Below are 72,089 nucleotides of genomic sequence, written 5' to 3'. Positions count from 1 at the left end.
GGAATTATGACTTGGTAAATTCCATGGAACTGTGTAGTTAAAAAATCTGTTGATATCCGTACATTTTTGCCATATTAGAGAAATGGATCTATGAATCATGTCTAAATCATATGTTTACACTGTTGGAACCCACATAGGTCGTGTACTTGTGAAATTATTTGCTAAATTGCTATTTTTGCACTCAGTCACAGTTCTATTTGCATATTTTTACCTCAGTCTCTCTTATTCATTATTGATGCATTATATCATTGTTGTTGGGTTGCTTATCATGATTTCTGAGAGCCCGAGAGACTAGAGAAGTTGATGACTGAGTGAGGCCGAGGGCCTAATTGTGAGGATATTTATGGATCGGGCTGCACGCCGCAACATGTTTCATTGATTTATGCCATAATTGGCTTGATATAGCGCTTGGGCTGAAGGAGCCCCTTCGGAGTCTGTACACACCCCCAGTGAGAGCAGGTACCTACTAAGTGCGAGTGCCGAGTGTGAGTGCCGAGTGTCGAGTGATGAACGACTATGAGGAAAGAGTGACTATGAGGAAATAGTGACTGTGAGGTTGGAGTAAATGGGGGGACTGAGTGACTATTACTATGAGAGGATGCATTGATTTCATTATTTGCTGCATTTCAACTGTCATATATCACTATATTTGAAAATTTTGAAAAACTATTATTTTATGTTTCGGTCAAACTTGATATAAAATTTCAGTGAAATCTTAAATGTTGAACTTGAGAGCATGCCTACTCTTTTATATTGGAAAGTACTGTATTTGGAATTAGCTGAGAAGCTCGTCACTACTTTCAATTCTTTATTTATTATTGTTACTTACTGAGTTGGTTGTACTCATACTACACCCTGCACTCCGTGTGCAGATCCAGGTGATCCCGGATACAATGGGTATTGATTCTTTCACACAGTAAATTTTTCGGAGATTCAGAGGTAGCTGCCATATTTCGCAGACCTTGTCTCTCTTTCCCTATCCTTTTGTTTACGGTATTTGGTCTCAGATTGTTATAGACCACGTTTTTCAGACTTGTAATGTATAGATGCTCAGGTACTCAGTGACACCGGGTTTTGGGAGAGTATGTATTGGTATTTGTGAGACTTGTGGATTGTGTTTAAATATTATATTTTCAAACTTAAAAGAGATTGTGGTTTATTGAGGTTATCGCCTTACCTAGTATCGAGATAGGCACCATCACGACAGGTTAGGATTTTGGGTCATGACACAAGTATATAATCCAATATCTCAAGAATAACGATCGTAGCGATGTATTTGTGATTAAGTATAATGACGACCAAATTTAACACTTCAATAACCTCACAAAAGTACATCAAATTTTAATCAAATTATAATAATCTAAATCATGGTTTCTAGTATTTAACTTCATATTCATAGTAATCTAGAAGTCAAGTAAGAGATGAAGCAAGAAGGTTACCTAATCCTACAAGGCACAAATAATCGTATAATTTACCCCCAAGCATGATTATTCCTAGCACATGCATATACTGTCGTCACCTTATATATGCATCACCCCCACATGTAGCAAACAATATCAATTAGTAGGAGAAATTCTCCCAACAAAGTTACGCAAGACACTTACCTCAAACAAGCTAAATCGATATACTAGAAGCACCATCCCGCTTAAATCATCCTTTGAACGCCTCGAAACTAGTCAAAAGCAACTAATAATCATCAATTTATCCATAGGAAGCAAACCCAATCGATAAAGGTCGAATCTTTAATCAAATACTCAAAGTCAACCAAAAGTTCAAACTCGGGCCCGCACCTCGGAACCCTACAAAACTCATAAGATCCGACAACCCAGTCAATTACGAGTCCAACCATGCTAATTTCTCTCAAATTCGACTATGAATCGATGTTCAAACCTCAAAAATTTACTTTAGGAAAGTTTAGACAAAAATTCCCCAATTTCTCTTTCAAAATTACCAACTAATTGCCAAAATTGAAGATGGAATCACGAAATATATTCAAAACTGAGTCAAAAATACTTACCCTAGTCCAAGTGGTGAAAATCGCCCAAATCCGAGTTGCATAGCTCAAAATATATTAAAATGAACCAAACCCTCGATTTTATAAGCTTCCGCCCAGAGATTCCGCTTTTGCAGACCACCAGTCACTTCAGCGGCGTCGCTTTTGCAGAAAAATCATTTAAATCCAACCTCTCACACCTGCAGAACTATTCTCGATTCTGCGACATCGCAGGTGCGAGCCTCTATCTGCTCCTACACCATTTCTCTTCTGCGCCCCAGCTCACTGCTTCTGCGCCTCCGCAGATACGTCCCAGCTCCCCGCACTTGCGACTGCTTGACAACATGCCACCTTAGCTTCTGCGATACTATGTCCGCATCTGCGGACTCACATCTGCGTCCAAACTTCCGTAGATGCTGAAACACCATCACCAGTCTTGCTTCAACAATGCAACATGAGGCGAAAATGAACCGAACCACATCCGAAACTCATCCCCTCGGGACCCCGTCTGAACATACCAACAAGTTTTAAAACACGATACAAACTTAGTAGAAGCTTCAAATCACATATAACAACATCAAAACTACGAACCTCACCTCAAATCGAACTTAATGACCTTTTAAACTTTCCACTTACAAAACTCATGCAAGCCATATCAAATCAACCTGGAATGACCTCAAATTTTGCACACAATTCCCAAATGACACAACGAAGTTATTCCAATTCCCAGGATCACAATCTGAACCCGATACCATCAAAGTCAACTCTCGATCAAACTTAGGAACATTACAAACCTTCAAATTTTTAACTTTCGTCAAATAGCACTGAAACCTTGTAGAAACATCCAAATGCGAATCCGGGCATACACCCAAGTCCAAAATCACCATCCGGGCTTAAAGGAGCCATCAAAACTCCGATCCGAGGTCAAATACGCAAAAGCCAAACTTGGTCAACTCTTCCAACTTAAATCTTCAACTCTTCCAACTTAAATCTTCTAACATGGGGTTCATTCTTCCAAATCAATCCCGAATCATCTGAAACCAAAATCGATGATTCGCACAAATCATAATACATCATATGAAGGTACTCAAGATTTCAAACAGCTGAACGAAATGCAAATGTTCAAAATGACCGATTGAATCGTTACAGAGAGCAATATATATATACATATAATACGTCAATGATATATTTAAGAAAACCCAAAAAATTCAGGCATCATTGTTTTCTAACATGTGAAAGCTGAATCATGAAAAGGAAAGGGTTCATGTTTCTGGTGCCGAACAAAACAAGGTCAACAACCTCAATTTATATAACATCGAGATATAATTGTTGTTGTTGCACTTTATCATCTAATAACAAGGACATAGTCTTTATCATTCTCTATTCTCTATATTCAAACCATACACATAGAGACCTCTGATTAAGGTTAGATAAATTCATCCATCGTGTCACACCTTTAATGGTAATGGAAAATGTTCATAGTTATATTAAACATATTTATTATTTACTTTAGACAACCTCTCAGTTTTTAATGGTTGGATTTATTTAAGATTCTTGTTGAATCTCCGTAACACAACCATGAAATTGAAAGGATTTTATATATTATCTGATACGGCGACACTTATCATCCTTACGGCAAGAATTTTGGAAAATTCTCTTTGTCTGCAGAATCAGAATCAAGATAATTTTTGTCAAAAAGATTACAGATGGACTGATTATAAATAGCAAGATTCAATTGCCTTTTAAGTATACAAACCGGCCATTGAAGGTTAATATTATACTATTTGTCCTTTCAACAATTTAAAGGACAAAATGGCTGGTAATGTCCAACCAAGAATTGGCCCTTCTCCTTATTCACATGGAACAATTTTGCACTCATACATTGGTTCCCTTTTCAACAATTTGAAATAATATAAAATATTTTAAGATCTTTATCATACGTATTTATGTAAATGTAAATATAACTACGTCTTTTATTTTTATTATTTCTTCTAATAAGTTTTCTTTGCCAAAAGAATCTATCAAGGTGAATCTTATCCACCAAGTTGACGAGTTAGTCAATATCGAATCAGTTAATATTGAGGAACTAATCAGTGTTTGGTACCTAAACAAATTTTAACGTACTCTTTTAGCAGCATATGTGTAATAATACTAAAAGATACTATAATTGTAGTGTTCAATAAATTTATAAAAGTTACCAAAGGAATACGTGCCTCAAAAACATGCTCATGTTATTGTCAATCCTACTTAGTTGTAATGAATATACGAGAAAAATAAATACAATAGCTAAATGATGATATTTATTCTTTACTTATTGATGTTTAATTTGCACATTTTGTAATTATATTTTTTTGTTCTATGTGATGTCCATGACGGAGGGCAAGTCAAGAAGGACTGGGAAGCTTCTGAAAAAGTGATGCACGTGTCACCTTAGGCAAATCTCACACCGGCATGTGAGTGAAAGGTGAAAAACTTTATAAGGCATGACACAAGTTCACATAGTACGTGCGCTTTTGGGGTTCGATGTGGCGTAGCCCAAAAAGAGACATCTGTGTGGGACTAGGCTCAAAGTGGACAATACGTGACATGGGCTTGGGTCGTAATAAATATAGTATCAGAGCCGAATCTATCTCAGTATGATGGCGGGGCAACCTCAGCGAGGACACTGAGTCGGGGGTAAATGTGATACCCATGGTGGAGGGCTGGCTGATGAGGGCGGGTCAAACAGGACTGTGAGGCTTCTAGACTGGCAAGCTTCTAAAGAAGTGATGCACATGTCACCTTAGTCGAATTCCATATCGAAATTGAAGAAGAAAGTGAAAAACTTTATAAGGCATGACCGAAGTTCATGTGGTACGCGTGCTCGTGACATTCTATGTGCGCGTGGTACGTATATATAATGATGAATGTATTAGATCCCATTTACCATTATTTGGGCAAAAATACTAAAACAGGTCCAACAATCAAACTTCAAGATTATGCTTTTCTTTTTTTGTTTTAGTGGGCTATTAGATTATAGCGGTTTTACAGAGTCGCTGAAATTAGGTTCATGCTTACGCATACATCTTGTTTAATGGTCTAAGTTATAATTATAATGGACATCAAATCCATAAATGAAAGCGTTTGACTTTACTCCCTATTAGTATAATGTTACATTTCCGCTATACATTTTTAGTTTTGAAAGATTGGAGGTCACGAACATAACTATCAATTAGTCCATTTCCTATTGCCCCTCAAAACATATATAGTACTTAGAGAATTGTTTATCTAACACCCAAAACCCTAAAAGGAAAAAAGAAAAAGAAACCCCCAAATTCATTCAATGATGTTGGGATTTCGTACGACTTCGAGGAGCACAAACATTTTTCTCATTTGATTGGCTAATCAAAATCGAAACAACCATCTTCTTTTGAATGAGTCAACAATAGAATTGCCCACTTTTTAGAATCTAATATCTAGAGCAATTCGTTGGGCCGGAAAATAACAAAGCGTCATGCGTAAGCAAATAAAGTAAATTTTGGTGATAATAAATCAGGGTATAAAAGAAAAGTATACTAAAAGAGGCATAATTCTTTAATATGATTTGGTCAAGCGGCCTATATAATTAATCTAATAATACAAAAAGAAATTGAGCGAATAAATTCTCCCCATAAATAAAACTCTCTTAATAACTACATTATGGATGTTATTGTTATATTTTTCTGTGAACGAGGGATCCTCAGTTAATGGAGGTGTACAACCTTTTCTTACAAGAAAGAAATTTATCAAATATGGAAGAGATCTATAAAGAAAAAGTAAAATAATTATGATTAATATTCAACTCTTCCTTCAAGTAAAAGAATAAATCCAAATAAGGTAAGAAAATTAGGACAAATTTCTAACACACTACTGATGTCACGTCCTTAGTTGTTAACTAAGTACACGTGCGGTACTTGACAACTCGCTCACGACCTTGCACAACTTGCTCACATTCTTGCTATGTCAAGTTAGTCTTACCGCACTCAAGATCGCTAAGAGAATGATAGAAAGAACACAAGAGAATTGTTAAAGGAAGCTTTGTATTAAAGAGAACTTGAATTGTTTGCTTGGTCAATTACAAATGGATGGCCCCCTTTATATACTAGTCTCCTAGGGGCTAGAGTGTAAATGTTAATTGTTACACAAGTCCTTAATATTTACAAGATAAGAGCTTTTTCTAGAATTCTCTACAAGTCTAGAAGATTCCAAGGACTTTCCTAGCAAATCCATAGGTATCTAGGGTCTTCCAAAGAAAATGTCCATACTTCTCTAGAATCTTCTCATAAATACTAGCTTTCCTCCTATGTAAGTTTCCACATGGTATTAATATATATCAAATGGTACCTATGTGGCATGGTGATGTGGCGGGTCATCGCACTCTCCCACACCTAATGTTGCGACGACCGCGGCGCAATGTTGCTGCATAAACTCTCAGATATTATATTTGAATTGCCATAAGTCTTCATATACCTCTTTCGGAGATTCCCCTTTCCAATGGACAAGGAACATTGTGGTGGCTTTCTGCCCTTGTTTTCGCCTGTCCTGGTAATCAATAATAGCCTCAATCTCCTGGTCATGTGAGGCGGTGATAGTAATAGGCGCTTGACTAGATTGGCTCCTACAAGGATCATCCTTGTCTTCATGATATGGCTTAAGCATGCTAGCATGTAAGACAGGATAGATCTTAAGATACAATGGCATGTCAAGCTGGTATAAGAGCTTGCCTACCTTGGAGACGATCTTAAATGTCCCCTCATACTTGCAAATCAGATTCTGATGCATGCCCCATAGTGCCTTGAACTGTCTTGGGTTAAACTTCACCATTACTATGTCCCTAACTCTATAGTCCGTGGGACGCCACTTACGGTCCGCAAACTTCTTCATCTTCTTAGCTGCCTTATCCAAGTAGGACTTAGAAGTGTCAAGCTGCTCATCCCATCCTTTGGCCATATCATAATCCCCTAAACTTTTTCCCTCAAATGCAACTAGTAATGAATGTGGAGTTTGTGGTTGTTGGCCTGTGACTAGCTCAAATGTTGTCCGCCCCGTGGACTCACTCCGCTGCAAGTTATAAGAGAATTGGGTTATGTCCAAGAGCCTTACCCAATGTTTCTGATGCGCTTATATAATGCCTCAAGTAGCAATCCGGTAAGGCATTTACCCATTCCGTCTGTCCGTCCATCTATGGATGGAAACTAGTGGAAAAGTGTAGTTCCGTGCCAAGTATGTCAGAAAACTCTCTCCAAAAGTTCCCAGTAAAGCGGGGGTCTCGATCTCTGATAATATTCCTTGGTAAGCCCCAATACTTCACCACGTTCTTAAAGAATAGCTTGGCGGCTTCCTTGGCAGTGCAACCTGTTGAGGCGGTCATGAAGGTGGCATATTTAGAAAATCTATACAAGACCACCATAATAGTACTATAACCATCGGACTTCGATATACAAGTGATAAAGTCCATAGTCACGCTCTCCCATGGACGCTCTGCGACTGTTGCTCAACCTTATCTTGCTGACAGATAAGACAAGCCTGCACATAATATTCTATGTCATCTCGCATGTATGGTCAATAGTAGACTGACTCAACCAAGGCCCTAGTGCAACGTTGGCCTGGATGACCAGCCCACATTGTGTCATGACTCTCCCTTATGATCCTCCGTTTGATGTCTCCAAACTTGGGCACATAGACCCGCCGACCTGTGGTAAGCAATATGCCATCTTCTACCCAAAAACGTCTCTTCTTCCCTTGTTGGCTAACTCAATAAACTGTTTGGCTGCTGGATCATGTTGCATGCCTTCTTTTATTGCCTCACTAATGTCCCAACTTTCTAAAATAATGGCAGCAAGCACGTCTTTTTGGCTCAAGGCATCGGCTACAACGTTACCTTCCCGGCTTGTACTTCAGCACATAATCAAACTCGGCCAAGAAATCCTGCCACCTAGCTATTTTGGTGTAAGCTTCTTTTGCGTCTCAAAGCAGCTAGTAGCCACATTGTCAGTCTTGACCACGAACCTCGACCCGAATAAATAATGTCGCCATGTATAAAGGCAATGCACAATGGCAGTCATTTCCTTCTCTTGCATCGTGTAATGCCGCTCCGTCTCATTTAACTTACGGCTCTCAAAACTTATCATGCATTAGGACACCCCCAATGGCAAAGTGTGAGGCATATGTGTGCACCTCAAATGTCTTGGCAAAGTCAGATAGCGCCAAGATTGGATCCTCTGTTACAGCTACTTTAAGGCCTTCAAACACCTTTTGACAATGCTTTGTCCAAACCCATATCTTGTTCTTCTTTAACAACTCAATCAATGGTGCCGGTTTTTCTTAGTAGCCACTGATGACCTGCCGATAGTAGTTAACAAGGCCAAGGAAGGATCTCAACTCAGTTACCTTTATAGGTGCCTCCCACTCCTGGATAGCACGTACCTTAGCCTCGTCCATGCGTATCCCGCCATTGCTAATAACATGGCCTAAGAAGTGCACCTTTGATTGTGCAAACTCGCATTTCTCCCTCTTGATATATAGCTCGTTCTCCCACAAGACTTGGAAAACCTTCCTTAAGTGCTCCATATGCTCCTCCAAGGTATTGTTGTAGATGACTATGTCGTCTAGGTAGACTACACGAATTGATCAAGGTAGGGATGAAAATCTTGTTCATAAGGGTGCAAAATGTGGCTGGTACATTGGTTAAGCCGAAGGGCATTACCAACCACTCAAAGGCCCTATATCTCGTCACACATGTTGTCTTTGGCTCATCCCATTCGGCAATGTGAACCTGGTAGTAGCCCTTGCAAAGATCCACCTTGGTAAAGTATTTGGCTTGCCCAAGTCTATCGAACAAGTCAGCAATGAGCGGGATCAGGTACTTATTCTTCATTGTGACCTTATTAAGTGCTCGGTAGTCTATGCACAAGCGCAACGATCCATTCTTCTTCTTCTAGAACAATACTGGTGCACAAAAATGTGCCTTTGATGGGCGAATATGACCAGCATCTAGCAGCTCTTTCAATTGTTTCTTGAGCTCCTCTAGCTCGGGCGGTGCCATACGATATGGAAAAAATGCGGGTGGCTTAGCCCCTAGCTCCAACTAAATCTTGTGATCCACCTCTCGCCTTGGCGGCAGGTGCTTAGGCAACTCCTCGGGCATACCATCTTTGTTTTCCTCAAGCAACTTCTCTATGCAAGGCAACAATATCTCTTGAAAACTCTTGTCTTCCTTCAGACTTGCAATGGTTGCCATGAACGTCGGCTCCCCCTTCTTGATCCCCTTGACAACATGCATAGCTAAAAGTTATGCTTGGCTCTGTCCGTGTGGCATAATCACTGTAGGTACTATGCAAGATCATTTTCGCTCTATAACCAAGAGGCGTTGGAGGTAGGGGTCGATCAAAGTATGACAATGTCTAAAGAACTCTTGCCCCAATATAATATCAAAGATATCCATAGAGGTTATGGTAAAGTTTGTCATACCATTTCAAGTTCCTAATTTGACACCAACTCCATTAGCTACCCCACGAGTATTCTGTACCTCGGCATTCATGGTCTTAACGCGAGAGTTGGTTGGAGCAAGCTTCAATTCTAGTCTCTTTACGGCAGCCCCAGTCACAAAATTATGAGTTGCTCCAGTATCCACCATTGCACGAGCAGGCTTGTTGTTGATGGTGAGATTCACGTACTAATTGCCTTTCTTGGTAGATTGGATAGATTGATTCGTGATAGCACCGCATAATCTGATCATACCCAACTGTGTGATTCCCGAACTCTCTCCTTGCGGTTGCTCCTTCCGTTCACGAACCATGCACTGAGGCTCTTTTGGTCTGGGCAATTCTTGAAGTTGTGTGTCCCTCCACATATGTAACATCCCTCTTCTCGGCTTGCGCCTTCTTCTCAGCGTAGACCTGACGGCCACTCGTCTTTTTGGAATCTTGAGTCTTGTAGTATTGTTGTTATATCTCCTTGCCTTTGCCACGGTCTCCCTACCTTTGACATTTCTTCTTTTCCTTTGCCTTTGCCTTTGTCGTGCTTTTCATGCCTGGAATCCATCAATGATTCGGCCTCCACTATGGTTTGGTCTATATCTGTGACTTGTCGGCGTTGCAACTCATGCTTGGCCCAATTTTGTAACACGTCCATGAAGTGGAACAACAAGTCATCATTGGTCAGGTTGGGGATTTGAAGCATAAGGTTAGTGAACTCCTTAACATAGACACGTATGCTCCTTGTTTGCTTCAACTCCCTAAGCTTGTGCCTTTCCTCGTACAAGATATTTTTTGGAAAGAATTGTCGCTTGAATTCGGTTTGAACTGATCCCACGTGCTAATAATACATAGACCTTTATCCACGTCGGCCATCTTCCTTCTCCACCATAGTATGGCAGTCTCTAAGAGGTACAGCACTGCAGTGTTGATCATGGCCTCGTCGTACCTCCCTTTGCCGTGCCTAAAGTAGTTCTCCAAGTGCCAAAGGAAGTTTTCCACTTCTTGTGCATCATGAACACCTTTGAATACCGGGGTTTGGGAGCCTCGATCTTGGCCTCCCTCGTTACCACAACATTATTGGCTGCCTCGGTCACGCCAGCACTAACATGCTCCTCTAGTGACTCTATCTTTGCCTTCAAAGCATGGATAGTACTCAAAACCTCCATAAGTCTGAACTCTAAGGCAGTGATGGTTTGCCTTAGTTCCTTCTCGGTCTTTGTATGTCCCTCCAAGTTATTTTGGATACTCTCAATCTCTTCAAGAGTGTGCCCCTCAAGAACGCTAAGGGTGCCTTCCACCTTCCCCAAGCGTTGGTCAAAGATCTCCACGGCGTCCATCCCCACGTTCATCTTCATCACACATTCTTTACCGAGCGAGACGTCCTCGGGCAGGACCTCCACTTCATCCTCGCTTGCCTCAGTGGCAGATGGTTCTTGGGATGTAAGCCCTTTGCTTGACATAACCCGGGGTTGCACCTCCTGGCTCTTGTTGGTGGCATTCCTATTTTTGTTACGGCCACTCTTGTCAGTAGCATCTTGGATGACGTTGGCCAGGGTGTTGGCAGCGTTAATTTCTCCTTCGTTCGCCATTCCCTTAGTCGCAACCTTTGCTATGATACCACGTTGTCACGTCCTTAGTTGTTAACTAAGTACACATGCGACACTTGACAACTCGTTCACGATCTTGCACAACTTGTTCACGTTCTTGCTATACCAAGTCAGCCTTACCACACTCAAGATCGCTAAGAGAATGGTAGAAAGAACACAAAAGAATTGTTAAAGGAAGCTTTGTATTAGAGAGAACTTGACTTGTTTGCTTGGTCAATTACAAATGGATGACCCCTTTTATATACTAGTCTCCTAAGGGTTAGAGTGTAAATATTAATTGTTACATAAGTCCTTAATATTAACAAAATAAGGGCTTTCTCTAGAATTCTCTACAGGCCTAGAAGATTCTAAGGACTTTCCTAGCAAATCCATAGGCATCTAGGGTCTTCCAAAGGAAATGTCCATACTTCTCTAGAATTTTCTCACAAATACTAGCTTTCCTCCTATGTAAGCTTTCACATGGTATTAATATATGCCAAATGGTACCTATCTAGCATGGTAACGTAGCGGGTCATCACACTAAGAACCAAAAAATATTACAAAAGAAAAGGCCACCATTCCCACAATGAAAAGAAAAAAGAAAAAATGTAGTCAAAGGAATTCTTTAAGGTTGAGGGACCATTTTGGCAAAAACCTCTTTATCTCATCGATCAATATTTTAAAAGGTAAAAATGAAACTTATTCAAGAATAATCTCGACGTGAGACAACTTCTAAAATGCCTCGAAGTGATCATGAAAAAATAATTAAATAAACATCTTAATATCTTTCTTAAGCTATATTGTTCAACTATATCAGGAGAAGAAACTTTATGTCCTTGAGTGCTTCTTTCCATAAATCTTTTGCATGTCCGTGACCTTAACTAATTACCATAAAATTTGCATATTGGTTTGCCTCCTTCATGTTTAACAATGATCTGATTAGCTTTCAGTATATATATTTGCGGTCTTCAATAATAGTTCTGAGAGGGTAAGTTTGTATGTCCTCCTTGTTGATAAGCTTCACAATTAACAAGTAGTCAATCTGTTTTCATTTTCAATCTTTTATAATATTAATATATACAATTTAATTTTTTTGTAGTTATGTCTAGATAGTGAATTTAATTTTTCGTACACTTTTTATTTTGAATTTGATAAAGTTTTATTATCTAATTGTTATATTTTAATCTTTTAAAACATTAAAAATAAAATATCATGAAACTTATATGCACCGTCCTCTGTCTTGTAAAACACAGCTACCACTATGGTTATCGATACTATTGGTGGCACCTTCAAAGCTTCAACTTTATATATTATAGTACTAAACATTTTTTATGAATCTTTTGACTATTGTTTTGGCCGAAAGCTTTGTAGAAAAATTCTGCTATCACTTGTCACATTCATAAGATGCTGATTTCTACAAAGAATTTTAGCCTTTAGGCTCGAAATGCCTTTGCAGCATGTGTTTTGAGTTAGACCATAATCTAATCCTAGGTAAAGCTGAAATCAACCAACAAAGTTTTCTTCTGATAAACAACAGTAGAAAAAGAAAACACGCTTTTATTTAGGAATTTATGTTACACGCATGGAGGATATTTATACGATCGGGTTAAGTTGACTTATACTCAATCATAAGGGTGGACGTCGGTCGGTTCGGTCGGTTATTATGAGAGTAAAGTTCGATTTATCGGTTTTCGGTTTTGTAATATTAATAACCAAATCAAACCAAAATATTTACGGTTTGGTACGGTTTTTTCAAAGTTCGGTTCGGTTATTTCCGGTTTATTTTTTCGGTTATTAATGATTCAAGATTTTTATATCTTGGATTTACTTCCGGTGGTCATAAACTTTCAGTGGTCATAAAATGCAAGAAACTTTGTTCTAAATCAAGCATTAATGCGGATTGGGTGCTTTCAGCTACTCTAATCTAGAGAATCTTGGAATAAACAAATACAAATCTAGCTGTACTAGAACAAAGTTCTATTGTTAATTATTGGATTCAATTCCTTTTAGAGCAGCCCACTACTACTGTTTCTAGTATCAATATGAACAACATAACAATTAACAAAATAATAATTAATCCACTAGAAGGATTTCACGTCCAAACAGAACACAATAGCTACCAAAAATTGCTTAGAGATCAATGAAACATCAAAATAACTTAGCAGAAAATTACAGAAAGTCAAGTCCATGTTCCTATTTAACAAAATAATGTAGCATAGAAAGGGATCAATAGAAGAAAGTTACATGTTGACTTTCACTTAGCGGAATAATCAACACAAGAAATTTCCACCAAAATCGAATGAGCTGAGGAACATAGAAAAGGAACTCAAAACTCAGAAGAAGTCGCAATAATCTGAGGAAGAAGGATGAGCGACGAGCTGAGGAAAAACGCGTCACAGTCGAGCTGAAGAAGAAGGCAGCAGTCGCACAGAGGAACCCTAAATCTAATTTTTGATTTAGGTTTGGGAAATGAGAATGTATCAGTAAGACTAAGTCTTAGGTAATTAGGCTTGGGTAAATTGGGTGGGCTTCAAATGGGTATTGGACTATTGGGCTTCAGCCTTAAGATGGATAATAAGTTTTGGATTCTCAAAAGAACCCATATGTTCAAACGTATTTTTCTCAACTAATACCCGAATTTTCGGTTTTTCGGTTTAACCAAAAACCGAAACACCAAAACCGTAAACCGCACCGAAAAATTGAAATTTAATAATTTAAAAACCGTGCACCTATCGAATAACCGATTAAACCGAAACCGAAAAACCGAAATTCATGGTTCGGCCGATTTTTTCGGTTCGGCCGGTATTATGCCCACCCCTACTCAATCATGGATGCACCTTTTAGGCAACGTGTTCATCTGAACCCAATTATTTCAGCAAAGAGCTTTTTATATATGTGAATCTATTAAAATTTTGACTATTATTACCAATAATTTTAAATGTTCAATTAGTTCAAAGTTAAGAATATTAAAGAATTAACAAATTAGCCTTTGCTTATAACAATAGGTACTACATACAAATCTAAAATGGTAACTTGAAAAATAAAATAAACTAAAAATATTAAAAAAAAGATTTACACTTCCAATATATACAACTGAAACTCTTAACGTAAATACATCATTAATTAATATGAGTAATTCCCGAAAACGTTGATGAAGGACCACTGGCCTGTGGCATAGCCAGGAATCTCGCCAAAGGTGTTCAAACTTTAAGAAAGTCGATAAAAAATATTCGATGGATAGGTATACCAAACAATTTTAAATGAAACTGCGCAATATTTGGCTAAACAATAAAAATACATGTAATAGAACCATAATTTTATAAATCAAAACTAACATAAAACAAGACAATAAAATAAATTTTACTAAAAGAAGGTAAGCATAAAACCAAAGGGAAGAGAGAGTCGAGAGGCCGGGTTTGTAGTATGTAGAGAGCTTTTGTTAAAGAAATTTTTGTTGAGCTTGGCTTTTCAATTATAAAATTTGTTTAAAAAATAACTTTTAAGATTAGTTGTTTGTTTTTACATAAATTGTAAATTTTAAGAGTTATTTATTAGGTTTTTTTAGATTGAAAAAGAGTCAAATAGACCACATACGATGGTCTCCGTTTTGTTTTGAAAAACAAAATAAGCAGATAAAAATATTTGGACAGGGATTCAAACCCATGAACACTCACTTTGAACAGCCTAGATCGTTGAATTATCTCGCTCAATTGTGTTAAGCCCATGAATGTCACTTTTCGCATATCAAAATAAAAATAATTTATTTTTCTGCTTTGCCCTTAGCATTAATTACTCATTTCAAATTATTTTCTAAATTCGTTAAGACTATACACCAATTAATATGGGTATCATGGTAAATTATGCATTTTATTTATTATTTTTTAACGTGTGTGCAAAGTCAATAGTAGACAAGTAAAAGTGAACGGAAGGAGTAATTAATGAAAATAAATTTATATATAATACTACAACAACCATCTAAATGCTAAAAAATATTGTTACATTAGCATAATACGTGAATTCAAAATGAAAGGATATCATCAGAACTTACATAAATGATCAATTTTAGTCATGTTAAGTAGATAATTATGTATTATAGTTTAAAGGTATCTAATGTAATGGTATCTTAGGGAACACTTCTTTATAGACTGTGTTTTTTTGTATATGTTTCCTTATAATGCTTTGGTTACTCTGCCATAACCAAAACTCTTGTTGTCGATATTGATATATCTCTTGAAAGTGCAACATATAGTTATTCGTGTAAGAAAATATATTGTGGTAAATATAGTCTAATATTTAGGATATTTGTCCTGGTGCTTTATTTATTATAACTACAAAACATAAACATGCTGAAAATTATTTTCACACAAAATTAAAAGGATATTCTTTAGTTTCGGAAGACGAAAGTTGAATTTGGGGATAAGCACATTGACCAGTATCATAAGTTCTGCATGTATGACGTTATTGTCAAAACTTCTATATACCATATATGTACTATTACATATGCTATTCAGCGGATCTTAGTTTTCAGCAGCATGACGGGTCATATTTTTCTTCAAAATCAACCTATATGCAATGGAAGATCAGTTTTAACTTAGTCTATTATATATATGGTGACACTAATATACGTAAGAAATAATGAACTTGACAACAACACATGTACAGTAAAAGGTCATTTAGTATTAAAGTATTTAAATATTCTTCCTGGTAGTAGTTGTTGGTATCATCTTCTGTTGAGTCAAAACTAAAAGATATTTTATTTTTACCATAAAACTAAGCAATCAACCTTTTATTTAGCTAATCAACATATTCATTTCTGTTAGCTAAATTAGCTCTTTAATTTCTATCATGTAATTTGCACAAATATTTTCCTTATTAAATACACTACTATTACTATTGGGGTTAATAACCAAGTGTCCTAGAAGAAACAAATCATCGTTTATTGGATGCTCTTCTTCATTTCCGACATGAAGCAAGAAGTCACTGAATATTGGATTTGTTCTTACTTTTATATTTCTTGTCATTTGAATATTTTTCATTTGAGGTCATAAGTATAATTTTGGCAAGCTAACTTTTATAGTTTCTGCTTTAGTTAATTTTGGAACTACTTATCGTACTTGACACAAATCACCTCCCAAACTATTACTTTTCCATCAAATGGTTTATCGATATCCAATATATCTCTAAAACTCTAGGCGATCGTTTCGATCGTTTGGCACTTAGCTAATAGTGCTTCATCCCATATTATCACTTTTTTCTTTATAAATTTCGTACTGTTGCTCTGCTGTGACATATTTGTGATGGTTATTTCAGTTATTTGAAGAGGTATATCAAATCTAAAGTGAGTTGTACGACCTCATAATAAAATCATTGTTGGTAAACTATTTGTTCTTATTGCTAACAATATCATGCCTCTTGATTTGATATTTTCAAGTAATGCATGACATATGAATATTATTTTGATTCCGCCGGAGGCATCTACAAAGGATAATCCCGTTATACCAGAGTCGACTTTTTATAATATAGTTTTGAAAACTTATTCTTGTTCAGGATTTAGCTTTGATTGTTCTTACTCAAACACGTGTATGGCCTTCTTAATATTATACTAATTCTTTTTTACTTTGTGATCTATTTTTTTTTAATCCCTAACACTCTTTTCATGGAATAAACTTATGTATCCTAAGATTTGTTTTAACTTGAATAATAATATTACTCATATGATGAATTTAAAAAATAATTTAATTGGATTCTCTTGCTAAATAATTAATTGAAAGATTTGATTATTTGGTTTTAACATAAAATATAATTTATTTTCTATTGATTTAGATTCTTAATATTAGTTCATCTCATGTTTGAATATTTAACCGTAATTATACTTTTATCCACCATAAATTTTATTTGCAAAGAGTAAAAAGATCGATCTGACATTTCACTTTTAGATCTTTATGTTTGCAAAATCATTAGTGGTATTGGCTCTTACCAACCTTTTTCTTTCTTTTCTCACACATTTATATTCTTAAAAAATTTCTTATTTGTTCTTTAATAATTGGGTATATTTTTCTATATTACATGAAAAATTAATAATAATAAAAATATTATTTTAGTAGGAAAGCAATTCAAATATAATATAATTATTATCGTGGAATATATTTCTCAATTTCAACGCTTTATGCAGCCTGTTTAGCAATGCTTTTTTTTATAGTGAATATTATAGAGTGGTAATGTATTAACAATATGGAGGATTCTTATGAAATTGATTTTATTAAACCTTCCTACATATTTTTAGTAAGAATTCAAGAGGCAAGATTGTATTAATTTTAAAATCTTAAATATTAAAAATTAACATAGAAGTTATTTTAGTCCAAAAAGTAAGTTATTACAGCGATATCCTTTCCCTGTGAGTTCTTATGTTTAACATTTTAGGGCTATTTTGGTCTATCAATATTATATTTATACTTTTATAATAATATAGACTCTCATATTTCTAATGGATTTGGACAATATAATATATTTTTAAATTAAATTAGTAATAGAAATATTTTAAGAAGTATATGATAAACGACCCAAAATGCATATTTTTCAGTGTACTTTCATCTCATAACTTGTATGGTTACGGTAGGTTACATGAGTTTTTGTAGTAAATTATGTTCATTACGTGCATTCTTATATGTAGGAGCAAGTTGGACAAAAAATGAACAAAAGAAGTTTATTCGGGACCAAAAGACAAAAGAACGATGTTGCTCGTTCACTCTCGTTGTAATGATCCGATCGGTCGTTTTGAGATCTAGCGCATCGTTCAACAGTTTGAGGCCATGAGCAACTTCACTTCAGGTATTATGACTTGTACGCATAGTCGGAATTGAGATTCAGGGAGCTCAGAATTGATTTGGAAAGAAAAATTTTATTTCGGAAGCTTTAAGTTGGAGGAATTGACTAAGATTGAATTTTTGAGTAAACGATCTCAGAATCGGGATTTGAAGATTTCAACAGGTTCGTTTGATGATTTCGGACTTGGGCGTATGTCCGGATCGGGTTTTGGATGATCCGGGAGCATTTTGGCGCCTAATGTGGAAGTTGGCATTTTGGAAGAATTTTATAAATTTGGGTTAAAGTGCATTTCAATGCTATCAATGTCCGTTTGGGAATCCGAGTCCGGGAATAGATCCGTATGGTGATTCTGGTATTGGGAGCGTGTCCAGAAGTGGATTCGGAGGTCTGTAGGTCATTTTGGAGTCATTTGGCTAAAGCTAAAAATTTGAGGGTTTTTGAAAAATTTGACCGGAAGTGGACATTTTGATATCAGGGTCGGAATCCGATTCTGGAAGTTGGAGTAGGTCCGTAATATCAAATATTACTTGTGTGCAAAATTTGAGGACAATCAGACGTGATTTGATAGGTTTCGGTATCGATTGTAGAAGTTAAAGTTTCAAAGTTCATTAAGTTTGAATTGGGGTGCGATTCATGATTTTGATGTTGTTTGATGTGATTTGAGGTCTCGAGCAAGTTTGTGTTATGTTATGGGACTGGTTGGTATGATTGGAAGGGGCCCCGGGGGCCTCGGGTGTGCTTCGGATCATTTGGAGCTGCTTGGGAACTGCTGTTGCTGGTGTCTGGTGTCCTTCTTCACGAACGCGAAGGAAGTTCCGCGTTCGCAAAGAGGAAAATTGTGGGGCTGTTGAGATTGGCCTTCGCGAACGCGAAGGTTGAGACATAAACGTGGTGAAGAACTTGAGGAACCTATGCGAACGCGAGTGGGGAGTCGCGAACGCGTAGAAGGAAATGAGGATTGGGCCTGAGGATGTTTGGCCTACGCGAACGCGAGGCTGGGTATGCAAACGCGAAGCAGTGAGGGAGGAAAGCTTCGCGAACGCGTCGTGTGGAATGCGAATGAAGGAGGTTTTCTGGGCCTGGGTTGGCTGAGCTTTGCGAACACAAAGGGGTTGTCGCGTTCGCGAAGAAGGAGTCGGACTGGGCATTGAGATGTTTTAAAACGGGATTTTTGGCCATTTTCACTTTATTTTCTACATGGGAGCCGGGCTTGGGGCGATTTTGGAGCTTTATCTTCATCATCTATGTCAGGTAAGTGATTCCCACCTATTCCAAGTTAAATACTTGGATTATATATGGATTTAGATATGAAAATTTGTAGAAATTTGGGATTGTGAAGAAAAACCTAGAATTTGGTATTTTGGATTTTGACCACGAATTTGGGCATGGAATTGGGAATAAATCATATATTTGAGTTCATAAGGTTATGGGTAAAGATTATCTTCAAATATTTTTGGAATTCGGGCACGTGGGCCCGAGGATGATTTTATCGACTTTTCAATCGGAGTTGGGAATGGTTGTAAATTGAATTTTTATGAGTATTAGAGTATGTTTTGGTTTGCACATTGTCGGGCTAGTTTGGAGCATTAGGCATCGATTTGATTTGATTGAATAGCTTGGGAGCTGGTTATGGAATATCGGAGCGAGGTAAGTCTCCTTTCTAACCTTGTAAGAGGGAATTTACCCCATAGGTGAAATAAATCATTGTGTGCTCCTATTTGTGGGGGCTACGTACGCGTAAGGTGACGAGAGTCCATGCGTAGCTACTATTATGCCTAAGTTCGGGTAGTCTAGGACTCAAAAGCATGCTTTGCTTGTAATATTTGAAATCTTGTTGTCAATTTTAAATGCTTAAATCATATCAAACTCTGTTAATAAATTTCTAAAAGGCTAGACCTCGTTTTCTTGACTTTTAAAAGAGAAATTGCCATTTCCTTCGATAATTACCCCTTGATGAATTCTTGATTGATTATTTGAATGTGTTATCTTTTGTGGAATGGGACGAACGCCTCGGTAGATTAAATAGATGCATCTATGGTTCGCGCCATTTGACCCTCTGGCAGTGCACAGTTTAAATATTATGTTGGATCGGGTCGTACGACCTCGACATGATTTGCTCATGCTTGTATTACTTGCCCTGAAATTTATGACAATTGATATGCCCTCACTGGACGGAGATATAAATTGTTAAAAGATGAAAATAAATTTGGAGATTCCTTAATTATAAAAGAATTGCTTGCTTACTTCAAAATAATGAGCTTACAGCCGTTCTACGAAATCCATACTTAATCATACCATTGGTATTTTATTTATAGCCCATAGTAAGTGTCCGAGTCGACCCCTCGTCACTACTTCTTCGGGGTTAGTGAGATACTTACTGGGTACGCGTTGTTTACGTACTCATACTACACTTGCTGCACATTTTTGTGCAGGTACACATATATTTAGCGGCCTTGTGGGCGTAGAGGTATGATTATGGCAGGGATTTAGGTGAGCTGCATTCTATACGATGTACCGCAGCCAACAGAGTCTCCTTCAGAGTATTATATTTTCTTTCCTGTCCAAATTGTATTTCGGACGGCTATTGTATTTTATTTTAAATTTCTAGAAAAGGCTCGTGAACTTGTGACACCGGGTTCTGGGACGATTATGGGTTGCACTGTATTGGAATTTTTAAAGATATTATTATGTATTTTGTATACTCCATCTTCTACTATTTAATTGAGGGGAAAAACTTTGATTTCAAGAATATTAAAATGAGAATTTACTAATTATTGGTGTTGGTTTGCTTAACAGTAGTGTCCGGCGCCATCACGACCTTTCAAGGATTTTGGGTCGTGACAACATGGTATCAGAGCACTAGGTTCACCTAGGTCTCACGAGTCATGAACAAGTCTAGTAGAGTCTTGCGGATCGGTACAGAGACGTCTGTACTTATCTTCGAGAGGCTACAGGGCTGTTAGGAACACTTCCCTTCTTGATTCCTCATCGTGCGATTTAATTCCTTTGAGGCTTATGCCTTCATTTCCTTCCCATTCAATCCTATGCGACGTGAAGTGCTTGCTATCGATCGAGAATTGAGGAATTGTAATGGTACTACAGATGCGATGCGGGATATTTCTCCCTGCGTAGTTGATTGGGCTATTGTCGTCACCTTGCGGAAGGATACTCTGTCATTTCAGCTCGGTAGTTGTACTTCTGAGAGCTTTGAGGCTATGCACAGGTTGCTATAATGCTCATAAGTTGTTATCGCATAGTATTGATGTGATGGTAGGATGCTTGTCTATGTGTTGGGGCAGTGAATGACTTGAAAGGAGGTTTACTCAGTGTATTATTCAGAGATTCGGTATTTTATTTCCGACGGAGGAAAGGAAATCAGACTATAAATGTTCAAGCATGGATTGATGGAGTAGCGGGACTCAATATTTTTGAGCGTAGTGAAATCTTCGCCTGTGATGTGGCGTCATCGTCCTTGATTGGTTATAATATGTTAAGATCGCCGGTGTTATGGTTTCCTTCAATTCTCCTTGGGGGCAGGGTATTATAAATGGTACCGAGAAAGTGGCTGTTAGAGGTCGCTGTGTGCAGGGGTTCAGGATCGAATCTGCATTCCTGGTATTGATAGCTCGAGAAAGATGATTTCCGAAAAGGTTTAAAGTTGGTAGCAATCTATCGGTTCAAGTGCTACAGAGGTAGATTTTGATTTAAGGCAACAAATGGGCAGCGAAGGATGAGGAAGGGCATGTGGGAGGTGCCTTGTAGTGGATAAACTTATAGAAGGCCAAGCATGAGAAACAGGAGTCGGGTAATTACTTAAAGGAGTGAATTTGACCAAAGTGGGAGAGTGGCAGAGTAGCATATGGGTTCTGTGATAAGATAGCTACACGCCTTGAGGAAAGTTTAGAGTGATTTGGGAATTATGGTGGATGGTGATTGGGTCTACGGACTTATTTTGAAATATTGGCTATTATATGTCGGGAGATTGGATACAACAGAAAGGAGTTGCTTGATATGAAGAAGGATACAACATGACTTTGGATTGGAATATATTGTCGCACCTTTAGTTGACATCCATGAGGAGTGAACGAATTGGCACAGCTGGTGAATGAGCTCGGACTCGGGATGGTCTACTGATTTCGTAGTAACGATACCCAGTGCAGCGACGTTGGAATATGTCGACATGAAATTTCCACAGGTGGGTTATCTCATGTGAGCAGGTTAGCGGTCGCATGGTGTTGATGAAGCTTCTGCGAATAATTCTACTAGCTACCCGGTAAGAGATTGAATATGTAACTGTGTCTAGTGGTTCGGAGTGTTCATTAAAGGTTAATGGAAGGATTTCGAGGAATTTGGCGGGTTGATTGTGCAAGGTCATATCAATAGGAGATAAGGAACCTAGCTGGGTTCCAGGGTCATGCGATTGTAGCTTCAGGCTAAGTGGGAGAGCCCCATCATCTATGATTGGATTGTGTAGTTGTCAACTAGTGCGGTTTCTGGTTATCGTTGTACTGGTGGGTTGCCATGACTAAAGAAAAAGAATATCAGCAGTAAATTGAGCAAAGGATTTGAGGAATGTGTGCTATATTTGACCTTATCGATTCGTGTTCAGGTTTGGGGAAGACTCAGAGTTTATGTTTCGTGCTGATGTGAGGTACAAGGAAAGTGATTCAGCCGGGTGCTTATTGAGAGAGTGTTCATGTGCTAGCCAATCCTTGGAGTTGATTATATTCGGGACCAGGTCAGAATGGGTGACTCTCAATAGTGGTCCTAGTGGATTCAAAAGTTAAGGTGTGATGCCTAAGGATTTCGAGTCCATAGTATGGTTGAATATCGAGCTTTTGCAGCGGATTATGATAAAGGAACTTGGAGTGTTCCATGTTATCTTTGGTCTATGGGGTATCATAAAAGGAATGGGAGCATGTAACTTTGGATTTATAGAAGAATTATCAGAACGAGTGTATCAGTTGAAGACGTGATTATGCACACAATGAGGGTATGAAATGGTTCATGGGTTTTGGGGACAATGTGGTCTCGCAAAATGGGGTCACTCGGGATGAGTGCAGATTGAGTTTGTTATATTGATAAGGAGCTGTTGTTATTTCTAAGAAAGATCCAGAGTAAATTAGAAAGAGTCGGGTCGGTTAGCAATGGTTGAATCGGCATAATGATGGCAATGATCAGCTCCTTCAGTGTGTTGGGTTATTCATGTGATTTGTGACGGTACGTGCGAGGTTTGACAGTCGTTGTAACTAATCTTATTTGGAGGCTTTCGAGTATTATGGCCTGTTATGTGCAGATGGATCCCGGAAGGGTTATGGTGGTTTAGACCACTACTTGAGATTGGTATTTTATATGGATATGAGGATTCAGTCGCGTGTTGCGATGGTTCTCTTGGAATGAGTTAAGTAAAAGGTTTCTATGTGATGAAGTGTTTACCCTATTAGTAGTTCGGAAGTTAAGATGAAATTCTTGTACTCTTGCGCATTAGCATGACTAAGTGCAGTGATCGGCATGGGATTCGGAAGTTAAGGATCAAGGTTGCAGTTTGGTATCGACAAGAATGTCAAGAGCTCGAATGAGCGGGAAAGAATTCAGATGGTTAGAGTAAGCTGGTATTGTCTTTAGCGTCACCTGAGATCGGTGTCCTGCGTAAGAGGCTTTGAGTAGCGATTTCGGATTTTTGATTTGTTTTACAGCATTTGTGCGGCCGGTGGTATGGATGTGCATACTTGTTATCTGGTGCGGAAGGTCATGGGAGCACGTCCCACGGGGAGATTGTATAAGTGTGACATGTAGTCACTTGATTGATCGAAGATTGGAACCAAGTATGGAGATTGTGGTACTATTGTTGATGTGAGAATTTATGCCTGGAGGGCGCTCAGTTCATTTGGTTGTGGACTGTGGAAGTTTGTTCCGGTTATGATGGTTGTTCTCATGTGTTATGGGAAAAAGGGTTATTATGGATCCTTGAAAGATTATTAGACTAGTACAGTGCGATCTGAATCGGCTTGAGGTCCGTGGATGGATCTAGATATAAATGTGGGCTCTATATCGGGCCGGATGTGTTCATTTCAGCTTAATGCTCCTTGTGGAGGAGTATTCCGACGTTGGATGTTGTTTCATCGTCGGCTACTTCATGTAATACTATATTGTGCTGTGTGAGTTGTGAAACAGCTTGTTAATTTCATATGTGTTGAAGTTCCGCGTAGCGATGATGTTATGTGAGCAGGATGGCTCTCGAGATTCAGACCATATATCGCACCTTAGTTGTGCTTGACTTTTGTAGCGTATGGCACTATCTGTCTCCCCGGGGATGGTATTATGCACTTAGCGTGCTCGTGGCCGATATTCGGGTATTTTGTAATAATTAGCATTCTAGCTCGGTAAGTATCTCCTTATATAGATTTTATGTGTGGATTGGGTGGCACGCCGCCACAGGCATGTTGTTTGGATCGGGTTGCACGCCGCAACAGTGTGATGTTGAGTACAGTCCCTTATATTCTATTTTGAGTGTTTTGTATCCCATTTTCTGAGGAAGGTTCATGACACCTTTTCGGTAGTCTAATTAGTTACGCGGGTTGAGTAATCCTTTCTAGAGTTCATTTTCCTTAGGCATCATGTTCGGGTTTGTAGCTTATTGGCACATTGTGGCATCGTATGCGACTTTTGGCAGTATCTGAGGTGGCTTATTGCCTGGGCAACCTATACTGGGTGAGACGAGATTTTTGGATCTGGGATCAGTGCGATCAGATTATAAGAAGCATATTAAAGAGCGAATACCATTATTCGGTTCATAATGGGGTGATGATTCTAGTCAAGAGGTGAGGTTCAATGATTTGTTGACTCGACAATCGGTTATGAATTTCTACACGTCTCTTCTATCGTGGCGGTATTGCAAGAGTTGGAACCAGACTTATGTATGTCATGAGGTGCATGGTGAGCATCAGATTCGGGGAATGTCAGTTATTATGATCAGAGAATGTTATTGGTCATGTAAGTTATGCAGTGCGTAGTGTGGATCCAGCAAAGGTATGCAATCATGTAATTGTGCATCATATAGATATTGATACGATGTTCGTATGATAGAAGCAGGTCTGGCAGAGAAATTCGGATATTGAAATTGGGCTTTAAGGCCTAATGGCTAAGTAAAAAGGGAATATCTTCAGATTTGATCGAGCTAATGTGCTCAACTGAGTTGTGGTAGCGCGGGTAGGTGCACGAGGTGTTAAACAATGATTTCAGACAACTCCAGCACAATTCTTAGCACGTTCGAGGACGAACGTATATTTAAGTGGGAGAGAATGTAACGACCCGGCGGGTATTATGGCTTGTATTTTAAGTGCAGTTCTTAGCACATTTGAGGCCATGAGCAACTTCACTTCAGGTATTATGACTAGTACGAGTAGTCGCCATTGAGATTCAGGGAGCTCAGAGTTGATTTGGAAAGAAAATTCTCATTTCGGAAGCTTTAAGTTGGAGGAATTGACTAAGGTTAGATTTTTGAGTAAATGATCTCAGAATCGGGGTTTGAAGGTTCCAACAGTTCGTATGATGATTTCGGACTTGGGCGTATGTCCCGATCGGGTTTTGGATGATCCGGGAGCGTTTTGGTGCCTATTGTGGAAGTTGGCATTTTGGAAGAATTTCATAAATTTGGGTTGAAGTGCATTTCAATATTATCAATGTCCGTTTGGGAATCTGAGTCTGGGAATAGCTCCGTATAGTGATTCTGGTATTGGGAGCGCATCCGGAAGTGAATTCGGAGGTCCGTAGGTCATTTTGGAGTCATTTGGCTAAAGCTAGAAATTTGAAGGTTTTTGAGAAGTTTGACCGGAAGTGGACTTTTTGATATCGGGGTCGGCATCCAATTTCAGAAGGTCCATAATGTCAAATGTAACTTGTGTGCAAAATTTGAGGACAATCGGACGTGATTTGATTTGTTTCGTCATCGATGGTAGAAGTTAAAGTTTCAAAGTTCATAAAGTTTGAATTGGGGCGTGATTCATGATTTGGATGTTGTTTGATGTGATTTGAGGTCTCGAGCAAGTTTGTGTTATGTTATGGGACTAGTTGGTATTATTGGACGGGGCCTCGGGTGTATTTCGGGGTGGTTTCGGATCATTTGGAGCTACTTAGGAACTGTTGTTGCTGGTGTCTGGTGTTCTTCTTCGAAAATGCGAAGGAAGTCCCGCGTTCGCGAAGAGGAAAATAGTTGGGTTATTGAGATTGGCCTTCGCGAACGTGAAGGTTGAGACGCGAGCGCGGTGAAGAACTTGAGGAACCTACACGAACGCGTGTGGGGAGTCTCAAACGCGTAGAAGGAAATGAGGACTGGGCCTGAGGATGTTTGGCCTACGCAAACGCGAGGCTGGGTATGCGAACGCGAAGCAGTGAGGGCAGAAAGCTTCGTAAACGCATCGTGTGGAACGCAAACACGAAGGAGGTTTTCTGGGCCTGGGTTGGCTGAGCTTCGCGAACGCGAAGGGGTTGCCGCGTTCGCGAAGAAGGAGTCGGACTGGGCAGGGAGTTGTTTTAAAACGGGAGTTTTGGCCATTTTCACTTCATTTTCCCCATGGGAGCCGGTCTTGGGGCGATTTTGGAGCTCCAAATTTGGAATTTTGAAGAAAATCCTAGATTTTGGTATTTTGGATTTTGATGACAAATTTGGGCATGGAATTGGGAATAAATCATATATTTGAGTTCATAAGATTATGGGTAATGATTATCTTCAAACATTTTCGGAATTCGGGCACGTGGCCCGAGGGTATTTTATCGATGTTTCGATCGGAGTTGGGAATGGTTGTAAATTGAATTGTTATAAGTATTAGAGTATATTTTTATTTGGTTTGCACATTGTCTGGCTAGTTTGGAGCGTTGGGCATCAATTTGAGTTGATTGAATAGCTTGGGAGCCGGTTATGGAACTTCGGAGCGAGGTAAGTCTCCTTTCTAACTTCGTAAGAGGGAATTTACCCCATAGGTAAAATAAATCATTGTGTGCTCCTATTTGCGAGGGCTACGTACGCGCGAGGTGACAAGAGTCTGTGCGTAGCTACTATTATGCCTAAGTTCGGGTAGTCTAGGACTCAAAAACATGCTTTACTTACAATATTTGAAATCTTGTTGTCAATTTAAAATGCTTAAATCATATCGAACTCTGTTAATAAATTTCTAAAAGGCTAGACTTCGTTTTCTTGACTTTTAAAAGAGAAATTGCCTTTTCCTTGGATAATTGCCCCTTGATGAATTCTTGATTGATTATTTGAATGTGTTATCTTTTGTGGAACGGGCCGAACGCCTCGGTAGATTAAATAGATGCATCTATGGTTCGCGTCATTCGACCCTCTGGCAGTGCACAATTTAAATATTATGTTGGATCGGGCCGTACGACCTCGATATGATTTGCTCATGCTTGTATTACTTGCCCTGAAATTTATGACAATTGATATGGCCTCACTGGACAGAGATATAAATTATTAAAAGATAAAAATAAATTTGGAGATTCCTTAATTATAAAAAATTGCTTACTTACTTCAAAATAATGAGCTTACAGCCGTTCTACAAAATCCATACTTAATCATACCATTGTTATTTTATTTATAGCCCATAGTAAGTGTCCGAGTCGACCCCTCGTCACTACTTCTTCTAGGTTACGTGGGATACTTACTGGGTATGCGTTATTTACGTACTCATACTACACTTGCTGCACATTTTTGTATAGGTACACATATGTTTAGCGGCCTTGTGGGCGCAGAGGCGCGATTATGGCGGGGACTTAGGTGAGCTGCATTCTATACGATGCACCGCAACCAGCAGAGTCTCTTTCAGAGTATTGTATTTTTTTTCCCGTCCAAATTGTATTCCGGACAGTTATTGTATTTTATTTTAAACTTCTAGAAAAGGCACATGCACTTGTGACACCGAGTTCTGGGATAATTATGGGTTGCACTGTATTAGAATTTTTAAAGATATAATTATGTATTTTGTAAACTCCATCTTCTACTATTTAATTGAAGGGAAAAACTATAATTTCAAGAATATTAAAATAAGAATTTACTAATTATTGGTGTTGGCTTGCCTGACAGTAGTGTCCGGCGCCATCACGACCTTTCAAGGATTTTGGGTCGTGACACTCGCGTGCACACGAGAGAGTGAACGAGCTAGCTGAGGAAAAGCTTGAGAACAAAACAACGGATTATGGCAAAAAGGCATGGAAATGCACGAGAGACCTAGAAGGAAAAGAAAAAGAGAAGGAATTCACTCGTTCACTCTCGCGTGCACATGAGAGAGTGAACGAGCTATCCTAAAAAGGCTATTTCAAAGTGGGCTTGTATTATTTCGCCCCAAGCTAACCCTATCCCATATAAATAGTCTTTAAACTTACTTTAGAAAAATGAAAGAGGTAGAGGGGGACGTTCTTAGAGAGGATTATCGACCAAAGGAGGCAAGAACACACTAGGAGCAAGGCGGAGAATTCTTCTACGAGTTTTTCACTTCCTTCTTCCTATTTTTATTATTGGTTATGAATTCTAGTATTGTAGTTTTGCATACTATTATGAATAACTAATTCGTTATCTAGGGTTTTGATGGAACCTTTTGTAGGATGAAATCTTATTACGTTTTTATATAATTGAGCCGTTGGATTTCTCTACTTGTTCAACTACGTGTTTATTGTTGTTGATTAAATGTCCATCAATTGACTGTGCCTATTTAGTGTGTATATTGCTCTAGAGAGAGTACGCATTTAGATAGTTGTTGAACAACATCACTCCTAACGTATGTGAGAGATCAATACGGAGGGTTTAAAGGCGGAATTAGAGAAAACGAAACCTTGGTGCGATCGTAATGAGCGGTGAATTAGTGCTAGCTAGTGTAGTTATAGAGAATACATCTAGTAAATTATGGTAGTTGCTCGAGAGAGAGCTACGTCACCCAATGTACCCACGATCGGTAGAGAATACTTATGCAAAATTATAGAATACGTAGCTGGAAGGATTCCGATAATTGGAGAAATCATAACTCTAGACCTCCTTAATCTTTTCTCCAACCCCTCGTATCTCTAATTATTAATTCACTACTTTAATTTGTTAGTTAATTAGTTTAACATAATAATCTTTATATTTATAACTTAGGAATTATTCGAACTTGTCTTCTTAGTGATACTTAACAATTATAGCGATGCCTTAGTTCTCTGTAGGATTCGACTCCGAATTTTTAGACCGGATTATATTTGCAGCGACCGCTTATCCTTTTTAGGACTAGGTTGAGTGTGATCAAATTTTGGAGCTGTTGCCGGGATCTAACGGGTGTAGTTGTAGGTGTACATATTGCTAGGTTTCAAGTTTGAACTTTTATTTTTATTTTTTTGTATTTGATTTTTTTTATTTTTGTTTTACTTATTGATTTGAGAGACATGGCATCGTGGAATTATGAGAGCTTTGATGTTGGCAATTCTTCTCTTGATCCTCCTTATGCATATTATGGAGAAAATCACCCATTGAAAATTTGTCAAAATATTCCCGAGAGTGAGTTATGTGCACCAACTCAATCTTATGTGTGAAATGTGTATGATATATGTGGTGGTCAAGATAGTTATTTTTCTGATTGTGCTTTATGTCTTATCCTCCCCCAACCCCTTATTATGATGGTTCTACTTTTTTTTGTGAAGTTAATAGGAACAAAGAACCTAGACTTTTTGGGTGTTCCTGTGCTATTTTAGTTGTGTTATTGTATGTGTGTTGAGAAAAAAATAAAAAATAATAAATAATTAGGTAGAAATAATCCCTCTTGGTTTTTCTTATGGCCACAGTTCTTTTCCTAGGGATGACTCTTTGAACCGGGTGGTAAATTTTCTTTTAGGTTGAATTTTCATAAAAGTTTTGGACTTTTTTCCGACGATGGACTTCGTTGACAGTTTTCTTGAGGGTGTAAAGTCTAAATAAAAAATACAAAAAGATTTTCCTTTTCTTTTTAGAACCGATAATGGAATGGAAGAACTTGAGTATCAATACTTTTTGACATATTTTATGTCGGGGCTTAGAGTTGTAGTATTTGAATTAATTATCTTCTTCGTGTTCTATGCATTGAGAATATATGTGACTTTCCTTGACGCTTAAGTTCATTTGTTGACTCCTGTGATTACTTCCCATGTGTTGAGTTAACATGATGACTATGCTTAATTGTTTAACTTGAGTGTCGGGTCTGAACCATCCGGAGTGAATCATGTGCATTGTGTGATGTGAGGCTTGATTACATTCTGTGCTATCACGTGTTAGTCTAGAACTTACCCCGTGTATTAGTCGAAGCAAAATAAGTAAGCTTTGTGAGTTTAGGAGATGATATAGGCATTTCTTTGATTGTCCATTGAGCTAGTATGCCACCATGAATAAAACTATCCTTAGATAGCCCATTTGAGCCTATAAACTATTTCTTTGGCACCCACTTTATAGCATGTTCCCTTTTTGTTCTTAATTAGATCTTTTTGAACCTTTATCTCCGTAAGCACTTAAGTCACTAGAAGAGTAAGGTGAGAGCCGAGGTAGCTTTTGAGTGGAACCACAGAAAGGCCAAAAGGTGCATGCATGTTTTGAAAGATCATTGGCCGAGCAACCCAAGTTTGGAGAGTGTTGAAAAACAAAATTAAAAAAAAAAGATCAAAGAAAATACAAAAAGAAAAATGGAAAAAAATAGAAAATACACCTCCTATTCCTCTTATCCGAGCTAGTGAATGCATAGTTGTGCTTAAAGAAGAAGGGTTAAATTGTATATGATTTCGTAGCATTGCTTGAATTGGTCATGAAGAGTATGTATTTGAAAGTTAAGTGTTTAAAGTGCTTAGGAGGGTTAGTCACTATACCCAAATATATTCTACCCATCCCTTAGCCTACATTACAACCTGGAAAGACCTAATTGATCCTAGACTTTGCAAGCTTAAATTAGTAGAGACATACACTACGGGCAAGCCTATGGTACAACCTCAGGATGCACATGAATTTCTTTGTGAGAGTGAGTAAATTCTTTCGATGTATAAGTTCTTAAATTATACTTAAATGCATATTTGAGTGTGTGGACTAATTTTTCTCTTTAATTGTGGCGAGAGCACATGATTTACAAAGGATTGGTAAAGTCCAAGCATTTTGAGTTGACACAAGAAGTGAGTCATAGTAAGGAATGTATTGGAGTCATCTCTTGAGGTTAGGATGTTAGAAGAAGTTGCACAAATATTTTAAATAGTCTTGGCATGGGTTCACTTTTGAAGAAAGATGTCAATAGTTATTATGTTGAGTTCTAAGTGTTGGTATAAGCCATGGTTATTGGTATGACGCTTGAGTATATTTTGAAAATGTGTTTCTTGCCATTGTGCTTAATTTTGAAAGTTACTCGAGGACGAGCAAAAGTTTAAGTGTGGGATGTTGATAAATGGCCAAAATGCATATTTTTCGATGTACTTTCATCTCATAACTTGTGTGGTTACGGTAGGTTACATGAGTTTTTGTAGTAAATTATGCTCATTACGTGCATTCTTATGTATAGGAGCAAGTTGGACGAAAAATGAGCAAAAAAAGTTGATTCGAGACCAAAAGACAAAAGAAAGACATTGCTCGTTCACTCTCGCGTGCACACGAGAGAGTGAACGAGCTAGTTGAGAAAAAGCTTGAGAAAAAAACAGCGGATTATGGCAAAAAGGTATGGAAATAAACGAGAGACCTAGAAGGAAAAGAAAAAGAGAATAACTTCACTCGCTCGCTCGCTCTCGCGTGCGCACGAGAGAGTGAATGAGCTATCCTAAAAATGCTATTTCAAAGTGGGCTTGTATAATTTCGCCGCATGCTATCCCTATCCCATATAAATAGTCTTTAAACTCACTTTAGATAAAGAAAAGAGGAAGAGGGGGGGACATTCTTAGAGAGGATTATCGACCAAAGGAGGCAAGAACACACTAGGAGCAAGGCGAAGAATTCTTCTACGAGTGTTTTACTTCCTTCTTCCTGTTTTCATTATTAGTTACGAATTCTAGTATTGTAGTTTTGCATACTATTATGAATAACTAATTCGTTATCTAGGGTTTTGATGGAACCTTTTGTAGGATGAATTCTTATTACGTTTTTATATAATTGAGCCGTTGGATTTCTCTACTTGTTCAACTACGTGTTTATTGTTGTTGATTGAATGGCCATCAATTGACTGTGCCTATTTAGTGTGTATATTGCTCGAGAGATAGTACGCATTTAGGTAGTTGTTGAACAATATCACTCCTAACGTATATAAGAGATCAATACGGAGGGTTTAAAGGCGGGATTAGAGATAACGAAACCTTGGTGTGATCGTAGTGAGCGGTGAATTAGTGCCAACTAGTGTAGTTCGAGAGAATACGTCTAGTAAATTGTGGTAGTTGCTCGAGAGAGAGTTACGACACCAAAAGTACTCACGGTCGATAGAGAATACTTAGGCAAAATTATAGAAGATTTAGCGGGAAGGATTCCAACAATTGGAGAAATCATTACTCTAGACCTCCTTAATCTTTTCTCCAACCCCTCGTATCTCTAGTTGTTAATTCACTACTTTAATTTGTTAGTTAATTAGTTTAACATATGAATTTTTATATTTATTACTTAGGAATTATTCGAACTTGTCTTCTTAGTGATACTTAACAATTATAGCGAAGCCTTAGTTCTTTGTGGGATTCGACTCCGGACTTTTAGACCGGGTTATATTTACAGCGATCGCTTATCCTTTTTAGGACTAGAGTTGGGCGTGATCAATATATCCTAAAAGTAATAGGATTACATGGCTAAAAATATGTCCATATCCCGAAAGTAATTATACTAATAGAAAATCTAACATGTTCCTAAAGATATTAGGTTTACATGCTAACATGTAGTATTATATATCTATACCCGAAAATAATTATACTAATAGAATTTCTAAAGGTAATCATGTAGGATTCCCAACGTGTAATATCATGTCCTAAAACTAATAGAATGAAAAAGCTAATGTCTAAAATTCCGATTATGTCCTTTTATTGTGAGTTATTATGCTTAATATTAAAAGATTATTTTTGTAATCCAACATTTTATTCATACTTTTATAGTAATATAGATATAGATTCTGATTGAAAAAAGTCTGATGATTCTTTTTTTGTCATGATCTATACAAATCTGGTTCACTAACAGCAAAGTAGTAATACTCGAAGTCTACTAATTAGTGAAGAGAAGCTTCGGATTCAGCACAGCGCCTGGCTACCCGTGGTGTATTAAAAGCTCTATGAGTGCACTATTGTCAACTCATCTAAAAAATAATTAGATGTTCAAAAACTTACTATTTATACTTAGTTAATTTTTAACATATATAAATTGTTTAAGCTAAAATTGTTGAATTCAAATAAACCCAATAAATATACTCTACATTAGCCCCTGCTTATATGTAATTTCCAGATAATAAGTGTAATTATTTATTAGCTGAAACAATAAGCAGGCAATTTGCAAAGTCTCTTAATGAACTTAGCGTCTGGTTTTATTTCTACTTTTTTCTGTTTTTTGGTAAAAAGGAAAAGACGAAAACCCAATAGAAAAAAAAAGAATTATGTTAGGAAACTTGTAATAGAATATATATGCTATATCGAAAAAAGTGAGGAATTTTAAAAAGTATTCCCTCCGCGTAAACAAAAAGTCTAAAACATAAAGAAAGATTTTTGATATATAAAGTTATAACTTAAAAACCAAATATATACATTGTACCTCCTTTTAAATGAGTGATGGGTTAGAGTTTTACGTGTATTTTCATATTTTTTTTCTCCTTATAAACAAATGAATTTTGATATCAGTAGATCCCAAACAAGTCATGTAATGGGATACTAAGATGACATGTACACTCCTTCATAATCATGTCAGACTATTGACAGTCCTGCTTGACTTGTCCTCGTTGACCGCCCTCCGTTCCATGAGATTTGTCCCATACTGAGGGAGAGTCGGGCTATGATACCATAATTATCATGATCCAAGTCCATGGTAACATCATCTGCTTTGGGCCAATAGATCTCACGGATTTGTCCCTTAAGCTACGCCATCATCGAGCTCAAAATGTGCGCCCTTGTAAACTTGTGTTGTGCCTTATAAAACTATTTATATTCCTCTCTCATTCGATGTGAAATTCATCTAAAACGATATTTGCATCTTTTTTGAGAAACTTGTAAGCCTTGAAGCTGGCCAATCCTGCTTGACCCGTCCTCGTCGATAGCTAGGGGTGAGCATTCGGTATTTCGGTACGGTATTTAATAATTACGGTTCGGTATTTCGGTATTCGGTATATCAATTGTGCATACCAAATACCGTACCAAAGTAGTTCGGTACGGTTCGGTATTTTCTTATTTGGTTCGGTACGGTTTCGGTATGGTTTCGATATTATACCAAAATCTTTCAAATCTCCCAAGATTATGCTATGCCTAATTGCCTATTGCCTAACATATCTTATGGCTTCTGCTGAGAATTCAACCACTCAAAGGAAAACTCAAAGCCATTGTTTCAAGAATAATTAGTTCGGTGACACTGTTTTGATTGCCAAATCAGAGAAGAGAAATGAAATTGATGGTGTATAATGTATATTCCCCAAAAATAGTGATTCTTTAAATTCTCAAACTATTGCCCGTAAGTCTCTAAGCCTAAGGAGGTTGCTAGGCCCGTTAAGGGATTAGGGAATTAGGATTTAGGGGACTTGGGGTGTTGGGCTTAGGCTTATTGGGCTGGAAAATAAAAATATAGGTGGGCTTGGACTTAAATATTTCGGTATACCAAAATATCAAAAACTCAATACCGAATACCGTACCGAAATACCGAAATTTTTGTACTGAAGTATACCGAAATATCGAAAAAACCGAAATCGAAATACCAAATTAATTCAATTCGGTTCGGAATTCAATTTTTCGGATTGTATGCCCACCCGTATCTATAGCCCTCCATCATGAGCATCACAACATACTAAAATGATATATGCCAAATAAAATAAAAAAGGTTGAGTAATATATAATCAACGACGAGTCGACGACCATAAAGTTTTGGGGCATTAACCACTATAGAAAATTAGCAACTGGCAAAATATAATAATGAAGTGGACTTGTCTCCTAGTCAGATGAAAAAAATAAAGAAAAAGAGGAATGATTAAAGAATCATACTCTATTTCGGAGATGTGTGTTTTTATGTCTTTGCTCAACAATCATTTGAATGATCAGCTATAATACTGGCTTAAGGTAGTTATATATGTATCTAATTGATATTTCCACTTGAATATTATTTAAATTAAATGAACGGCAGAATAGGAACAGAGCACAAAATGGGAAACCCTAATTAAAATTGGTAAAATAAATAGCCTACAACTACCTCTTTAAGCTATTAGAAAAACCGCGTGATTGTAAGCTATCTAATAGCTCTGAAAGCTCATTATGTCATTATTAATTAATATTTCTAATGTAACAATAATATTCTTGGTCTTAATTACTTCATAATTATTTGATTTAGCTTGAAGTCTATCCCGAATGTTCAATTCTTTGCCAATTCTCACATAAACATTTTTGTTGATCTCCTTTTGTAAGAAGAGGCAAATCCATGATCTAGAGTTAGTGGGTACAAAATGTATGTGGTATTGATATGTGTATCATTTTAATTGTTTATTTGAACATGTATGTATGGTTCGGCAACGAGTTAAGTTGAACCTACAGAATCTGTCCTAAATCCGTCTTTGTGTTTAAGATCAACTTTGCTTAATGCAACTTGTAATGGAAAATCTACTCCTAGTGTGAGTGTGTGCTGGCTAATAGAATTTCAAATTATCAATCCTCATCCATAATAAGAATAATTAGGTATGATAGCTCAGTGAATATATGCCCCCATAGACTATATTCTCCTTTTATCAGCTTAATGTTAAGAGGAACTTTAAAGAATCATTGTTTGATATGCAATATATTCCTTTCTTTTTTTTTTTTACTGATATTCTGTATCTTTTTCTGTTTTTCAATAAGACAGGTGGAGTTGCTTTAAAACTTAATAATATAAGGGACAAAGTCTAGTTACAGTAAATCTTTCACCTAGGAGACATTTGTTTTGTTCTAATAGTAAATGTATTGGCTTTGGTTTTGTCAAAAGGATTCTTCATCCCTTAACCATATGAAAGAATAAACTTTAAAAAGAAATTTTTTTAAGTTGTTGACATATTCATGTTTTCATAGCTTGTTTATAAGTCTTCTCAGCATATAAAAGGAATTTAGGAGCAGTCCAAACAGTGCTGCATTTCTATTTCTATCTGAATCTTGATCCTCGCTCGACTTTATTTTTTATTTAATTTTTGTCACAGCTCAGAGTCTCGAGGAATTCATCAGTAGAAGAAATTTTCAATTTCAAATACTACTGTTTATTGCTGTAACTTAGTGTGCAAAACTCAACAATACAAGTCCAGTTTTCCTAGAAATAAAGTTGTAGCTTCTCTGAATAGTTTAGGATATGAGTATCCAAAGGGTTGGTACTCAAGAAAGAGTGCCAAAAAACTCAGCATATGCAAGTGATTATACTTTAGAATTCGCCAGAATGCCGGTTCAAGCTTTACATGCACAAAAACTATCTTCATCATACATGGGATTTAGTCTTCCACCAGCAACTTCTGCAGAAGATGTATGCCAACAGCAGCAACAAATTTTTCCTAATGCTAATTCATCATTGAATAGTACTATCATCGGTCGTATTGGTTCACCCTCTTCAGCCTTCTTTGCCACGGAACGTTACCTGGGATTAACACAGTATGATGATCAACAAGATAATTGTTCCCAACTGTCCAAGAATTATGATTTTCAAATACCATCATATGGTTTCTTGCCTGATTCATCGGCAGAAGTTTTGCAAAATTTTCATCCCAAGATTTCCCTGCCACCGTTCATCAGATCACAGTTCTCGAGCAGTCAACCCTTTAGTCCTGATCATTATAGAAGTCCTTTCAGCAGCCTAACAGAGAAAGAGAGAATATTGCATCTTAAGAGAAAATTGCTTGGTGAATTCGACAGTGCTTCAACGCTTTTTGATGGAAATCAAGATTTCAGTGTTAGTACTATAAACATATAGCTTCTGTTTATATCTTCTTGTTTTAGTATTTTTTTGGTAACTTTGCTTCGTTGTGGAAAAGCTACTGCTGCTTTAAACACTTAAAATTGGCACCATTTTGAGTTTTTGTTTTTTTTGGTTATGTTTTTACAGCTCCCTCATAATTTATGTGGTAGTCACTTGGAATATATGAAGCAACAATCAGGATTTCCTTCGGCTAATACTAATAATTCTGCATGTTCTGGAGGATCTGTGTGCAACAAAACAAGAATTAGATGGACTCAAGATCTCCACGATCGATTTGTTGAGTGTGTAAACCGCCTTGGAGGCGCTGACAGTAAGTAATTTCTAACAGGTCTTTCTATTTTCAATTTGGTTACTAAGGATTTGATTCATTCATCTTATCAGAGGCAACACCAAAGGCAATACTAAAGCTGATGGAGTCAGATGGCTTGACCATTTTCCATGTCAAAAGCCATTTGCAGGTATATTTATACATTTGAAAGAACTTCCTTTTGGTTGTCTTTTCAGTACTGTTGTATTGAGTTTTGAGGGAATATTTTCTGTTGCCATATCTATTTTGTTTGCAGAAATATCGAAATGCAAAGTACATCCCTGAACCTACAGATGGTATGTGTATTTGACTTTTAAGTTTTCATGGTTGGGAAGAGATCTTTTCTTGATTTTTAGGCATCTTTGTTTTTTGTAAATATTTTCTTGATTTTAGACATCTTGGTATTTTTTTTAGATATTTTCTTGATTTCAGACATCTTGTTTTTTGTTGTGTTTGCCAAACAACAGTAGCTTTTCAGCGACTTTAATCCGATGAGTATTACATGTTACATCCAGGGGATCAGGTCTTATAATGATTAGAAATCACATTTATGGCTTATGCATATTTAAAAAGAAGAATAGTAAAGGGAAAGTAGAGAATTTTCCATATACTAATCTTACAGTGAGAAGGTATATAATAAGGAAACAACATAAAAGCATTTCCTGCACTAATTTTAAAAGTATTCTTTTTACTTTTCTTTTCTGTAATTGTTGGAATAAGTGGATCTAACATGTAAAAAAGGGATACTAAGATGGACTACTTTTTCTTAAAATTCATTTTAGTGTGATCAGAAAATCTATATTGAGGAATGGAAATTTTATCAATGTTAGCTTATAGCTTGAAGTTTGCATCTCTTCTTTGGCATGCTCAATTATATGCTATAACTCAACTTCAGACATTTTCAAATAGACCTTTTAAGAAGTAGACTGATCACATTTTTCTCCTTGTATGTTGCAGGAAAATCTGAAAAGAGAAACTACCCGAATAATGTGTCACAAATTGACAGCAAAACGTATATTTTTCATCTCAGTTAATTTTCCTAATAAACTTAATTAGCAGGAAACTAAATCTGATCCGAACTTGTGTTGCAGAGGAATGCAAATCAAGGAAGCACTGCAAATGCAACTCGAAGTCCAGAGGCGTCTTCACGAGCAACTAGAGGTACTTTAATTTTCTAGAGCCAAAAGAAGTAAATCAAGACATCTTGTTTGATTCCTATTGTCTTCTTTTAAACTAGATTCAGCGAAAGTTACAGTTGAGGATTGAAGAACAAGGAAAACAGTTGAAGATGATATTTGATCAACAACAAAGAACAACAAGAAGTCTATTGGACACTCAAAATTCAAGCATTTCAACTCCTGAAGAGAATCCATCTACCCTGTATGATAATATGGAAGTTTTGGTTGCCCAAGGCTATGATAATATTCACTTCCAATCTAAAATAAGTTAAGTGCTATATATACATTTTTCCACTTAGTGTTAGAGGAAAAAGTCCAGTTTAGCTTTTTCTTGTACAAGGTTTTAGAAGGAGCTTGTTTTTCTCCTGTAAAAATCAACAAGTGACCCTTAAAAACTACCAAAAATGTAAACTATATATAGTACAATGTCCATAAACTTCATGCTGAATGTAGGTGTTTGTTTCTCTTGTGTGCATAAAAGAAAATACGATCAAATGAAAGTTATCGAATAATTAAGGTGTTCATGTGACATATGAGTTTGATATACTTCGCTTTGTTTTTCTGCAATTTCCATTTGTCATAAAATACTGTATTTTTGCCTTTAGCTTCACTCTGTGTGATACTTAGAGTTTGTAAATCTGTACACATAACTCTTTGCCATGAGCATGACATAGTTTGTATTTCCCTTGAAATTTGTTTCCTAGTTTCCTTTTTATTGCTTACTTCCTTTCCTTGGATGTTTTTTTATATTAGTTGAAAACGCAAATACATTTGGCTCTTGCGCTTGTCTTCAATCAACCATTTGGTAGAACACAATGCAGAAAACCAAAGATAGCTTCAGGTTAAAAGTTAAAGGCTAAATGAGTTCCATATCCTACTACTAATAATCTATATGCATAAATTCTTAAGTGTATGACAACTCGAGGACCAAATAAACTACATATTCAATTAGAGGGTTGTCTTGTTATATTGGAATATTTAGACATTTGACAGGCAGAAAAAGAAAAATGTAACGACCCGACCGGTCGTTTTGAGCTTTAGCGTTTCATTCGATAGTTTGAGACTTTGAGTAGCTTCATATTATGTATTATGACTTGCATGTATGGTTGGTTTTACTTTTCGAGCATTTCGGGATTGATTTGGAAGAATAATTCTCGTTTTAGAAGCTTTAAGTTAGAAGAGTTGACCAAAGTTTGACTTTTGGGTAAACGGACTCGGAAGCAAATTTTGATTATTCAGATAGGTTCGTATGATTATTTTGGATAATACGTTCGTATGATTATTTTGGACTTGTACGCATATTCGGATTTGGTTTCGGAGGTTCCTAGAAGAATTCGACACTATTTATCGAAAGTTGGCAATTTGAAGAACTTAAGAGTTCATAAGTTTGACCAAGAGTTGACTTTGATGCTATTGAACGCCAATTGGTGTTCCGAGACTTTGGATAGGTTTATATAGTTGAATTAAATTTGTGTGCAAAATTTGAAAGTAATCTGAAGTGTTTAAATGTGATTCGGACGAGCCCGTGTTGACTTTTGTTGACTTTTTGAAAAAAATGTAAAGATCATAACTTTATTTATCGTAATTGGTTTCTCTTGCATTATTTGATTTTATTAAATTATTTTTCGTTACATTTGAGCTGTGTGGAGGTAAATGTTAGGAAAAAAGCTATTTTCAAGGGTTGAATTGGCCTAGTTGAGGTAAGTATCTTGCCTGACTTTGTGGGGGGGAACTACCCCTTAGAATTTAGATTGTTTGTATTAATTGAATTATGTGAAAGATATGTATACGAGGTGAAGAGTATGTACGCGGGCTCATATGTGGTATTTTGACCGGTTTAGACTCTTAGACTTCTTTCATGCATTAATTGAAATTGTCATATCATGCTATATCTTCCATTATTTAGTTTACTCTTGCATGTCTTGTTTGACGTTGTTAGTACATGTTCTATCTCTTATTATCAAATTTGCTCTTATATGCCTTAATTGAAGATGTTACCTCTGTTATTGTCATGTTACCTCCTTTATTGTTGAGTTATTCTTATTTGGAGTTGTTATTACATGAAGTCTCTTCGTGTTGAGTTATTCTCATGCATTTAGACGTAGTTAACATTTCATACTATCTCTTTCATTGTTAAGCTTATGTTATACATTTGAATTAGAAATTGTCATTTCGTGGGAATACTTTCGTTTGAATTATTAAAGTTGAAGTCATGAAAGCTATTAGCACATTGAGGTTGAGCTTATTGACTATTGTGATATCTTTCCTTGTTGAGTATTTCTCATTCATTTGTTTATTTTGAGATTCTTGTATACATTGTGGTTGAGCCGTGGGCTATGTGTTATGGTAATATTGATATTATTATTTTTGGCATGTTGTGGTATATGGGCACGTGTAGTGCGAGATGTTATTGTGTTATGATATTGATGTGCATGCAGCGGTATAAGGATAAGGGTTGATATGCATGCAATGACATAAGGTGGAATTTACGTGCGTGTTGCTAGTAAGGGAATTACTTGAAACCACGCAACAATATAAGAGGGCTAAAGCGCGTGTAACTATTTCTGGAAAAATATTTTCAAAATTCTAAATGTAAGGCTCACGCAGCGATATAAGGAAAGATTGTGATTATGATTTGTGAAATGTGAATATGAGGTGTGGTACCTCGGTGTGTATTTGTTGTACACTCTACATTTGAACGACTTGTTGATTTGAACGATTATGATTTTTTTCTTAAATCATCTCACTTGTATTTTGTTGTTTGTTGTTATTTTTGTGTGGGAACAATTGTGACTTCTTATGTGAGTCATGCATTCTACGTGATTTGTTGTGTTATTTTAATGTGCCAACATGTGCCTCCGTGTTAGTTGGTGAATTGAGTTTCTAGACGAATTTGTTGTGTGGAGTCATTATCCCATACTCCGTGAGTTGTTGGTAACATAACAATTTTAAATAAAGGAACTATTAATATGCTTTATTTTATGTGACTCTTAAGATATAACTCGTTATCTCACTCGGTGCTTTGCTAATTTAAGTGATTATCACGTTTTACTTTAATTGGGTTCTCTAATTAAACTCATTACCTTATTTGATGTTTTTCTTTACGTGAAATTGTTATCACGCCTTACTTTAACAAATTCTATATTTAATTCGTTAATTTATCTGATATTTTTTTTAATTTAAAGACGCTATTTTACTTTACCGTATTGATTTCTAAACTAAACTCATTTGATACTCTATTTTTGTATAAATTGTACTTTATTTTCTAAAATAAACTCATTATCTCATTTGACGCCTTACTTTATTCAAGATTGTTACTATGCCTTATTATATTTAAAAAAAACCTCTCGAACATTTTATTTGGCGTTTGACACATATGCAATGTACATGGTAGCACATGGACTTTGTCATGCGAAGGTGATTGACAATGTGGGTACGAGGTGCCATGCGTGTAAGATCCGGAATCGTGGCTTATGATTTGTGGTTACGGGGTGTGGTGTATCGGGGTAATTCTAGTTGTAAATCATGCGTTGGGAACAATTTGATTACTTGAATTGTCATATGTTTTCCTAATTTCAGTTCATTCATATTTCATTTGTGTTGTGATCATGTTGCTACTTTATTACCTGTTTACTTCTTGTTGCCAATTGTGTTTCTATTACTTTATTGTTGTTTGTAAATCAATAATCTTTTTGTCGTTGGTCTTATATTGATGTACTTTCCATTGCTAGCTTTATGTTAATATCTTGCACAAGTTTTATGTCTAGTGAGTGTCTCGACTTACCTCGTCATTACTCCACTGAGGTTAGTCTTGATACTTACTGGGTACCGTTTTGGTCATGCTATGCTTCTGCACATTTTTTTGCAGATCCAGGCACTTCTGATCGTGTTGGTTCTTAATAGTTGTGTCTGCGAGGCTGGAGACTTCAAGGTATACCTGCTTGACGTTCGCAGGCCTCGGAGTCACAATCGGATATTATCTTTACTGCTGTTTATCTTCATTTCAGAACAATATTGTATTAAGAAATTCTAGTGTATGTCGGTAGAGCTTATGACTCTGTACTACCGGTTCTGGGAATTGTATAGCATTTGTTCAGTTTTAGTTACGTTACTCATTTATCAGTTTAAGTTTTATATAGTTAAGATGGTTATCTCTGTTAGACTCCTCATGTGTTAGGCTTACCTTGTCTTAGAGATTAGGTGCTATCACGATTCCTAAGGTGGGATTTTTGGTCGTGACAAAAATTTAAAAAAAAAAAGGATGATGCCGGTTTTAGGAAACAGTGTGGTTTGGCCTTTACCTTATCCAAACTCGAAATATTAAATAGACTATATTTTTTAATTGTGATGCATGAATCATTCAGAGACAATACCAAAGATATACTGAAGCTGATGACTCAAAGGACTTTATTTTTTAAAGAATATCTGATGGAGAAGGTAAATATTCTTATGAAATAGATTTTTTTTACTTATTAGTCTAAACCTGTTTCGATAGGCTCCTCAAATACTGAATACATTTGCAGTGGCATGCAGATTAAGGAAGCAGAATGCAGCAGGAGTAGCATTTGGATTCCTTTTTCGATTTCTCACAAAGGAAAATCATACTAGTATGTTCTTTTATAAACTTGGAATATAATGGCACAATAATATTAGATTGAAAGTAAAAGGTTGATATAATATGATTCTGGATTTTTTTACTTTCTCAAACAGTACCAAGAGAAAGCAAGGTGCAAGAACTAATTTTACAATTTAATCACCATTTATAAATGAAAAAAAAAGGGAAGCCCGCTGCACTAAGCTCCCGCTATTCACAGGGTTCGGGGAAGAGTCAGACCACAAGAGTTTATTGTACGCAGTCTTACCCTGCATTTCTACAAGAGGCCTTTTCCACGGCTCGAACTCGTGCCCTCCTAGTCACATGGCAACAACATTACCAGTTAAGTCAAGGCTCCCCTTCTTAATCACCATTTTATGATAACAATAATTAATTAATTAATCTAATAGTGTGTTGAGTTACCTGTTTTAAAAATGACCAGATGAACCTCAAACTCAATTTAAAGCACATTTGAAAGAAAAGGAATAATACTTAGACAAATAGTAAATGTTCTAAAGGATCTTGTCGATTCTATGGCGGCTGTTGATGAATCAGAACACAACCCTGATGAGAAATCAAGGTAATATATTGTTGTCATCGGTTTTGTTATTATCTTTGAACCGGCAAAAAACTGAAACTCCAATGATACATTTGCATGGCATTTGTAAATTCTAAAGCAAATACTAACAGCTAATGAGTACCATTGGTAACTGAAAAGATTGGTTTTGTCGGATGTGCGAACAAAGTCTCATATTGATAACTGAAAAGATTGGGAGCCTACATATAAGGTGTAGAGATCTCTAAATGGTGTGAGGCCTTTTGAAGAAAACCGTGCAGACTTCGCCCAAAGCGGACGATATCACACCATGTTAAGAGTGTATTTAGGCTGATTTAGCCCAAGAGGTTTGTAGTTTCAACATATTACTCTGTTGTGACAGTCTAGTTTCTCTTTTGTTGTTTCTTGAGTTGTTATATTCTTCTATCTGGCATCTTTAAACATTTGAAAAGGAAGTTTAAATACAAAAAACAGCTGGTATCTGTCTTGGGAAACAGTTTATATTCATGATGTCTTTTAATTAATCATCCTAGTAATATTATATCCTATGCAGGATCCAGGATGAAATAATTTCGGGATATTCTTCATCAATTTGTTAATTATCCGAATGTTTAAAAGTTAAAGAGTCCATTTCTTTTTAATTGTGATTCATTGATCATTCAGAGACAACACCAAATCTGAACTGAAGCTGATGGACTTGAATAAGAAGTGCAACTCAGATCCAGCACAAGGTAAATATTTCTGTCAAAACAGTTGTTTGTTTCAAGACAAAATATTGCTGAAGTCCTAAAGAATTTGGCTTTTCCTAAACCACCATTGATCTGATGTTCTGTAACAGTAATCTGAAAAGAGAAATATTATTGCTGATCAGAGTTTTTTTCTTCTTCTTGCAGGAGAATCTGAAAAAATAAATAGTCCTAGTAATGTGACACAAATTGATAACAAAACGTGTGTTTTCTATCGCAACTTCCTCAGTAAATCGTCTTGATAACCTTAGCTGGAAACTAAATCTGATCCAAACTTGTGTTGCAGAGGAATGCAAATCAAGGAAGCACTGCAAATGCAACTCCAAGTCCAGAGGCATCTTCACCAGCAATTTGAGGTATTTTTAGTATGATCCCAGCATATTTATAACCCAATTTTTTTTAACCAGTATGTATCACTTAAATGCCTAATTCCTATTGTCTTGCTTTTTACTAGATTCAGCAAAAGTTGCAGTTGAGGATTGAAGAACAAGGAAAACAGTGGAAGATGATATTTGATCAACAACAAAGAACAACAAGAAGTCTATTAAACACTCAAAATTCAAGCATTTCATCTCCTGGAGATGATCCATCCCACCCATATGATGATACAGAAGTTTTGGATGCTGAACACTGCGATAACACTCACTTCCCTTTTCAGAGTTTTCTTCTTGCAGGCGCATCTAAAACAAGAAATAGTCCTAATAATGTTGTACAGATCGACAGCAAAACGTATATTTTCCTTTGCAACTTTCTCATTTAATTTTCCTGATAAACTTTAGCTGAAACTAAATCTGATCCGAACTTGTGTTGCAGAGGAATGCAAATCAAGGAAGCACTGCAAATGCAGCTCGAAGTCCAGAGGCATCTTCACGAGCAACTAGAGGTACTTTATTTTTAGCACACCTTTAGCAAACTAGGACCAAATTTGTTTTGCTAGCATATGTCACTCTCATTCATGATACTTTTTCATGAATCAAGACATCTTATTTGATTCGTATTGTCTTCTTTGTAATTAGATTCGGCAAAAGTTACAGTTGAGGATTGAAGAACAAGGAAAACAGTTGAAAATGATGTTTGATCAACAATAGAAAACAACCAGGAGTGTATTGGACACTCAAAATTAAAGCATTTCAACTCTTAGGAGATGATCCATCCACCCTGTATGATGATATAGAAGTTTTGGTTGCTGAAGGCTCGGATAATACCACCATTAAAGTGCCACGGAGACTACATTAATTTGAAGATTTTCATTTGGTGTAGAGGGAGAAGTTGAGTTTAGCTTTCTCATAGAAGAATATGGATCAGAAATCATGTATCGGGTTTTTGAAGGAGCTTGTTTCCTGCAGCCAAATCAAGAATTGAGCCTATAGTACAAAATCCAAAAACTTCAAGTTGAATGTATTCCATTCTTTGTGTGCATAAAGGAAAATGTGATCAAATTAATGATATTGAATAAGGGTGTCCTTGTGACGTGTGAGTTTGATACGTTTATATACGACAACAATAACATACCCAGTATTATCCCACACGGTGGGGTTTGGGGAAGGTAGTGTATACGCAGACCTTACCCCTACCTTGTGAGGATAGAGAGATTGTTTTCAATAGACCCCCGGCTCAGGAAAGCATAAACATCACATTAATGAAAATATAGACAAGAAGGGACAGTACCAAAAAGCCATATAAAAGCAAAATAAAAACAACAAGATAGTAAGGTGATCAACAATGAAAGGAAACAAAGGTTAGTCATAAAAATATACTGCCAACAGAAAGTGAGACTGTATGCCAATACTACTATTATAAACACTCTAGACTACCTACTCTACTACCCTAATCATCGACTTCCATACCTTCCTATCAAGGGTCATGTCCTCGATCAGCTGAAGTTGCGTCATGTCTTGCCTAATCACCTCTCCCCGACTCTTCTTTGGCCTACCTCTACTTCTCCGTAGGCCCTCCAATGTCAACCTCTCACACCTCCTCACCGGGGCATCTGTGCTCCTCCTCCTCACATGATCAAACCACCTAAGCCGCGCTTCCCGCATCTTGTCCTCAATAGGGGTTACACTCACCTTGTCGTGAATAACCTCATTTCTGATCCAATCTAACCTGGTGTGCCTGCACATCCATTTCAACATCCTTATCTCAGCTACCTTCATCTTCTGGACATGAGCGATATTGATTGGCCAACACTCAGCCCCATACAACATCGTTGGCTTGACCACCACTCTGTAGATCTTACCTTTAAGTTTCGGTGGCATCTTCTTGTCACACAAAACACCGGAAGCGAGTCTCTATTTCATCCATCTCGTCCCAATACGATGTGTGACATCTTCATCAATCTCCCTATCCCCCTGAATAATAGACCCAAGGTACTTAAAACTTCCTCTCCTAGGGATGACCTGCGAGTCCAGCCTCACCTCCCATTCCCCTCGTTGAGTCTCGCAACTGAACTTACACTCCAAGTATTCTATCTTGATCATGCTCAACTTGAAACCTTTAGACTCCAGGGTCTACCTCCATACCTCTAATTGCGCGTTCACACCGTCTCACGTCTCGTTAATCAATACAATATCATCTGCAAATAGCATGCACCACGGCACCTCCCCTTGAATGTGGCGCGTCAGTACGTCCATCGCCAGAGCAAAAAAAAAGGGCTGAGTGCCGATCCCTGATGCAATCCCATCATAACCGGAAAATGGTCTGAGTCCCCACCCACTGTCCTCACTCGGGTCTTTGCTTCATCATACATGTCATTAATCAACCTAACATAGGTAACCGGTACACCTTTAGCCTCCAAACATCTTCACAAAACCTCTCTCGGAACTTTATCGTATGCATTTTCTAGTTGATGAATACCATATGCAAGTCCTTCTTTCTCTCCCTATATTGCTCCATCAATCTCCTAACAAAGTGGATGGCTTTTGTAGTCGAATGTCCCGACATAAACCCGAACTGATTCTCGAAAATAGACATATTCCTCTTCACCCTTAGCTTTACCACTCTCTCCAAGACTTTCATAGTATGGCTAAGCAGCTTGATACCCCGATAGTTATTGCAATTTTGGATATCACCCTTGTTCTTGTATATAGGAACCATCGTGCTCCATCTCCACTTTTCGTGAATCTCCTTCGTTCTAAAAATGATATTAAACAACCTAGTGAGCCACTCCAAGCCTACCTTGCTCGCACTCTTCCAAAACTCCACCGGAATTTTATCCGGCCCAGTCGTTTTGCCCCTGCTCATCTTATGCATAGCCCCCTCAACTTCATCAACTCTAATCCGCCTATAATACCCGAAGTCACAACGACTCCTAGAGAGTTCCAAATCACCCAATATAATGCTCATGTCTCATCCTCGTTCAAGAGACTATGGAAATAGGTCTGCCATCTCCGACGGATAAGCCCATTATCCAACAAAACTCTACCTTCTTCGTCCTTGATGCACTTTACTTGGTCCAAGTTACGCGCTTTCTTTTATCGCGCCTTGGCTAACCTAAACAACCTCTTATCCTTACCTCGGCCCTCGAGTTCCTCATACAAATGACTAAAAACTGCAATCTTGGCCACCGTAACTGCTAGCTTTGCCTCTTTCTTAGCCAACTTATAATGCTCCTTATTCACCCTCTTCTCCTCCTTGTATACACTTTTCACTAGCTTCAGATACATTGCTTTCTTGGTTTTCACTTTTTCTTGCACCTCTCCATTCTACCACCAGTCTCCCTTGTGACCACCAGAGTAACCCTTTGAGACCCCTAATATCTCTCGTGGCTTCCCTAATACACTGCGCAGGCGTGGTCCACATAGCGCTTGCGTCCCCACTACTCCTCCAAGCCCCCATAGTCAACAGCTTGACCCCCAATTCCTGTGCTTTAGCTTCAGCGAAGGCTCCCACTTGATCCTATGTTGGCTATACATCGCCCTCTTCCTCCTCTTCCTCGTGATCTCAAAGTCCATGACGAAAAGCCGATGAAGGATCGAGAGGTTCTCACTCAGGATGACCTTGCAATCCATGCAAAGACCTCTATAGGACTTCCTGCAGAGTAAATAATCAATCTGAATCTCGGCCACCGAACTCCGAAAGGTGACCAAGTGTTCCCTCTTCTTCGGGAAACTCGAGTTTGCTATCACCAAATCAAATGCTCTAGCAAAGTCCAGCAGAGACGTTCCTCCTCAGTTTCTATCTCCAAAACTAAAGTCATCATGCACATCATCATACCCCCCCTCCCCCCAGACGTTGCTCCAGTGTGGCCGTTGAAATCTCCTCCTATGAAAAGCTTCTCAGTATACCGGATATCACGCACCATCTCATCTAAATCCTCCCAGAAACGCCTCTTGACTTCCTCATCCAAGCCTACTTGGGGTGCATACGCACTGATTATGTTCAAAGTAAAACCTCCAACAAGTAGCTTAATAGTCATCAGCCTATCATTCACCATCCTAACCTCCACCACTAGTTCCCGGAGGTCCTTACAACCAAGATACCTACCCCGTTCCTATCCCCCACCCTCCCAGAATACCATAGTTTGAACTTGTCCACATCTCGCGCCTTATCTCCTACCCACATAGTTTCTTGTACACAAGATATATTAATCTTCCTTTTCTCGAGAATCTTCGCTAACTCTACAGAATTTTCAGTCAAAGTTCCTATGTTTCAAGACCCCACTCTCAGCTTAGTAGCACCCTCTCTCCCGCGCTGACACCCCCGAGGACAAAACATTACCCTACCATCGTTCACCAAAGTCACTATAATCTAGGAGTCAATACAAGCACTATCCCGAAAATAAGAGACAAAAATAAAATGAATTACCGAAATATAATCTACAACTAAAGGTCGCAAAATAGGTGAAGAAATAAAATAAAGGAACTAACGGAAACTATTATCTACAACTAAAGGCCAGAAAAACAGGTGAAGAAATAAACTAAAGGAACTAAAGAAAAATATAATCTACAACTAAAGGACAGAAAAATAGGTGAAAAAATACAATAAAAGAGCTAAAGGGGACTATAATCTACATCTAAAGGTCAAAAAAAAAAGTACAAAACTAGAGCAGAACTACTAGGGATATATGAAATAAAGATTCAAAATAAAGATGTAAAAAGGTAGATAACAATATAAACAAGTAGGCAAAGCTATCACTAATACAATTAATTTGACAATCCTAGTGCAATACTAACTAAAGATTCAAGACAAGAGAGGAACAATAGAACCTGAATTCCAAGTTAACGAAAATTTGGCCGGCGGTGATGCATTGCGACGAGCTGGCTGAAGGGCTAAAGTTTCCATCTTTGTAACAAAAGCTAGGTTACAGAGGAAGAGGAAAGAGTAGAGACCAAGAACAGAATGTTCTTGAAGAAGCAGGGGAAGGGAACAAGAAGGGCAAGTGCGGAGGGAGGAATCTGTAGGGGCGAAAATGGTAAGTGGGAAATTAATGGTGGAGATGTTGGCGTTGAGAGATGCGTTGGCCAGGTCTTAGAAACCGAGATCGTAGAGGATGACGGCTAACGGAGATGGTGATTGAGATGGTGATGGAGTTAGTACAAGGTGACGGCGAGATTCTGATGTTGAACGGAACAAAGGGTTTGCGGCGGCGGTGGTGTGTTGACCCCAAATTAGACTTTTGACGTGCAAATTCAACTAAATCCCAAAACGTCTCCGTTTCAAATGATCAAATCGAAATTTCTTCAGAACCTGTTATGGACGTTCCTAGAACTCGGAATTGGCAGATCGCAATGTTGGGAGAAAGTTGACTGGTCTTCTCAAATGGTTATCTACACATCACAAATGGTGAAGTGTTTGATTAATGATCATAAGATATTGTATTTTTGCATTTAGCTTCATTGTTGTGTGATACTTCAAGTTACTAAATCTGTGCACGTAATCTTTTTATGATGAATATGGCATGGATTCATTTCCCTTGAAATTTGTTCTTCTTTTCCTTCTTATTTGAGAAATCAAGGTGTTAGATTAATGTTATCGGTTTTGCGACCGGCAGAAAACAGAATCTCCAAATAAACTACTCTTCCCGTTCCAATTTATCTAAACTTGTTTGATTGGGCACGGCTTTTAAGAAAAAAAGAAAACTTTTAGAATGTATGGTCCTAAACAATTCAAAAATGGATCCAGAATATTTGTGTGATTATAAAAACTTCTCATTAATGATAGAATTGTAAGTTTAAGCAAAATTATTTCCAAATTTAGAAAGGAATTATTTTTTTAAAACGAACCAAAAAAAATAGGTTCAAATAAATTGAAACGGAATTAGTATTTATTCGAAACAATAATGCTGTCATTTGTTGAATCAGTTGGTTTTTTGCTTCGTGATTCCCTGCGGGCCCTTGAAAACTAATGGTTAGTGGTATAGAATATCAGACAAGTGACAACAAACTGCAGAGGATTTATAAAATATCTTGGTCTGTTGCACCAGTAATACTCTATAAATTCTGACAATCTAGTTCAATTTTTGTTCCTTCCTGAGTTATCTTGTTCTCTATATAGCATCTTTATACATTTGACAAAGGAAAAAGCGAACAGTGCAACTTGATGTCTTTTAGTTAATTATCCTTGGTGTTACGACCCAATTTTCACTATAGATCGTGGCTGCGCCTAACGTCGTCGCTAGGCAAGCCAACGGTGAACTATCTATTTAATTGTTCATTTTAATATTATCAAAGTCATTGATTTTATTTAATAAAGAATCAAATAGTAGGTGACCGTAGTAACAAAAAGCATAAATAAAGTACATTTAAGAGTGAAGTAGTAAAATTAATAAACAAAAAACCATGAATATCTACTAGAATTTTCCAAAATCCGGTGTTATAAGTGCACGAGCAAACTAGTAGAATATACAAAACCTCATATACTATTGTCTGAAGTAAGATAGGCAGAAAAGTAAATACAACAAGGAGGAGACTCTGGGTGCTACAGACGGAGCATAGGAAGCAGCTCACCACTAAGTCTCCGGGTAGTGGGGGTATGCGCCTGACTGGACACCAGATGCACATGCCTCAGATCCGGCACGATTAGTGCAGAAGTGTAGCGTGAGTACATAAACAACATGTACCCAGTAAGTATCTAGTCTAACCTCGAAGAAGTAGTGACGAGGGGTCGACATCGACACTTACTAGAGGTTAATAAATAAAGTGTAAGAATCATAAATAGGCAGAAAATACAACAATAACACTAAAATAAGAAACAATAATTAATTATTCTTAAACATAATATCAATTCAAAGTCTCCAACTATCACAGGGCAGGTCTTTAACACATAAGAGCCACCAAGTAATTTTTAAGTCTCATATCAAGAAAACAATATCAAGTATAATCGGACTCCGAGCAATATCACGTACGATTTATGCCGAGGTCGTACGACCCGATCCAGAATAGTATGTACACTGCCGAGGTTCGACCGGCGCGAACCATAGATGCATCTAACATACTGTCGAGGCGTTCAGCCCAATCCACAGGAATAGAGAAACTCTACAAACTCTGATCAACCACTACTACATAGGAATAGTATTCAAAGAAGGCATAATTTTCACTAACCATCAAGTATCCCGCCAAAACTCAAAGTAATGAAGCTCGGTCTCATAAAATCCTTTATCCAATTTCAACTATAAATTCAAGTAATTAAACTAACAAGTTGGTTGCAAATAATACAAGTAATACATGGTAAAATCCTAAGTCTACTCGGACATAAGCATGATTTTAGCTACGTACAGACTCTCGTCATATCGTGCATACATAACACCCACAATTATTAGCAAATAACTATTTAAAATACCTACGGGGATAATTCTATCTTACAAGGTTAGGCAAGAGACTTACCTCATTTTCAAATCCTCTTACCGGTCCACAATTCAATCTAAAAGCCTCAAATGAGTGTCAAGCTGTAACGACCCGATCAGCCGTTTTGAGCTTTAGCGTTCCATTCGGTGGTTTGAGACTTTGAGTAATTTCATATTATGTATCATGACTTGTGTGTATGTTTGGTTTCGGTTTTCGAGCGGTTCGGGATTGATTTGGAAGAATGATTCTCATTTTAGAAGCTTTAAGTTGGAAGAGTTGACCAAGGTTTGGCTTTTGGGTAAACGAAACCGAAATCGCATTTTAATTATTCCAATGAGTTTGTATGATGATTTTAGATATGTCCACAAAGTTTGATTAAATTCCGATGAGTTTTGGATAAATTTGGGTTGTATGGTGATTGTTTTCGGTTTCAACATCGATTTGAGCATAAAGGTTACCATATTGAGCAAACAGCTATTGATTCGTATTTCGACTAAACTATTATATCCGTATTGTAATTTTAGAACTAGAGCAACTTAAATCATCAAGTTTTGAAATCGTATGAGGAATTTATGGTCATTTTACTAGGAATTGGGTTGCTACGTTTTTCAGATTAATTACTAAATTGCCACTGAATTTGTATTTAAAAATCTGTACTATTTTCAAATATTGAAATCAACATATCGCCTTCATTATAAGGTCAAATGGAGTGATTCAAAAGCTTAACTTGACTGAAATTTTATGAGGAATCCATTAGAGGCATCAAAAGCATGTTTTGGGATCGTTTGGCATAAGAAACGAGGCAGAACAGCTGGGCATTTTTGGCTATTAATGTTGTTGGAGTTTTTCTCATCTTGAAAGTTTGAGATTGGGAGAATTCAAAGATGTTCTTCAAGTTTCTTCCATAGGGTAAGGTCTAAACTATAACCTAAGTATTTTCCTCTGATTCATTCCCTTGGTATAAGTTTTAATCCATGATTTTAATTGAAAACTCATTTAATTCTTTAAATGACCTAGGGTTATGTCCTAAATTTTAAAAATTAAAATTGAGTAAGAGGCGTTTATTTCCCGATTCCTTTTGGGGTTTTGTTCTCATATATTAGGAGAACAACATACTCGAATTTGGCGAGTTTTGGAGGAGTATTTCAAGAGATATGGGACCCAACTAGTGTAGGTTGGACTCTTGGGTTATGAATACCCAAGAGCGATATTTGGCGAATTGATTGAGCTATCGGACCCCAATATGAGTTATTTTTTGTTCGTGTGAGCTTGTATTGGTTCGGGCTTTGCTCGGGTAAGCTTGGATTCGAAATCCATGGCGGGGCCAACGTTGACTTTTGTTGACTTTTTTTGGGGAAAGTGTAAAGATCATAACTTTATTTATTATAATTGGTTTCTCTTGCATTGTTTGATGTTATTAAGTCATTTTTTGTTAGATTTGAGCCGCATAGAGGATGATTTTAGAGGAAAAGATATTTCGGAGGGTTGAGTTGTCCTAGTTGAGGTAAGTATCTAGCCTAACTTTGGGGGGGAGTGGGGGACTACCCCTTAGGATTAGGGTTGATTGTGCTATTTGTGTTATGTGAAAGATGTGTAAGCAAGGAGACGAGTGGGTACACGAGCTATATGTGGTATTAGGCAGGTTTAAATTATCTAGACTGTTTCCATGCCTTTAATTGAATTGTCATAATATGTCATATCTCTCATTATCAATCTACTCTTACATGCTCTATTTGACGTTGTTAGCACTTGTTCTACCTCTTACTTATTATTTTGTTCTTATATACTTTAGTTGAAGTTATTTTCTTCCTTATTGTCTTGTTACCTCTTAATTATTGAATCATTTTTAATTGAAGTTGTTATTTTGTGGAATATCATCCTGTTGTGTTATTAGTGTTGAAGTTGTAATGGCCGTTATCACATTGAGGAGAATTTGTTAATTGTTGATATACCTTTCCTTGTTGAGCATTCTCATTTATTTTGTTATTATTGAAATTCTTATACACATTGCGGTTGAGCCGTGTGCTATTTGTTATGGAAATATTGGTGTTGTTGACTTTGTGGCAAGTTGTGGCATATGGGCACTTGTGTTGCGAGTTGTGATTGTATTGTGATATTGATATGCATGCGGTGGTATAAGGCTAGGGGTTGATACGCATGCGATAAGATAAGGTGGGCTTGATATGTGTGTTGCTAGTAGGGGAACTACTTGAAGCCACGCGGTGAGATAAGGTGAGTTAAAACGCGTGTAGCTATTTCGGGGGAAAAAATAATTTTCAAAACTAAATGTAAGGTTCACGCGGTGATATAAGAAAAGATTGTGATTTAAATTGTAAAATATGAATACGAGGTTGTACCTCAGTTGTGATTTTCATTGTACATTCTATGTTGGAATAACTTGTTGATTTGAACGGTCATTGTTTTTTCCTCCAATAATTCATCCGCATTTTGGTTGTGTTTGGTTATTCATTGTTATCTTGATGTTGGAATGATTGTGGTTTCTTGTGTGAGTCAAGTATTCTACGTGATTTGTTGTGTTGCTTTAACATGCTAATATGTGCCTCCGTTATAACTTGGTGAATTGATTGTCAATTGTGCTCTCGGTATCAGCTATGCTCCGACGGTTTGTAATGCTGCGAATGGGCTACGAGGGGGCCATGGATGCTCGATCATTGTCTCGAGGTATTGTCCAGACTAAGGACGTATTGGTAGATCTTAAGTTGTTTGAGTGTGGGATGCAACTGGTTCGTGTATCTGATTGGTGTTGTACGAGCTTATGAAGGTTGATAACATGGATCATCGGATGTTGTGCCCTATGACTCTGCGCTAAGTGGGGGAGTCTAATATCGACGATTATATTGCATGGGCAAATATCATATCAGTCTTGGGGCTGAGGTATATATGCAGTGTTGAGGGGTTCCTCGGAATTGTACATGACTAAGATCTTATATTTTCATGGGATGGTGCTGGAACTTGCAGTATACCTGTATCATTGATAAATCTACATTCCAGTATCATAGAGGTTAGAGAAATATCTTCAGATTCATAGAAAGTCTCTTTAGAGGGGGTATCTCGGTTGCAGCATTGTTAGGTGCTCCAGAGGAAATATAACGATTTATGGGTTTTCGGACGACGTGGTTCGTGCTAGGGTCTTACGCAGCGAGCTTTGACTTAGGATCATTGTGTACCGATATGGGAAAGTGTTGACCTGAAGACAAGTCAAGGAGGATTAGAAGAAATGGGTCAGCTCGGTAGTGTTGGGTCAGCATAGCAACAAAGGTAACTGATCTTTTGGTGTGGTAATGCTTCAACAACGTTTTGTGGCAATACTATTGGGTTTGATGGCTTGTGTGACTTGGTTGAGTTGGGAAAGTTCAGTTATGATGGCTTGGTGATGTGGGGATTGGCCTCGAAGAATTCTTGATAGTGTCAACCACAGCTTGAGCTAGATGTTTGCTACAGGCATAAGGAACTTATTGCATGTTATTTATTTTTTCCAGGATGGGGTCACGAGTTCTGGACAGCATGGATGATTTCAGATGTTTAGAAGAATGCTCGCATTATTTGATACCACCTAAGAAGGGTGTGCACTCCAGAAGGCGCACTGTGTTTCGACTTGCGGATGCTCTACTGGTATTACCGTAATCGCCTGATTGATCGACTGTTAATTTTTAGATTTTGCTTTGTGGAACAAAAGAATTGTAGAAGTACTTCTCGTGGGTTGGCCTTATGTGAGGAATGTGTCAATTATTTGAGTAGTGTAGTTGTGAGTGGATATGGAGATTCTAGTATTCTAGGAATTTGAAGACTAAGAGGGTTCTCGAGGCAGATTGTTCCATGGTTATGAACGTTGAAGGTATGTTAAGAGGTTGGCAACTGATGGTATGTACGATAGATATGTTATTGTGGGCTTTTCGGAGGCTATCTACCTACTTCAGAAGGATCGAAATTGATTTGGAGGCTACTAGTAGGTTTAATAAGGATGTGTGTTCAAAATCGAGTCAGATTTATCTACTCAGCATAGTTATTGTAGAGGGGTATATTATCGGTCAGGGTGGATCACATTCGTGTTCTGATATGTCTCATGTGTTACTCTCCTATGCTACGATAGGTTGTGATCTATTGGTTATGTGCACACCGATGCGGTTGTGTTTGGCCTTTGTAGCGAAATTCGAGCGAGATTGCTCTTGGAGTGTTGAATGGTTGATTGTGCCTTGGTTATGGTCTTCCTATTTCTAGTATATAGTGATATTCATATCTCCACAGTTGTGGTCATGCGCTTCGTGTGTTTGATGTTGATATGCTTTTGGTTGTTGATTGTAAGTATCATGGCTCGACGTATTCCAAGTGGATCGGTGTCGGATTGGGTCATGCATCGCAACGGCGTTATGCAAGGATATGATCCTTTGTGCTTATTTCGTGTGTTATATTTCCCCTTGTGTGGTGGATTGATAGCATTGCGCTTCGTGGTGGTATTTGTTGAGCTGGCCGGATGGTTTCTTCATTTCCATTCTCTTTCCACCATTGGGTATATTTGAGTTATTGTTCGTTGTTGCACGAACTGCATGGTATGTGGCTCTAAGTAGGATTTGTGTGATAGGTCGGTCGAGTAGCTTGTACTGGATGAGGTGAGGTTATTGGGCCTAAAATGAGTGCCATCAGATTTGATTAAGGTATGTTTGCAAGAATTGTGTCGCTAGTCGGCTTAGGTTTTGGCTATGATTCTTATCGGGTAAGAGAGCTCCACGACTTGTTAATCTGATGGGTGGTTATGAGTTTCTGTATGTTTCTTTCATCATTGGCAGTGTACGAAGGTTCAGAACAAGGTTTTAGTTGATCTGAGGTTTGTTACCAGTGCCGGGTTGGTTATCGAGTAGCTTTTGCGATTGAAAGTTGTTGCTATGAGTATTTGAGTTATGTGGTATATCATGTGATTATGTCTTGAGATATAGTTATAGATTGATACAACTTGTTCAGAGTTATAAGGTGCATAGATGCAAGAATCGGGTCATATAATGAGTTCCAAATGTTGGGGATTTGGGTTTTAATTTTTATGGACTAAGATTGAAGGAAGGATCCTCTGTTAGGTGGTGTTTTCGGGCTTATATGGATTGGGGTGACATTGAATCACCCATAGTTATGTGTATGGTGAGGGTATATGGCAATTTGATAGCTTTGGAACAACACTTGGCACGTTCGAGGACGAACGTATGTTTAAGTGGGGGAGAATGTAATGACCCGACTGGTTGTTATGAGCTTTATCGTTCCATTCGGTGGTTTGAGATTTTGAGTAGCTTTATATTATATATTATGACTTGCGTGTATGGTTGATTTCATTTTTCAAGCGGTTCGGGAGTGATTTGGAAGAATGATTCTTGTTTTAAAAACTTTAAGTTGGAAGAGTTAACCAAGGTTTGACTTTTAGGTAAACAGACTCGGAATCGGGTTTTAATTATTCCAATGAGTTTGTATGATAATTTTGGACATGTTCATAAAGTTTGGTTAAATTCTGATGAGTCTTGGATAAGTTTGGGTTGTATGGTGAGTTTTCGGTTTCGACGTCGATTTGAGCATAAAGGTTACCATATTGAGCAAACGGCTTTTGATTTGTGTTTTGACTAAACCATTATATCTGTATCATAATTTTGGAACCATAGCAACTGAAATCATCAAATTTCAACATTGTATGAGGAATTTATGGTCATTTTACTAAGAATTGGGTTGCCACATTTTTTTCAGATTAATTACTAAATTGCCACTGAATTCGTATTTAAAAATTTGCATTGTTTTCAAATATTGAAATCAATATATCTTCTTCATTATAAGGTCAAATGGAGTGATTCAAAAGCCTAAATTAACTGAAACTTTACAAGGAATCCATTAGAGGTATCAAACGCAAGTTTTGGGATCGTTTGGTACAAGAAGCGAGGTAGAACAGTCGGGCATTTTTGGCTATTAATGTTATTTGAGGTATTCTCATCTTAAAAGTTTGGGATTGAGAGAATTCAAGGATGCTCTTCAAGTTTCTTCCATGGGGTATGGTCTAAACTATAACCTAAGTATTTTTCTTTGATTCATTCCCTTGGTTTAAGCTTTAATCCATGATTTTAATTGAAAACCCATTTAATTATTTAAAACAAGACCTAGGGTTATGTCGTAAATTTTAAAAATTAAAAATGAGTTAGAGGAGTTTATTTCCCGATTTTTTTGGAGTTTTGTTCTCCTTTATTAGTAGAACAACATATTCGAATTTGACGAGTTTTGGAGGAGTATTCCGGGAGATATGGGACCCAACTAGTATGGGTTGGACTCTTGGGTTATGAACACCCAAGAGCGATATTTTGGCGAATTAGTTGAGTTATCGGACTCCGATTGAGTTGATTTTTATTCGTGTGAGCTTGTATTGGTTTGGGCTATGATCGGGTAAGCTTGGATTCGGAATCCAAAGCGGGCCCGATGTTAACTTTTGTTGGCTTTTTGGGGAAAAAGTATAAAGCTCATAGCTTTATTTATTTTAATTAGTTTTCTTGCATTGTTTGATGTTATTAAGTCATTTTTTGTTAGATTTGAGACGTGTGGAGTCGAATTTTAGGGAAAAAGCTATTTTAGAGGGTTGAGTTGGCATATTTGAGGTATGTATCTTGCCTAACTTTGTGTGGGAGAAACTACCCCTAAGGATTTGGGTTGATTGTGCTATTTGTGTTATGAGAAAGCCGTGTACGCAAAGTGACGAGTGGGTATACGAGCTATATGTGATATTTTACCGGTTTAGATTATCTAGACTCTTTCCATGCCTTTAATTGAATTGTCATAATATGTTATATCTCTCATTGTTAATCTACTCTTACATGCTCTATTTGAGGTTGCTAGCACTTGTTCTATCTCTTACTTGTTATTTTGCTCTTATATGCTTTAGTTGAGGTTATTGCATTTCTTATTGTCTTGTTACCTCTTAATTATTGAATCACTTTTAATTGACATTGTTATTTCGTGGAATATTATCTTGTTGAGTTATTGGTATTGAAGCTGTAATAGCCGTTATCACATTGAGGCGAAGTTGTGAATTGTTGAGATACATTTCCTTGTTGAGCATTCTTATTCATTTTATTATTGTTGAAATTCTTGTACACATTACGGTTGAGCCATGGGCTATTTGTTGTGAAAATATTGGTGTTGTTGTCTTTGTGTCAAGTTGTGGCATATGGGCACTTGTAGTGTGAGTTGTGATTGTGTTGTGTTATTGATACGCATGCGGTGGTATAAAGCTAGGGGTTGATACGCATGCAGTTAGATAAAGTGGGCTTGATAGGTGTGTTGCTAGTATGGGAACTACTTGAAGCCACGCAGTGAGATAAGGTGGGCTAAAATGCGTGTAGATATTTCGGGAAAAAAAATTCAAAACTAAATGTAAGGCTCACACGGTGATATAAATAAAGATTGTGATTGAAATTATGAAATGCGAATACGATGCGGTACCTCGGTTGTGATTTTTATTGTACATTCCATGTTGGAACAACTTGTTAATTTGAACGGTCATTCTTCTTCCTTCAATCACTCATCCGTATTTTGATTGTGTTTGGTTATTCGTTGTTATCTTGGTGTTGGAACGATTGTAGTTTCTTGTGTGAATCATGCATTCTATGTGATTTGTTGTGTTGCTTTAACATGCCAATATGTGCCTCTGTTATAACTTGATGAATTGATTGTCAATGTGATTTAATCTCGTGGAATCACTATATCATATTCTGTTGAGTGGTTGGTAACATAATGATTTAAGTAAAAGAATTATTAACATGCTTTATTCTATGTGCCTCTTAAGATAGAACTCGTTATCTCACTCGGTGTCTTATTAGTCTAAATGATTATTGCACTTTCACTATAATTGGGTTCTCAAATTATACTCATCACTCTATTAGGTGTTTACCTTACTTAAAATTATTTTTACTCAATTTTATTGATTTCTAAACTAAACCCATCTTATACTCTGTTTTGTACAGATTGTATATTATTTTACTTTACTTGATTTCTAAAATAAACTCATTATTTCATTTGACATCTTACCTTATTCAAGATTGTTATTATATTTTATGTTGTCTAAATATATCTTTTGTTCATCTAAATTAAATATATATCACGGTTGCAAAGTATATGGTAACACGTGGACTTGCCATGCAAAGGTGATTGTTATTGTGGGCACGCGGTGCCGTATGTGTAAGATTTGAAAATTGTGGTTCATGGCTTGTGGTTTATGAGATGTGGTGTCTCGGGGTAATTCTTGTTGTAAGTCCATGCGTTGGGAGCGATTTGATTATTTGGGTTGTCATCCATTTTTTTTCTTATTTGAGTTCATTTATATCTCATCGGTGTTCTAATTATGTTGTTTCTTTATTACTCGTTTACTACTTGCTGTCATTTATATTTCTATTACTTCATTGTTGATTGTAAATCAATAATTTTTCTGTCGTTAGTCTTACATTGATATTCTTTCCATTGTTAGCTTATGTATATCTTGAATAGATTTCTATTTCTAGTAGGTGTCTTGACCTGGCCTCGTCACTACCCTACCAAGGTTAGGCTTGATACTTACTGGGTACCGTTGTGGTGTACTCATGCTACATTTTTGCATATTTTTGTGTAGATCCAAATATTCTGATTGTGGTTTTGAGAGTTGCATTTGCGTGGCATGAGACTTCAAGGTATACCTGCTTGACATTCGCAGGCCTCGGAGTCACCATCTTACTTCATTATGCTACTGTTAAATTGTAATTCAAAATAGTATTGTATTTAGAAATTCTAGTGTGTTTTAGTAGTGTCTATAACTCCGTACTACCGGTTTTGAAAAATGTATAACTATTGGCCGCTTGCGGCTATGTATATCATTTAATGGTTGTGATTAATGATTAAATAGTTTAGTTTTGTTATTAAATCAGCATGTGTTAAGTTTACCTAGTCTTAGAGATTATGTGCCATCACGACATCCTAAGGAGAAAAATCGGGGTCGTGACACAAGCAATCCGAAACTAGCCAAAGGTTATACAAACTCATCAATATATGCTCAAAAGTTTATAATTTAATTATTAGAGTAATTACCCAACCCAATTTGGAAGATTCCTAAAATTTGCCCCCGGGCCCACGTGCCCGAATTCTGGAAATATTTGTAAATAAATATTACCCATAACCTCACAAACACAAATATATAATTTCTACTCAATTTCATAATTATTTTTGTGATCTAATCCCATTTTTATCAAAAAACTAAATTTTTCAAAAAAATCTTAAAATTTCCACAATTTACATGGTAAAATCTATCCATAATCTATGTATTAAACTCACACTGGGTAGAAATTACTTACCTTATGATGTTAGATGAAAAACCCCCCTCCAAGAGCTCCAAATTTGGCCAAGGGAAATGAAAATGAGAGAAAATGGCCTAAGTCCCCTTTATAATAAAGACACTGCCTAGCAAATCTTTCTTCGTGATCGCGAAGGCAAAACGGCCAAGGCGCTGAAAAATTGAACATCGCGAATGTGATGCATGCCTCGCGAACGCGAAGGCTTGCCTGGCCTACCCTACACGAACGCGAAGGGCTCTTCGCGAACGCGAGGACCAACAACTTGCCCCTCCCCCAGTTCGCCTTACACTACACAAATGCGGACCTCTCACGTGAACGCGAAGACCAGTGGCCCAAAGCTTCGCGATCGCGAGCTCCTTTACGCGAATGCGAAGAACAAATTTCCCTAGCCCAATTTCCTTCATCGCAAATGTGAGGCCTTCTTAACGTTCACGAAGAAGGAAACCAGAACAACAGGTAGCAGAAATTTGAACTTAACTCCGGGTGGTCCGAAACTCACCCGAGCCACCCGGGCACCCGTCCAACTGCACCAATAAGTACATAAACATAATACAAACCTGCTCAAACTCTCGGAACACGTAAAACAACATCGGAACTAAGAATCGCACCCAAAAACCAAATTGATCAACTTATGAACTTCAAACTTCTTCAATTAGCTCCAAACACGTTGAATCATACTTAGACAACTCGGAATGACGCCAAATTTTGCGTATAAGTTATAAATCACCATATGAACCTATTACCATGCTCAGAATCTTAAATGGACCTCGATTATACCAAAGTCTACTTCAAACCAAATTTAAAAAATTTGAAAACCTTCAATGTGCCAACTTCTAACATTAATCGCTGAAACGCTCCCGGATCACCCGAAACTCGATCTGAACACACGCCTAGGTCTAAAATCATCGTACTAACCTATTAGAACTATCAAATTCCAGTTCCGAGGTCGTTTACTCAAAATGTTGATTCAAGTCAAACTTGGCCATCTTAGGCCACTATTAAGGAACTAAGTGTTCCGATTTCAATCTGAACTCTTCCAAACCCAAACCAACCATCCCCTGCAAGTCATAAAACAGTAAAAGTACATACGGGTAGGGAGTCTTAATTACAAGAATAGGGATTTAGAAAGTAAAACAATTGGTCGGATCATTACAATTGGCATCTTCTGGATAATCCTGGATGAAATGAACTCAGAAACTTCATTGTCAATTTGTTAATAATCGTAGCTTTTAGTGGCACTTGATTTTGGCCTTTACCTTTTCCATATTTTAAATATTAAATAGACTATTTTTTTAATTGTGATGCATGAATCATTCAAAGACAGTACCAACGCTACACTGAAGACAATAACTCAAAATGTATTTTAACAAAAAAAAAAGATGCAAATTTCTGATTCTACAGTAGGTAAATATTCTTACTGAAACAGTTGTATGTTTCAAGAAGAAATGTTGCTCAAGTCCTAGAGGGCTTGGCTTTTTCATGAATAAACATTGAAGTTCAGATAATTGATCTAACAAATAGACTAGTTCAAAGACATTTTGATCGATGGATTTTCATTAAATTGTTTACTAGGACTGATCAAAGACTTGCTGGTTCCTATGACATAGGAAATTTGGAAAGGGAAACAGGCTGACCACTATGGCACAGTTTGACAATAAATATTATGTTCTTAGTGGCCATCTTCTTAGTTAGTCTAAACCTCTTTTAGGTAGTTTCCTTAAATAGTGAATACATTTGCAGTGGCATGATGGAAAATCGAACACAGATAAATGACGGGAAAAAATCAGAAATAAGCTGATTTATAATTGGTAATTGAAAATAGTCACAATTTTAGAAGTAATCAAAATTTAGCCATTTTTTCATGTAAAAATAAAATCTAAACAAAAACACCTTTAATAATCAAGAAAGCCACCCTTATTCTGCCACATGTGAGAATACCACCTGTATTTCGCCACATGTGCATAATCAAGAAAGCTACCCTTATTTTGTCATATTTGCATAACAATAATTACAATCGCATGGCAAAGATCTCGTACCACAATATCATTACAATCGCATGGCAAAACCTTGTGCCAACACCAAATTACTCCGCCCAACATGTCCACATATGCCATAATCATAACAATGTAATATTTCAAATTACCATCTAAAGATTTCTACTAGAAATATTCTTGTTATTGCTTTGACTCATATTTTCCAAAAAGCGGATCCTGCTCTAATAGCTCTGAATAAATTAAATGCGTGCATTAAGATACGAAGGATTCTTTTTCCACAACAACGAAAGCATTTTTTCAGTCTTTAATATACTAGAAGCTTCTGATAAAAAACGAACAGTTCTAGTAAGATTTGTAATAGGAATACCCTTACACTTTGCAGAGATACAAGGCGCCATTTTAGGATTCCATTTCCTAGTACCATGACCAAAATGAACTCCTGCCTCCATCATCTCTTCCAAATTTATATTCCAATATCTTCGTATTGGCTAACATGATGGAGCTCCTGATTAGAGACTTGGCGAGGTTCTGATTGGATAGAATCGTCTTTCCTTTTGCTATAACCCTCAGTCTGTGGAAGCCTTAGCGACTTGTTCGCTTGATGGGAGATATATGCTCATAATTTATCAACAACGTGTACAAGGATATGATAGTAATAAAATACGGATAAGTGTTCAACATATAAAAATGACTACAACTAAATCAATTTAGCAATGATTCCACAATGCTCATATTGGCTAATTAGGAAATAATAATCCTAAAACATGTTCTCTAGCATGAAAGGATAAGCTTGCATAGTCATACAAAGAATTACACATATATTATAGAGAGCACACAATCAAATCAAGGTATAGTAGAAGCCCAAAGTCTAATCCAGTTGTTTTTCATATATAGCATCTGCATATGCGCTCGTCACCTCGTATATACATTGAATCACATACATTACAATTAGATAAATAAGATCCAAGCCTAAGGGTTATTCCTTCACACAAGATTATGCAAGATACTTACCTCAAACCGGCCAAACCAACCCTCCAAAATCGCCTTCCTTTAGAAACCACCTCTGACCGGCTCGAATCTAGCTAAAAATAACTCAATAACACCAAACAAATCCATAAGAAACAATCACAAATAATAAAGCTTCGATCTTTAATCAAATTCTCAAAGGTCAACAAAAGTCAACTTGGGTCCGCACAGTCAAAATCCGAGTCAAGGGGTAGATCCTAACTACTCATAACCCCACGAGTCCCAATATATGATTAGATTTTAAAATCGAATCCAAATCGACTCTCAAATCCATAATTTTCACTCTCTTAAGTTGTAGATAAACCCCCCAAAATTTTCTTTAAAATGTGTAGAAATCCATAGAGATTCAAGATATTATAACGACCCGGCCAGTCGTTTTGAGTATTATAACCCCGTTTTCCCTATTTACTGCTCAAGTTAAACTTTACAGTTATTTTATGACTTACCGAATTAGTTGGTTCGGGTCCGAGAGGATTTCGGAGTGAAATGAGACACTTAGTATCATAATTGAAAACTTAAGTTGGAAATATTGATAGTATATTGACTTATGTGTAAACGACCTTGCAATTTAATTATGATGATTCCAATAGCTCTGCATGGTCATTTTGGACTTAGGAGCGTGTCCGAAAACTTATTTGGAGGTCCGTACTGGAATTAGGCTAGAAATGACAAAAGTCAAATTTTTGGAAAGTTTGATCGGGGGGTTGACTTTTTGGTATCGGAGTCGAAATACGATTCTAAAAATTTTAATAGGTCCGTTATATCATTTATGACTTGTGTGCAAAATTTGAGGTCAATCGGACTTGATTTGATAGGTTCCGGCGTCGTTTGTGAAAACTTGAAATTTCAAAGTTCATTAGGCTTGAATTGGGGTATGATTCGTGGTTTTAGCGTTGTTTGAGATAATTTGAGGGTTCGACTAAGTTCGTATGATATTATGGGACTTGACGGTATGTTTGGTTGAGGTCCCAGGGGCCTCGGGTGAGTTTCGGTAGGTTAACAGATCATTTTTGGACTTGGCATGTTAGCTAAAGACTGTTGGTGTGTTTTGCTAGTTTCCTTCTTCGCGTTCGCAAGTGGGCCCTCGCATTCTCGAAGGGGAATTTTAGGCAGGCAAGATTTTCCCTTCACGTTCGCGAGGGGATCTCGCATTCGCGAAGAGGAGCTGGGTTGTTCATTGCGTTTGCGATTGGGTATCACGTTCACGAAGGGGAAAACAATAGTGGGCATGGGTTTTTGCCTTCGTGTTCGCGAATAGGAGCTCGCGTTCGCGAAGAATAGCTCGTTAAAGTATCGCGTTCGCGAGCAGTGTCTCGCATTCGCGAAGAGCAATGTTGGGCAGCATGATTTTGTGCTTCGCGAACGCGAGGGACCTGTCGCATTCGCGAAGAAGAGAGGTCTGGACAGAAAGTTTAAGTTATAAATATGGGACTTCGTCCCATTTTCCATTTTCGACGGATTGGAGCTCGGGAAGAGGTGATATTTGGGAGATTTTCAAGAAAAATAATGGGGTAAGTGTTTTTAACTCATTATTGGTCAAATTAACCGAATTCATGGTTGTTTTTAACATTTAATGGGTGAATTAAGTTGGAAAGATTATAAAACCCTCTTGGTTTAATTTGAAGATTTGAGGGTCGAGTTGATGTCGGAATTAAGTAAAATTGGTATGGTTAGACTCGTGGTTGAATGGGCTTTCGGATTTAGTAACGTTTATTGGGTTTCGAGATGTGGGCCCCACGGGCGATTTTTAAGTTAAATTTTGGATTTTTATCCAAGAGACAAGGATACTGGTCGCATATCTGGGCCGAAAGTTTAGGCCACTAAGGGCCATTTCTATGGTCACTTTGCGGACCGCATAACCATTATGCGGTCGCATATGCGACCGCAGAACTGTGTTGGGGCACCCTTTTCTTAATTTAAAACCCGACCCCCAATCCTTTAAAACACCCATTAGGTCTATTTTGAGCTCATTTTTCTAATATTTCTAGAGTGAGAGAGAGAGGGTTCAAGAGGGAGGGCCTAAGTTTTCATCAAATTGATCTTCAATCATCACTTAAATCTTTGGAAATATTCAAGTAGAGCACCAAACTCTTCATCCAAAAGGGGTAAGACTTCATCACCCCAGCTCTTAATTTCAAACATAGCTATAATAGGGTACTAGTGTGATACTTCATGGGTATGAGGGTGGTTTATCTTGCATGCATGCATGTATGATAAAGAGTGTGGGGAAAAAGTGATCTAGAACCATGAACGTTTTCCTAATTCTGGGTTCCATTTGTATATTGCTAAAATAGATTGAGGTTGCTAAGGGTTCCGAATAATTCTAGAGTCTAAAGAAGCGCAATTGAGGTATGTATGGCTAACTCTCTTCTTCTTAGAATCAAACTTCTGGTGTCCGAATAATTGGTGTAAGTTCTGACTTGATCATACTAGAACTGTTTGCCTTAGTGTGTTGGGTTGAAAGATTCATGTTCCCTAATTGTTTTAGATGTTTACCATGTCATCATGCTACTTGAGAACGTTATTATAATTTTCCAAGTTCCTTCCCTTATATGTGCAATGCCTTATGTAATGGTACTTATCGACATGAATGATGATGTTATTTGAACGGATAAAAAGGGAAAAATTTGAATTGTAAAATATGCCCAAGTGCCAAGGACTACTTAACAAATGAGATTGTTGTGCCATGTAATGAAAGATGGGAAAGAAATGTGAATTGGGTGAACAATTGAAAGAGGTTATGTCTCAAGTGAGATGGCTTAGCCGATCGGGCCGAGATCGGACGCCATGTTGTACACATGGTGGCATTTGTGTTGGAATTATTGATTTACATTATGGATATGGATATGTCTCACTTGAGATGGCTTAGCCGGTCGGGCCGAGACTGGACTCCGTGTAAAACCACGGTGGCATTGTGAGTTGTGGCATTTGGCACTAATGATTATTAACCTAAGATTGAATTGGAAACTATGGGATCCTTACTTGGTGTTTCTTTGTATTTCTGTGAAGCACTTATTGATTATTATGACTGCCTTCTCTTTGTTTCACTGTTCATTCTACTAAGATTGGTGTTTGCCTTACATACTAGTACTATTTGACAGTACTAACGTCCTTTTTGCCGGGGGCGCTATATTTTTGAATGGATGTAGGTGGTTCCATCGCAGATAGCGCTGATCGCAGATAGTGGTGCTCTCCCTCACACTCATCACAGCGGTCTTGGTGAGCCCCATTTCTTCCTGGGGTCACGTTATAAGTTACCACATTTTGAGGTATAGCCGGGGCCTTGTAGCCGGCATTGTCATGATTGTCTTTTGTATCACAGGCTCCGTAGACGTTTATTTGGGTCGTGTATGGGTATCGGAGTGGTCACTGGACTAAGTTGTATTTTGAAAACTTAACTATGGCATAACGTATATAATGATAAATGGACTAACAACATTTGTGTATGTATATCTGATCTCTCCCCTATTTAGCAGATGGTAACGCGTTCTCTTTTCGGATCATGAATGAGTCGGGTAGGGAAGGTCTAATAGGCTTGCTTGACCGGGTTCACTCGGTTGAGCGCCGGTCGTGCTCCCCGAGGTTTGGGAGTGATAAGCCCGTACTCCAGATCATGTAGTACATGGACTTCATATATCGGGGGCACTACCAGCCCTGCCGGCTGCAGCTGTTCAGGCCCCGGGAGTCCCCGTTATGGCAGATGATGAGCAGAGGAGACTTGAGAGATTTGGGAGGCTTCGACCTCCATCATTTAGCGGTGCTGAGTCAGAGGATGCTCAAGATTTTCTGGATAAGTTCCAGCGGATGCTTCGGACAGCAGGTATTCTGGAGACCAGTGGGGTCTCGTTCACTACTTTTCAGTTTTTTGGGGCTGCCTTTAGATGGTGGGAGGCTTATGAGAGGCGCAGGCCGGTCGGTGCAGCACCACTTACATGGAAGGAATTCTCTGTTCTCTTTTTGGAGAAGTTTGTGTCGCAGTCTCGTAGAGAGGAGCTGCATAGACAGTTTGAGCAGTTGTGTCAGGATGGTATGTATGTGAAGCAGTACGAGATGAAATTTTCTGAGTTAGCTCGTCAAGCAGTTTGGTTGGTTCCCACTGATAGGGAGAGGATTAGGAAGTTCATTGATGGCCTCACATATCAGCTACGGTTACTTATGACTCAGGAGAGAGTATCTGGTACTACTTTTGATGAGATAGTTGACATTGCTCAGCAGATAGAGAAGGTTCATAGCCAGGAGCGTGGAGAGAGGGAGGCCAAGAGGCCTCGTGGTCCAGGTGATTTCAGTGGTGTTCCTTCAGGGGGTCAGTTTTACCGCGGTAGGGGTCGTCCTTACAGACATGCCCAGACGGGTCGTCCAGTTCACCGTGGTGCATCATCCAGCCAGGGCTCATATAGTTCTCATCAGGGTCAGTCATCTCTCAGTGCCCTGCCAGCCCAGAGTTCGTCCCGTGCTCCTTCAGTTTAGGGTTCATTTGCACCGGGTGCTTCTAGCAGTTATTTTGGTTCTCGAGGCCTGATTTAGTCAGCACCACCACCAGTACCGGGAAGTTGCTTTGAGTGCTGGGAATTTGGGCATATGTGGAGACAATGTTCTCGTCGCTCGGGAGGTCCACTACAGTAGAGAAGTCAAACTACGACTTCAGCACCAGTTACTTCACCACCCGCCCAGCCAGCTCGGGGTGGGGTCAGTCAGTTAGGAGTCACCCAAGAGGAGGAGGCCGATCATGTGGCGGTCAGGCCCGATTCTATGCTTTTCTTTCCAGGCCATACGTCGTTGCCTCAGATGCAGTGATCACAGGTATTGTCTCAGTGTGCCACAGGGAAGCTTCTATATTATTTGACCCTGGTTCTACTTATTTGTATGTATCATCGTACTTTACTCATTATCTGGATATGCCCCGTGAGTCCTTAGTTTCACTTGTTCGTGTATCTACGCCGGTGGGCGATACTATTATTGTGGACCGTGTATATCGGTCTTGTGTGGTAACCATTGGGGGACTGGAGATTAGAGTTGATCTCTTACTGCTCAGATAATTTCGATGTAATCCTAGGTATGGATTGGCTGTCTACACATCCTGCTATTTTGGATTGTAATGCAAAAATCGTGACGTTGGCGATACCGGGGTTGCCGAAGGTCGAATGGAGAGGTTCTCTAGATTATGTTCCCAGCATGGTAATTTCTTATTTGAAAGCCCAACGAATGGTTGGGAAGGGGTGTTTGTCATATTTGGCCTTTGTGAGAGATGTTGATCCCGATACTCCTACTATTGATTTAGTACCTGTCGTGTGAGACTTTTCGAATGTATTTCCTGCAGACCTGCTAGGTATACCACCCGACAGGGATATCGATTTCGGTATTGACTTGGTACAGGGCACTCAGCCCATTTCTATCCCTCCGTATTGTATGGCACCGGCTGAGTTAAAAAAATTGAAAGAGCAACTTCAGGAACTTCTTGATAAGGGGTCTATTAGGCTTAGTGTATCGCCTTGGGGTGCACCGATTCTGTTTGTGGAAAAAAAAGATGGAACTATGCATATGTGCATTAATTACACGCAATTGAACAAAGTTACAATCAAGAATAAATATCCTTTGCCGCGTATTAATGACTTATTTGACCAGCTTCAGGGAGCGAGGTTATTCTCCAAAATTGATTTGAGATTCGGGTATCACCAGTTAAAAATTTGATATTCGGATATTCTAAAGACGACGTTCAAGACTTGTTATGGTCACTATAAATTTCTTGTGATGTCATTTGGGCTAACCAATGCCCCAGTAGCATTTATGCACCTGATGAATAGCGTATTTCAACCGTATCTTGACTCATTTGTCATGGTATTTATTGATGATATCCTGGTGTACTCACGTAGCCAGGAGGAGCATGCACAACACTTGGGTATTGTATTGCAGAGGCTGAGATAAGAGAAACTATATGCCAAATTCTCTAAATGTGAATTCTGGCTTAGTTCAGTGGCATTCTTGGGACACATAGTGTCCAGTTAAGGGATTAAGGTGGATCCGAAGAAAATAGAGGCAGTTCAGAGTTAGCCCAGGCCATCTTCAGTTACTGAGATTCGGAGTTTTCTTGTCTTGGCTGGTTATTATCGTCGCTTCGTGGAGGGTTTCTCGTCTATTGCGGCGCCTATGACTAAATTGACCCAAAAAGGTGCCACGTTCAGGTGGTCGGATGAGTGTGAAGAGAGCTTTCAGAAGCTCAATACAGCTTTAACTACAGCTTCAGTATTGGTGTTGCCTACAGGTTCAGGCTCTTATACTGTGTATTGTGACGCATTGCGTATTGGTCTCGGCGCAGTGCTTATGCAAGAGGGTAGGGTGATTGCCTATGCATCCAGACAGTTAAAGGTACATGAGAAGTATTATCCGGTCCACGACCTTGAGTTAGCAACTATTTTTAATGCCTTGAAAAATTGGCGGCATTATTTGTACGGGGTCTATTGTGAGATTTACACTGATCATCGGAGTCTACAGCATTTGTTTAAATAGAAGGATCTTAATTTGCGGCAGCGAAAGTGGTTAGAGTTACTTAAGAATTATGATATCATAATTTTCTATCATCCCGGAAAGGCCAATGTGGTGGCCGATGCCTTTAGTCGTAAAGCGGAGAGTTTGGGCAGCTTAGCATATTTACCGGTAGCAGAGAGGCCTTTAGCCTTGGATGTTCAGGCCTTGGCTAACCAGTTTGTTAGATTGGATGTTTCGAAGCTGAGTCGAGTTTTGGCTTGTGTGGTTTCTCGGTCTTCTTTATATGATCGCATTAGAGAGCGCCAGTATGATGATCCCCACCTACTTGTCCTTAAGGACACGGTTCAGCACGGTGATGCCAAGAAGGTCACTATTGGGGATGAATGTGTATTACAGATGTAGGGCAGGCTATGTGTGCCTAATGTAAATGGTTTGCGTGAGTTTATTCTCCAGGAAGCTCACAGTTCGCGGTACTCCATTCATCCAGGTGTCGCGAAGATGTATCAGGATTTGAGGCAGCACTATTGGTGAAGACGAATGAAGAAAGATATAGTTGGGTTTGTAGCTCGGTTTTTAAATTGTCAATAGGTAAAGTACGAGCATCAGAGACTGGGAGGATTGCTTCAGAGACTTGAAATTCCGGAGTGGAAATGGGAACGTATTGCCATGAATTTCGTAGTTGGGCTCCCACGGACCTAGAGAAAGTTTGATGCTGTTTGGGTGATTGTGGATCGATTGACCAAGTTCGCACATTTTATTCCAGTTGGTACTACTTATTCTTCGGAACGATTGGCTAAAATTTATATCTGCGAGATTGTTCGCCTACACGGTGTGCCAGTGTCCATCATTTCAGATCGAGGCACGCAGTTTACATCACAGTTTTGGAGAGAAGTGCAATGAGAATTGGGCACACAGGTTCAATTGAGTACAACATTTCACCCTCAGACGGACGGACAGTCCGAGCGCACTATTGAGATATTGGAAGATATGCTACGCGCTTGTGTCATTGATTTTGGAGGTTCTTGGGATCAATTTTTGCCAATGGCAGAGTTTGCTTACAATA

The 72,089-nt window shown here is 37.9% G+C and overlaps 2 protein-coding genes and 1 long non-coding RNA gene across 3 annotated transcripts; 2 read left to right on the top strand and 1 right to left on the bottom strand.

Annotated features, from left to right (window-relative positions):
- Positions 1-35,935: 35,935 nt before the first annotated feature.
- LOC104098688 (myb family transcription factor PHL5-like) lies at positions 35,936-39,019 on the top strand. Its single transcript, XM_033656815.2, has 7 exons — positions 35,936-36,978; positions 37,132-37,315; positions 37,387-37,463; positions 37,569-37,608; positions 38,270-38,324; positions 38,404-38,473; positions 38,550-39,019. Exons 1-7 carry the CDS (start codon positions 36,388-36,390, stop codon positions 38,760-38,762), a joined length of 1,230 nt encoding a protein of 409 aa, XP_033512706.1. The 5' UTR covers positions 35,936-36,387; the 3' UTR covers positions 38,763-39,019.
- Positions 39,020-44,247: 5,228 nt separating this feature from the next.
- On the top strand, positions 44,248-45,842 carry LOC104098702 (myb family transcription factor PHL8-like). The gene is made up of 5 exons (XM_070196755.1): positions 44,248-44,371; positions 44,534-44,742; positions 44,841-45,115; positions 45,200-45,269; positions 45,403-45,842. Exons 2-5 carry the CDS (start codon positions 44,677-44,679, stop codon positions 45,472-45,474), a joined length of 483 nt encoding a protein of 160 aa, XP_070052856.1. The 5' UTR covers positions 44,248-44,371; positions 44,534-44,676; the 3' UTR covers positions 45,475-45,842.
- On the bottom strand, positions 44,912-50,422 carry LOC104098695 (uncharacterized). The gene is made up of 2 exons (XR_011414617.1): positions 49,594-50,422; positions 44,912-45,726 (listed from the first exon to the last, which is right to left on the bottom strand). It is a non-coding gene; the product is annotated as an uncharacterized lncRNA (long non-coding RNA).
- Between the last annotated feature and the right edge of the window lie 21,667 nt (positions 50,423-72,089).

Source organism: Nicotiana tomentosiformis, chromosome 3 (assembly GCF_000390325.3).
Source record: "Nicotiana tomentosiformis chromosome 3, ASM39032v3, whole genome shotgun sequence".
Lineage (NCBI taxonomy): Eukaryota > Viridiplantae > Streptophyta > Magnoliopsida > Solanales > Solanaceae > Nicotiana > Nicotiana tomentosiformis.
This window is presented reverse-complemented; position numbering and strand designations above follow the sequence as displayed.

What these genes read in the sequence shown, in the direction of transcription:
- LOC104098688 (XM_033656815.2), top strand. Translation starts at nt 36,388, where the DNA reads ATGAGTATCCAAAGGGTTGGTACTCAAGAAAGAGTGCCAAAAAACTCA. An exon ending in CCGCCTTGGAGGCGCTGACA is followed by an intron (nt 37,316 to 37,386) that starts GTAAGTAATTTC and finishes TCATCTTATCAG; the next exon opens with AGGCAACACCAAAGGCAATA. An exon ending in TCACAAATTGACAGCAAAAC is followed by an intron (nt 38,325 to 38,403) that starts GTATATTTTTCA and finishes CTTGTGTTGCAG; the next exon opens with AGGAATGCAAATCAAGGAAG.
- LOC104098702 (XM_070196755.1), top strand. Translation starts at nt 44,677, where the DNA reads ATGCAAATCAAGGAAGCACTGCAAATGCAACTCCAAGTCCAGAGGCAT. An exon ending in ATCTTCACCAGCAATTTGAG is followed by an intron (nt 44,743 to 44,840) that starts GTATTTTTAGTA and finishes GCTTTTTACTAG; the next exon opens with ATTCAGCAAAAGTTGCAGTT. An exon ending in GTACAGATCGACAGCAAAAC is followed by an intron (nt 45,116 to 45,199) that starts GTATATTTTCCT and finishes CTTGTGTTGCAG; the next exon opens with AGGAATGCAAATCAAGGAAG.